Raw genomic sequence first — 72,089 nt, 5'->3', positions numbered from 1 at the left:
CAGCCTGCCAAAGCAGTCACTGGATTCACAATGGATCCAAAAAGGTAAGGCCAGTGATAATGTCACGGTATGTTGCAGGATTTCTTGGGGCAAGGGGCTCCTTCCTTTTCCCTCATGCTAGAGGGCGCCCTAGTTTATATCTGTCCCCCAGATTACCCCAGAAGGTGGAGATGCTGGAGGCACGTGCCTTGTTATGCTCCTGATTTATCCTTATCTGTTCCCCCCACACAGGATGGTGTGAGACCGAAGTGTATAGGATTACACTAACCAGACAGACAAGGAAAGACAGACAGGGATAAATGAAAACTGCAATCACACAAAATACACGAATCAAATGAGTGGAACACTGGAGAGGGTAAGGTAAGTGAAACCTAGTGCAAAGAGTGTAAAGAGTCCATCTGAGGTGTGCTAAATTTTCTGTGATATAAATACTGCAAACTTTTCTCAGTATTAAAATCTTCTACGCCAAAAATACTGCTCCATTTGTGCATTAAAAGCATACAGGCAGACTTGTTTGGTAGCAATAGAATCGCTATGTAGTGCAAGCAGTGAAAAGAGTCCATCTGAGGTGTGGAAAATTTTCTGTGATACAAATACTGAAAAGTTTTCTCAGCATCAAAAAATTCTACACTATTTAAAGTGTGGATGTTGTGAATTCAAAACATAAATCCAGACTTGGCCAGTAACCAGTAGCATTGCTATATTGCTATTGCACTATAACAAGTCGATCGGAGGTGGGCTAATTTTACTGTGATAAAAATACTGTACAGTTTTAACAGCATCAAAAAATTCTATTCTATTTAAACTAGATCAGTTGTGCATTCAAAAAACATAAATCCAGACTGGGCCGGTAACCAGTAGCATCGCTACATTGCTATAGCATTGTTACCAGTTGATCTGAGGTGGGCAAATGTTACTGCAATAAAAATACTGTTAAAATTGCGAACGTGAAAAAACACAGCAAAAACACTATGTGTGAACATAGCCCAAGTTGTGGAGGAGCATTTTTTTATTATTGATTTTGCCTTATATACAGGTCTTTATCCGGGAAAGAATGTTTCTTAACATTCTTTCCAGTAAAATCCATTTTAGCTTCGGTTTTGTATGTTTTATTGTCAGTCCGTAAAAGTGGCGAAATACTCTGACAACATTGTTCCCAGCAGAGACCTGGGATTCAGAGATACTTCCATGGGTCTTTCCTATTCTGTTACCATGCCATTTCAGCAATGTTTCCATCGATTTGAGCAATTTTTAGACCCTTCTGGTGACCCTTTTCTGGAAGGGGTCACCAGAAAATTGCAAGAGTTTGCTATTAACTTCCATTACACTCGTTGCTCAGGTCAAGCACCCGAGCATTACGGTTTGCTGACACTGATAGAATTGTAATCACTCCTGTGTCAGTGTACAGCGCTGAACAGCAGTGAGTGAGGTCACTGGAGTTCAATCAGCTGAGAGCTCCAGTGACCTCACTTACGGCACCACTGCTGTGTGAGAATCTTCTCACGTGGCAGTGGGTAAATGAGGTCACACAAGCTCATCAGTTGATGAACTCATGTGACCTCTCTCACGCAGCTCATCGCGATACACTGCGGGAGCGATAGGGCTCTTGTCATTGTATCACTGGCTGCCTGATAGCACAGTCACATCTCCAGACTTTCACTTTCAGTGTGCAAGAGCTGGCTGATGAGAGATCACTCCTCCCATCAGTGGCACTTGCGCTCATTGTTAACAGTCTCAGCAGGAGCTGGTTGATGGGGGTAGTAGACCCATCAGCCGGCACCTATAACGCGAGGTAAGCTTTTTACCATGGTTCACTGTCACAGCTGTGGGATCACAATGACACCTGACAGCATGATCCCACAGTGCTGTGACCCACGGTAATAATATTACCGCCAATCATAGACCCTGTTTCTTGCACTGTCACACAGATGACAGCATGGGAAACCAGAGATGTTCATGTTCGGGCCGACTTTTGCCAATTTTTGCACAAAAGGCTCAGGAACCCGAACATGAATCCGAATGAGTAGCTTTCGTGCCGAATTTGAAAAAACTAACGTTTTCCGAACATGTTCACTCATCTCTAATTGTCAGCAGTGATTGGAAAATATCTGAGTGTGCAGGGACACGTCTTCATCTAGTAACGGCCAAATGTCAGTTTATGTACTTCTCAACATTGAAATTGCAAAAGAGAATGAAGCAAAAATCAAATCATTGATCATTTCACACAAAACTCCAAAAAAGGGCCTGATAAAAGTATTGGCACCCTCAGCCTAATACTTGGTTGCACAACCTTTAGCCAAAATAACTGCGAACAACAGCTTCCGGTAACTATCAATGAGTTTCTTACAATGCTCTGCTGGAATTGTAGACTATTCTTCTTTGGCAAATTGCTCCAGGTCCCTGATATTTGAAGGGTGCCTTCTCCAAACTGCCATTTTGAGATCTCTCCACAGGTGTTCTATGGGATTCAGGTCTGGACTCATTGCTGGCCACCTTAGAAGTCTCCAGTGCTTTCTCTAAAACCATTTTATAGTGCTTTTGGAAGTGTGTTTTGGGTCATTGTCCTGCTGGAAGACCCATGACCTCTGAGGGAGACCCAGCTTTCTCACACTGGGCCCTACATTATGCTGCAAAATTTGTTGGTAGTCTTCAGACTTCATAATGCCATGCACACGGTCAAGCAGTCCAGTGCCAGAGGCAGCAAAGCAACCCCAAAACATCAGGGAACCTCCGCCATGTTTGACTGTAGGGACCGTGTTCTTTTCTTTGAATGCCTCTTTTTTTTCCTGTACACTCTATGTTGAAGCTTTTTCCCAAAAAGCTCTACTTTTGTCTCATCTGACCAGAGAACATTCTTCCAAGACGTTTTAGGCTTTCTCAGGTAAGTTTTGGCAAACTCCAGCCTGGCTTTTTTATGTCTCGGGGTAAGAAGTGGGGTCTTCCTGGGTATCCTACCATACAGTCACTTTTCATTCAGACGTCGACGGATAGTACGGGTTGACACTGTTGTACCTTCGGACTTCAGGGCAGCTTGAACTTGTTTGGATGTTAGTCAAGGTTCTTTATCCACCATCCGCACAATCTTGCGTTGAAATCTCTTGTCAATTTTTCTTTTCCGTCCACATCTAGGGAGGTTAGCCACAGTGCCATGGGCTTTAAACTTCTTGATGACACTGTGCACCGAAGACACAGGAACATTCAGGTCTTTGGAGATGGACTTGTAGCCTTGAGATTGCTCATGCTTCCTCACAATTTGGTTTCTCAAGTCCTCAGACAGTTCTTTGGTCTTCTTTCTTTTCTCCATGCTCAATGTGGTACACACAAGGACACAGGACAGAGGTTGAGTCAACTTTAATCCATGTTACCTGGCTGCAAGTGTGATTTAGTTATTGCCAACACCTGTTAGGTGCCACAGGTAAGTTACAGGTGCTGTTAATTACACGAATTAGAGAAGCATCACATGATTTTTCAAAGGGTGCCAATACTTTTGTCCACCCCATTTTTTAGGTTTGGTGTGGAATTATATCCAAGTTGGCTTTAGGACAATTCTTTTTGTGTTTTTTTTCATTGAAGACAAAGTAAATGAAGATAATAATACCAAAGAACTTGTGATTGCAATCATTTTCAGGAAGAAACTGAGTATTTTCTGACAGAATTGAAGGGGTGCCAATACTTTTGGCCAACACTGTACATGCAGAAATCCCCACAGTGGTGTGAAAAAGAATTTGCCTCCTTCCTGATTTCTTTTTCTTTTGCATGTTTGTCACACTTAAATGTTTCAGATGACAAAAATTATTTAAATAATGAAGGTCTTTATTATTAAAAGAAGTCTAAACCTACAGGGCCCTATGTGAAAAATGATTGCTCCCTAAATCTAATAACTGGTTGGGCCACCCTTAGCAGCAACAACTGCAATTAAATGTTTGCTATAACTGGCAATGAGTCTTTTACAACACTCTGGATGAATTTTGGCTCACCCATCTTTGCAAAATTGTTGTATTTTAGCCACATTGAAGGGTTCATGAGCATAAACCACCTTTTTAAGGTCATGCTACAGCATCTCAATTGGATTCAGGCCAGGACTTTGACTAGGCCACTCCAAAGTCTTACTTTGCTTTTCTTAAGCCATTCAGAGGTGGACTTGCTGGTGTGTTTTGGATGATTGTCCTGCTGCATAACCCAAGTGTGCTTCAGCTTGAGGTCACAAATAGATGGCCAGACATTCTCCTTCATAGTTTTTTGGTAGACAGCAGAATTCATGGTTCCATTTACCAAAGCAAGTCTTACAGGTCCTGAAGCAGAAAAACTGCCCCAGACCATCACACTACCGCCACCATATGTTACTGTTGGTATGATGTTCCTTTTCTTAAATGCTATGCCAGATGTAATGGAACATACACAATCTAAAAAGTTCATCTTTTGTCTCATCAGTCCACTGAGTATACTCCCAAAAGTTATACTCCCATCAAGATGTTTTCTGACAAAACTGAGATCAGGCTTTATGTTCTTTTTTATCAGCAGTAGTGTTGAGCCACCCCCGAACACCGTTAAAACCAATGGCAGGCAAATAAAAACACATAGAAACACATCGAAAACACCTTCAAAGGTGTCCAAAAGCTGACAAACTGCTCAGAAGACACTCTCTTTAAAAAAGCCAGCCGGCAATTCAGCAGCGGCATACACCAGTACCCGACAATTTAGAACAAAAAGAATAAAGCATCACACATAGATTAGATAGAAACATGTCAGTCACATATATAAGAAGTACAGTGACAGTGTTGCTTACTGTACTTGTCATTTAGTCTTAAAGGATTTATTAAAAAAATAATAGTGTTTTTGTAGCACCCTGAGGATTCGGCTGCTACAGGGGTATTGCACCTCAATCCAGAGGTGTGATATTCCACTCCCGGGTAAGGATGGAGTGTGGAACTGAGCTCGGTAGGCTGCATGCACTACACACATCCCATTTCCGAGGAGCAGACCGACGGTACTCCCACTTAGAAATGTGCAGGTACGACCGAGTCTGTTCCTGGCTGGAGTGGGAGGGGGGTGGTACATCCCAAGTAGTGTAGGGGCAGATAGGGGGAGCAGCCTGGGTAAAGATAGGAGCTCATTGGGTGCTGGTCACCTGAGCTCACACATAGAGGGTGTATATAAGGTGGGCACCAACTAAGAACAGGGTCAGTTGCAGAGAGAAAGTCAGGAGCAGAGGAGAAGAAAGACCCAGAGTGAGAGAGGAGAAGAGAGAGAGACCCAGAGGGGGAAACAGCAGAAAAGGACTCCAAGATCCCAACTTAAATCCCCGGGTGAAGAGTCGGCACCAGGGTACCGGAACCCAAGCTGGTGGGGGTAAAAACACTCCCCAGCCAGAGACCGGAGACTGTGGGCAGCGTTTGCCACGGTCACCCACCACATCCACCACGAAGGCATACCACAAGGAGGGTCAGGGAACCCAAGGCCAAGGGTGTCCCAACAGAAGGCCCGAGGGAGCTGGACCTGGGTGGATCAATAGTGGGGACGGCCAGAGAAAGGACTGAAGGAGAGCTCAGGGTCACGCTCCGGACTTATTTGGGAGTTGGCTGGATCCAGAACCTGGTGGACGCAGCACGGCTCGGGAGGTCACTCGAAGCTGGAGTGACCAGAACATCAGCAGTGAGTAAAAACATCCTAAACTGCATAACCCGACTCTGTCTCTGATTGCCGTCTACACTGCATCACCACAACTCCCATCCTCTGCACCTGATCCCCCTGAGGCTATACCCCACCCGTTGGGGGTTATATCACCAAAGCTGCACCTACACCAACAGCCTCAGCGGACCCTGCTGCAGCGGCGGCCACAGTGACCGCAACACAACGGGTGGCGTAGTCGACAATAAAGAACTTATAACATCTGTAGGACTGCCACATACAACTGAGTTTGACACCCTGGGCACGGACCGGGTCACAGCCACTCGGAAGACTACAACCCCCATCTGATCCGGCTCCGGATATTCCCACTAACGAATATGGCCCAGGGGGCGCGTCAACTTTGGCGTAGTCGGCAGGATCACGTGCCCGCAACACCCGGGTACTGCGTGCCTGAAGAAAAGAACAAGTTTACCTCAAAAAGAAATCTCCTGCCGGTTCCGGAGGGTCCCCGCCATCGGACCCCATCACCAGTCGATTCCCGCCGGTTGTCCGCCATTAACAGCGTTTTCCCGCCATCTGCAGAGTTTCCCGCCACTGGGAAGCGATTCCCGCCATTTCCAAAGGTTTCCCGCCTTGGAAGAGCGGACGCCATTATGGGCGTGCCAGAGGGTGGCAAGAGGCCACCTCCCATCGTGGGCCAGGACCGAAAATGGCGCCAAAAGTGGAAACCGCCCCCACCAACAGAGACTGTGATGCTAGAGGTGTCTGTCAGCGTGAAAGAACCGCCCCTGGAGCTGACAATCACCAAGTGGCCCCGGGACCGCCCTCGAAGGGGGAGGAGACGAGAGAAAAGAACGAAGATGTGTGCCGCCTGGAGCAGTCTAGAGCGAGCGCACCCGAAGGCAGGAAGCCTGGAGAGGAGCAGCAGAGAAGCTCACCCGGAGATGTCCAGAGAGCAGAGCAGCACCGGCCCGCTGGCCAGGAGCCTGCTGGAAGAAGAGCAGAGCAGCACCGACCCGTTGGTCAGGAGCCTGCTGGAAACCACGACCCCACTAGGCCTAGTGGAGGTCCTCGCACAGCTCCCCCGAGACCGGGAGTGTGCACAGACTGCCCTGGAGGGCCTCGCACGGAGGATGGCCCGGGTACAGCGAGAGACATTGGCGGAGTGGAGCCGAGAGATGGCCCAGCAAACCAAGACCCGGAGCACGCCAGCCAAGATGAGGAGACAGACCGCCTCTGAGGATGGCGCGGGAGGACCCAAGGCCGGAGACGGCGCCGAGAAGGGAGCCGAACGCATGGAGGCAGGTAAAGGGGACGTCTATACCCCAAGCCGGGACACCGCTTACCTGCCCCAGCTCCCCGTCGCAGAGCCCGAAAGTCCCCCTGCTGTGCCCGAAAACGCCATGTCACCGACGCAGACTAGGCCCCAACCGGAAGCCGCCGCCGCGACCCCTGTGACGTCACACGCCTCGACCCCGAGCGTGACCAAGCAGGAAGTACCACCAGCCTGGTCGCAAGGCCTAGTACCCCCGGGCGTCGCATCACCAACAGCGCCCCCTACCTCCGCGGAGCCTCCGGCCTGGCCGCAGGGCCAGGTAGCCCAGGGTGCCGCCGTCCTAACGGTGCCCTTCACCTTCCAGGTGCCCCAGGCCTGGCCGCAAGGCCTGGGCAACCCGGGCGCCACCACCACCGCGCCCGCACCCGTAAAACCAAGGGTGCCGCGTCTGGGAGAGGACTTGTTTGCCCAGCACACGTGGCCGGACGGGCAGCCTTTCATCTGGCCCCAGAAATATTATGAACTGGAGCACCAGAGGAGAGTTGGGGCCATGTGTGCACCCCTGATTCCGGCTCCGAAGCCCGTGATAAGGATCTCGCCCCCGCTTGAAGAGACCCAATTTGAGTGGGACCCCACCGGAGAAGACCTAATGGGGTTCACTCAAGAAACCAGGGCAGCTGCAGCGGAGCGTGCTGAGTGCTGCCGACAGCAGCTCGAGGAGTTTGCGAGGGAGCGGAGAGAGAGGCGGGTCCGGGAACAACAGGCCCAAATAAGGAGCGCCGAGCAGAAGAGCCGGGCCAGGAGAGACCCCCGTGCAGCGCACAGTCCCCGCACCACCGGGACTGTAATTAAGTTCAATATGCAGCATGGGTGGGGCTTCATCAGAGACCACAACACCCCCGGGGACGTCTTTGTCACGCGCAGAGATGTGGAGTCCCATCTGCCGGAGGGGCACAGAGGTCGTGACCTTTATATCGGGGACGAGGTCACCTTTACCCGGCACAAGTGTGCCAAAGGACCTTACGCCCTCCATGTGCATCGCCTGACAGAGGAGGAGCTGCGATGTGAGGAGGAAGAGCAAGAGGATCCGGACGGGTCTGAAGCTGAGATCCCCAAAGAAAGAGCAGGAGGAAGACGTTGTTGAGTACAGCGGAGTAGGTGCTGTAAATAGTTACCCGATCGGGGTATAAAGAAACTGTTACTACAAATATAGTCCCCGTTGGGACCAGCTGAGTGAACTGTTTACCCGTTTACCCTTAATCCCACAGGCTGAGGACTGTGAGCAGCCATTCCCTTTCCCTCCTTACATGGCCGAGGACTGAGAGCGGCCATATCCCTTATATATAGTTGCGCGTCCTAAAGCGCCCCCTACCGGTTTTATAGGAAAACCAGTTTTTCTAAGAGACTGTCGCACTTTTCCCGGACACACGTTGCACAGTGTCCGGAGGAGGAACCAGAAACAAGAGACGACGAGAATGTTATATGAAAAGTTTTATATATATATAATGTTTTTATATGTTTTATATGTTTATATGAAAATTTTGTATGTTTGGTGTTGTTTTTGTCTTACAGCCCGAGGACGTGCTGTGATTTACCAGGGGGGAATGTAGCACCCTGAGGATTCGGCTGCTACAGGGGTATTGCACCTCAATCCAGAGGTGTGATATTCCACTCCCGGGTAAGGATGGAGTGTGGAACTGAGCTCGGTAGGCTGCATGCACTACACACATCCCATTTCCGAGGAGCAGACCGACGGTACTCCCACTTAGAAATGTGCAGGTACGACCGAGTCTGTTCCTGGCTGGAGTGGGAGGGGGGTGGTACATCCCAAGTAGTGTAGGGGCAGATAGGGGGAGCAGCCTGGGTAAAGATAGGAGCTCATTGGGTGCTGGTCACCTGAGCTCACACATAGAGGGTGTATATAAGGTGGGCACCAACTGAGAACAGGGTCAGTTGCAGAGAGAAAGTCAGGAGCAGAGGAGAAGAAAGACCCAGAGTGAGAGAGGAGAAGAGAGAGAGACCCAGAGGGGGAAACAGCAGAAAAGGACTCCAAGATCCCAACTTAAATCCCCGGGTGAAGAGTCGGCACCAGGGTACCGGAACCCAAGCTGGTGGGGGTAAAAACACTCCCCAGCCAGAGACCGGAGACTGTGGGCAGCGTTTGCCACGGTCACCCACCACATCCACCACGAAGGCATACCACGAGGAGGGTCAGGGAACCCAAGGCCAAGGGTGTCCCAACAGAAGGCCCGAGGGAGCTGGACCTGGGTGGATCAATAGTGGGGACGGCCAGAGAAAGGACTGAAGGAGAGCTCAGGGTCACGCTCCGGACTTATTTGGGAGTTGGCTGGATCCAGAACCTGGTGGACGCAGCACGGCTCGGGAGGTCACTCGAAGCTGGAGTGACCAGAACATCAGCAGTTAGTAAAAACATCCTAAACTGCATAACCCGACTCTGTCTCTGATTGCCGTCTACACTGCATCACCACAACTCCCATCCTCTGCACCTGATCCCCCTGAGGCTATACCCCACCCGTTGGGGGTTATATCACCAAAGCTGCACCTACACCAACAGCCTCAGCGGACCCTGCTGCAGCGGCGGCCACAGTGACCGCAACACAACGGGTGGCGTAGTCGACAATAAAGAACTTATAACATCTGTAGGACTGCCACATACAACTGAGTTTGACACCCTGGGCACGGACCGGGTCACAGCCACTCGGAAGACTACAACCCCCATCTGATCCGGCTCCGGATATTCCCACTAACGAATATGGCCCAGGGGGCGCGTCATTTTCATGCACCGTCTTTTTAAAAAAGCCGGCCGGCAATTCAGCATCGGTACCCGACAATTTATAACAGAAAGAATAGAGCATCACATATAGATTAGATAGATAGAAACATGTCAGTCACATATATAAGAAGTATATCCAGCCTGTCTTGTGAATGTAGCAAAGCTGAAGCTGTCGTGGGAACCATGGAAAGGTAAGGATGATGTTGCTTTATTATTTTACTTTTATTGCAGAAGACATTGGCTTCAGCTGAAATGGGCGTGATGGTAAACATGGTTTAATTTAGAACAATAAAGAATTGTGTGTTTATTTCAATGAAAGGACTTTATTCTGGGTGCTTGTGTTTTTTTTTACTTTGACTATGGGGTTAGTAATGGGGGTGTCTTATAGATGCCTCTCCATTACTAACCTGGGCTTGATGTCAGCTGGCATTATAAGCTGACATCAACCCCAGCCCTATTAACGCACTGCTAACGCTACAGGGCAGTGGGAAGAGTGAGGCTAAATGCCAGGATTGGCGCATCCTATGGATGCCCCATTTCTGGGGCAGCTGACGGCTGGTGTTTCTAGCCTGGGAGGGGGCCAATATTCATGGCACCCTTCCTGGGCTATTAATATCAGCCCCCAGCTGTCTGCCTAGCCTTTGCTAGCTATAAAATAGGGGGGACCCCATGTAATTTTTTTTTGAGTCCCCCATTTTAATAGCTAGTAAAGGCTAGGTATTCCGCTGGTGGCTGATATTAGTAGCCTGGGAAGCTCCGTGGGTTTTACCCCCTTCCCAGGCTTCAAACATCTGCCCCAGCCATCTGCTTAACCTTCGCTAGAGACTAAAATTACGGGGAAAACCGCTGCGGAAACGCTGCGAAAAAGCTTGTTAATAGGTCTTCCAGGTATAGCAATGCTAATCCGGATGTGCAGTGCACATGATGCGAGAATTTCCGCTCCAGATTCGTATTGCGTTAAAAAACACAGCATGACCATTTTGAGGGCGTTTCCGCCGCAAATTTGCGCCCGTTAACTTGCATTGAACTGCAGCAAACCCGCAGGTACAATATATGTGGATTTGCTGCGTTTCTATTAAAGTCAATGGCCGCAAATTTGCAGCAGAAATGTGGTAAGGGTGGTACCTGGGTTGGAGAGGAGGACTACAACTCCTCTCATTCGACTGCCACTCCCGCTGATAACAGCGGGAGCAGCATGGCTGGGAGGAGCAGTAGTCTTCCCAGCCAAGCCGGCTACCACACGGTGTAAAAGAAAAAATAAAGTAAAAATAAAAAAACCCCTTCATACTCACCTGTCCTCCTGAGAGCGAGCTCGCAGTGACGTCACGATCAGCAGTGGGCTGATTGCTCACGTGGCCTCACTGTGGGAACCTTCAGAAGAAAGTTCCCAGGGTGATGTCAGCAAGAGCTCAAAGGGGCTGATCATCTGATCACTAGCTTATGAACCCCAGTGACCTCCTGCACAGCAATGTACACTGATAGGCGTGATTTTACACCCCTGTCAGTATACAATGCTGTCTTCTACAACAGTGACAACAGTGATTGCTGATGTCACTGCTGTAGAAGTGGCACGGATCATCGTGGGACACTTGTTGGCAGTGATCGTGGACCACGTCATTGACGCCAGACAGGTGAGGGATATGGTTGTTTGTTTTTTTAAGTTTTTTTAAGAAGCTTGAGGAATTCAGGGATCAGGCGTACAATAGTTTTTTTTTTTAAACTGTGTGTTTTTTATTTCATTAAAATACTTTATTCTGGCCGTGATTTTATTGAAAAGGTGGCAACCATTTTACTACGGAGTTAATAATGGGAGCGTCCTATAGATACCCTCCATTACTAACTTGGGCTTCACGTCAGCCGCCAATACAAGGTTGACATGAACCACAACCCCATTACCCCACTTGCCACCGCTACAGGGCAGTGGGAAGAGCGGAGGCTAAGCACCAGATTTGGCGCATCTTATGGATGCGCCATTTCTGCAACTGCTGAGGGGTTATATTAATAGCAGCGGAGGGGGCTAGTATCCATAGCCCCTTCCCTGGCTATTAATATCAGCCCGCAGTTGTCTAGTTTAGCCTTTTCTGGTTAGATTTTATAGGGGATCCAACATAAAAATGTTTCTGGGGTCCCCCTGTAATATAGCCAGTAAAGGCTAAACAAACAGCTGTGAGCTAATATTAAAAGCCAGGGAACATTGTTTGCTAATTACCCCTTTCCCAGCTACTAATATCAGCCCCTATGGTCGGCTGACCCTCTGCTGGTTATTAAAATGATGCGAGAGCCCACGCCTTTTTTTAAAAAAAAAAAATTTAGGCACTGTGCCCACAATTCGGACATAGCAGCGCTTTGGAAGCATATTTTTTGCTGCGTTCAAAATGTTGCATTCTATTGAACGCAGGTAAATCCACATGTGTTCACTGAACCATGCGGATTTACCGCATTTAATACTTTCTAGTGGTCAAATTTCTGTTGCGCAGACTAGCGACTCCGCAAGAGAATTTGACATGCTGCAGTCCTGAAAGACGCACCGCATGTCAGTGTCTATGATTTGCAGCCTCTGATGCACGCATAGTGGACATGGGATTTCTAGAGATCCCATCCACTATGCTGTAACATCTGGACGCAGGAGATTTGACGCTGTATAAACATGCAGCATCAAACCTGCAGCTGCTCCTGATCATGGCCACGTACCCAAACTCACCCACAGCGTATCAATTTCTGTAGCGGACACGCTAGTTTCCGCTGCAGATTTTGACAGATTGAAGTGTCATTATATGCAGTGGATTCACATGTACCGACAACAAAAGTGGCACTAGAACATCGCGTTTTGAAAGCAACAAAAATACGCTGAGTCCAAATCGCTGCTGAGTGCTGATCGGGAGGCGTAGTGGCTAATGAAACAGCTGTGAGATGTTAATTATGGTGAGGGACCATGTTTGCATATGGCACCTTTCCAGGCTAAAAATACCAGCTCACAGCAGCTGTATAAATTACATGAATAGAAAAGCTAATGAAGATTGGGCGAATGGGACTAGCTGACACCCAGCTCTTTTTTTTGGTTATGACAAGGTGTTAATCAGACCTTTCATGACCAAACTTAATTAAAATAAAGTAAAGAGTTAAATAAACACACAGACACAGAGTAAACACTTTATTTGAAATACAACAGACACATTCTTTAATCATTCAAATTAAGCAAAATACTCACCCCAGTTCGGATGGTAATCCAAGATTTAAGCAATGTCCCACCAAATAACTTTATTTAGCTCTAAAAAGCATTAATTGATGTACAAAAACCCTTAAAAAACGCTTATAAAAGCTTGTCAAAAACGCATGTTAAATCTGCATGCATTTTTTCTGCCAAGGAGAAGCAGAAACGCTCAGGCTCAGGCTCTGCTTCAAATATGGATAGTGTGCACATAGCCCAAATTTATATTTTAAGGAGGGGGGGCAATCACATTTCACACATGGCCCTATAGGTTTAGATTTATTTTTCACTTAATAATAAACACAGTCATTTAAAACTTTAATTTTGTATTTACTAGTGTTATCTTTGCCTAATATATAAATTTGTTTTGAGATCTGAAACATTTAAGTGTGACAAACATGCAAAGAATAAGAAATAAGGAAGGGGGCACACACTTTTTCCCACCACCATACAAGGCTTTGCTACTATCAGTGATGCTTAATGATTAGTAATGCGCGAGCACTAAAATGCTCGTATGCTCGTTGCTCTATTCGAGCACATTGGAATACTCGGGTGCTCGACCCGAGCAACGATCCCAATGCAAGTCTATGGGAAACTCGAGCATTTTTCAGGCGGCCCCCGCGGTGGTCTGCAGAGGCACTGGAAATTGCAGAAAATGATGGGAACAGTGCTCAAATGACATGGGAACAGCATGGCGAAGACCCCTGGAAGCATTTATGACTCCCAGGTCACTGCTGTGAACAATGTTGTCAGAGGTATTATGCTACTTTTACGGACTCAAAACAAAACATACAAAAACTAAACCAAAATAGATTTTCCTGAGAAATATGTTAAGGAACATGCTTTCCAGGGTAATGACTTGTATATAAAGCAAAATAAATGACCAGTAACAAAAATACTCCTCCACATCTTGGGTTATGTTCACATGTAGCGTTTTTGATGCGTTTTTGCACTTTTGCATAGCTTTCAATCGTGACAAATGCATTCACTGGGAAATGTCATTTTAACATTTTACAACCTTATCTGGCCATGTGCTGTGTGAAACATGATCAGACACATCGTGTTTCATTTATGAAGGAGGGACTCTGAAAGTCACAAAGCCTATTTTTATAGGGCCATCAGGCGGCCTTTACTATTCTTAAAGGGCCAGCAGTTGGCCCTCACTATTCTTAGATAACCACCAGCCGGCTATGCTTTGTTGTTCCCATTACTAAAGGGTGGGTCTCCTATACTGTTATTGCGTATGCAGTGAGTGGCAGGGCTGCCCAAAATTTGGACGCACCCCAATACTCCTTAGAAGAGACTTAGAGGAGGGCCTCCTGAAAGTAATGTTCCAATTATTAGGAAGTGGGTCTCTCATACTGTTTGCCTATGCAGGAATGCAAGGGCTGCCAAAAATTTGGACCTACTCCAATGCCCCTTGGAAGAGACGTGTAGGTCAGGGGGCCTCCTGAAATCAATGTTCCCATTATTAGGAAGTGGGTCTCCCATAGTGTTTGCCTATGCAGTGAATGCAAGGGCTGCCAAAATTTGGGAGGCACTCCAACGCCCCTTAGAAGAGATGTAGAGGGCCTCAGGAAAAAATGTTCTTATTATTAGAAAGTGGGTCTCCCATAGTGTTGGCCTATGCAGTCAATGCAAGGGTTGCCAAAAATTGTGAGGCACTCCGTTGCCCCTCGTAAAAGACGTGGAGGAGGGCCTCATAAAAAAATGTTCCCATTAGAAAGGGGCGGGTCTCTAAGTGTATGGGCTGACAGCCATTTACCCCTGGGGGTATACATGAAGATACTGCATAACAATTTTTTTTTACAGGCATCATAAACACCCTTTAAAAAAATTATGTGGGTGTTGCATCACAGACCACGCTCACCCTGGTGATGTGGTGGTGGAGGATGAGGATGAGGAGAAGGAGGAGGACAAGAGAAAATAGCCAAAATCAGGAAGCGTATACCCATGTGTGGGTGTGAAGAGGAGTATGGGAATACACCTCCCAAAAAAAGACACTGGATTTGAGTTTATGTTATGCTGCTATCATTTGGTGGTGTTGAGAAGTCTGGCCCAATCCAGCCCTTTTTCATTTTTATAAGAGTCAGCCTGTCAGCATTTTCAGTTGACAGGCGGATGTGCTTATCAGTTATAATTCCACCAGTGGTACTAAAAACCCGCTCTGACAAAACGCTAGCGGCAGAGCAGGCCAGGACCTCCAAGGCATAGAGAGCCAGTTCATGCCACGTGTCCAGCTTGGATACCCAATAATTATAAGGCACAGAGGAATCACAGAGGACATTGGTACAGTTGGCAAGGGAATCTCTCAACCTCTTCCCAAACTATGCACTCCTTGTGAGGGTACCCTGGGCCTCAGTGCCTGTGCGATGGGAGGGGCTGAGAAAACTCTCCCAGAACGTTGACAGTGTTCTCCTGCCTCTGCTGGATTGCAGTTGTGTCCCTCTCGCCTGTACTCCTTGGTTGTCCAACGAACTGTGACCTCTGCTGCCAGTGTTTTCAGATGGAAAATTTTTTAACAGTTCCGCAACAAGGGCCTTCTGGTACTGCCACATTTTTGTTGACCTGTCCGCCTCAGGAATAAGAGATAGAAAGTTCTCCTTGTACCTTGGGTCTAGAAGTGTCACTAGCCAGTAATGACTGTCACCCAAAATTTGAGAACACGAGGGTCACGGGAAAGGCAGCATAACATAAACTCAGCTATGTGCGCCTGACTGCTAACAGGCAAGACTTCCGTGTTCTCACCAAGAGGACGACTGATCATGCTCTCCTCCTCTTCCTCCTCCTCCCTGTCCTCAGGCCAGCCACGCTGAACAGACGGTATGACAGTTGTGCTGGTAGTACCGTCTATAGCGCATGAAACTAGCTTCTGTTCTTCCTCCTCCTCCTCCTCTTCTTCATTTTCACCCAACCGACGTTGGGATGAAATGAGGCTGCGCTGTGTGTAATCACCCTGTATGGTTCCTTGCTCTATCTCATCGTGCTCCGCTTGCAATGCATCCTCTTTGATTGTGAGCAAAGAGTGTTTCAGAAGACAGAGAAGCGGAATGGTGACGCTAATTATACGTCATCGCCACTCATCATCTTGGTGGAGTCCTCAAAAATTTGCAGGATGGTACATATGTCTGACATCCATGTCTACTTCTGAGGTCTTGTGTGTGGAGTCTGAATTGAATACCGACGGCCTTGTTAATGCTGGTAGTCAACAACTGCCCTCTTCTGCTCACAAATCCTTCCCAACATCTGCAGTTTAGAGTTCCAACATGTGGGGACATCACACATCAGTCAGTGAGCCGGAAGCTGCAAATGCTGCTGAAGCACAGCACGGGTGGCGGAAGATGTAGCTGACTTTCTGAAATGGGCATACAGGTGGTGTACTTTGACAAGCAGATCCGGCAGCTGTGGGTAGGTTTCGAGAAACCGCTGAACCACGAGGTTAAGCATATGGACCAGGCATGGTACATGTGTGAGCTCACCTCGCCTCAGAGCCGCCACCAGGTTCCAGCTATTGTCACACATGACTATGCTTGGCTATAGGTTCAGCGGTGTAAGCCACAGATCTGCCTGCTCTTTCAGAGCTGTCCACAACTCCTCAGCATTGTGCGGTATGTCACCTAAGCATATTAGCATCAGCACAGCCTGTAACCTCTTGGCTGAGGCAGTGCTGCAGTGCTTCCAGCTTGTAACTGATGTAGTCATTTCGGAGATGGAGGCTGAAGAGGAGGAGGAGGCTGAGGAGGATGAGGTGCAGGAGCTTTAGACTGTGGGGGCAACCCTGATTGACCTAGGGCCTGCAATCCTCGGTGTCAGGAGAATGTGTTCTGTCCCAAGGTCTGACTGGGTCCCAGCTCCACTATGTTAACCCAGTGTGCCATCAGCGAGATGTACCGTCCCTGCCCACAAGCATTTGTCAACGTGTCCATGGTTAGGTGGACTTTCCCAGTAACTGCATAGTTGAGGGCACAGCTAATGTTGTGGGACACGTGTTTGTGTAATGCAGAGACCGTACACTGGGAGAAATAGTGGCAGCTGGGGACCGAGTATTGAGGGATTGCCGCTGCCATCAGGTTGCGGAAAGCTTCCGTCTCCATGAGCCTAAAAGGAAACATTTCGAGAGCAAGCAGTCATGAATTGTGTGAATTTAGTAGTGTGGCATGTGGGGTGTTGGCTGCATATTTGCATTTGCATTTCAAGGACTGGGTTATGGACAACTGAACACTACGTTGAGACAAGGACATGCTTGCTGATGGTGCTAGTTGATAGTGTGCAATGACAGGTGCAGGGCAGGATGCATCTTCGCATGCACTATGGACAGGGGATTGGATTGTACGCACAACAGTGGAAGAAACAGTGGTGTCACCCGCAGACACTGTTCCTGGACCGTGTGGTTCGGTCCACAAAGTCGGGTGCTTTGCTGCCATGTGCCTGATCATGCTAGCTTTGGTCAGGCTGTTAGTTTTGCTACCCCTGCTGATGCTGGCCTGGCAGGTGGTGCAAATGGCCTTTTTGAGGTTATCGGCAAAGTCTTTAAAAAACAACCAGACTCGTGAAGACCTAACAGTTGTACTGGCAACTTCCGTCGAGTGTGTGTTACGGGGAACGGTTGCCCGCCTTCTGTCTGCGGCCACCACACTGCTTCTTCCTGCCTGTTGGGGTGCTCTGCCTCCCTCCCCTTGTGTGCTGTTGTCCTCGCTCTGCATGCCCTCCTGCCAGGCTGGGTCAGTTACTATATCATCCACCACCTCGTCTTCCACTTACGCACCCTGTCTTCCTCCTGACTTTCTGGCAATTGTGTCTCATCATCGTCCTCCTATTGTGACAATTTCCCACCGTCGCCTTCGTGGCATCACTACATGCGATCTTGCCCCGATTCAAGTGGACCAGGCTAGAGGCCCGAATCTATAAATGGAAAAGTGAACAACTCTTCAGAGAGTCCAAGTGTGGGATCAGTTGTCTCTGGGCACTCGGCATGGTGGGAGGAAGGAGGATCAGGGTGAGGAATATGCGGTCCAGACTCACGGCTACTGAGACTTGACCATGTGGAAGACAGGGTGGTGGTGATAGTGGCAAAGTGACTGGAAGCATTATCCGCTATACAACCAACAACTTTTTGACACTGCTCTGGGTTCAATAGTGGTGTGCTGCGGTCCCCTAGTTATTGGGACAGGAAGGTCGTGCAAGAAGATGTGGGTGTTTGTTGTGGCACAATTTCAGCTTGCCCACGGCCTTGGCCTCTGCATGCACCATCACCATCACGTCCAGTTCCCCGTCCCTTACCACGTGCCTTACCCATTTTAAATGGAGGATAATATCTTCCACACTCACTACACATGGCTGAATTTGGAGCGAATTTATATGTGATCCGTGTGATGGACAAACCATAGTTTTAAATGGCTGGCCTGTAGGTAACTGTTTTTAACAGCAAACTGGTGTCAATAACTTCGCTGACACTGAAACAAAATTTTACTGGTGGCCAGAAATGGCAGAATTTTCAGCGCAATTATATGTGATCCGTGTGATGGACAAACCACAGTTTTAAATAGCTGGATTTTTAGCGCTGTAATATGGAAAGGACCTGGCTGTATTCTGCATTGTTCTCTCAATCGCTTTTAAGAAAATAATAATTAAGATTAAAAAAACAATATTCCTGGCCCTTGATAACTGGGGCTATTTCTACAATTATCAAACTACAAATAGAGATGAGCGGTGTTCGACTCGAACTGTTCGCCAATCTCAAATTCGAGCTGTTTTGGGCGGTGTTCGAGCCGTTCGGCGAACACGAACAATTTGAAAAAAATTCGGCTGTTCGAGGTTATGTTCGATAACTGTTCGTGCACCAAAATCATAACTGGATTTTTTCTCAGTAATGCTGAAAATTTATCTTAATACACAGTTTGAGTGTACAGCGGGGCAGGGGGAGGGGCAGGGGATGGATCTCTGCACAAATAATGAAGCTCTCCATTTTTTTTTCTCTTTCCCGCATTTACAGTGGGGAGGTGCAATCTGTCAGCCTATCAGCATCGCACACACGGAACGAACTGCTTTTTTTCACACAAGCAAGGGCATATGTCATTGGCAGTGTATGTCACATGTCCTTGCCCTATAAGACCCAGCCATTTTCCCCGTCGCCACCATTTTCTCACTGCTGCAGCTGCGTGTTAGACGGCACCGCTGTTGCTGTGTGCGCTATACTTTCAGTGTTATTTTCAAGACAATTTTCGCACAAATCTACAGATAGCTTGGGAGTAGGGAATAGTTGTGATTGCATTCCTTTTGAGGACAAGGTTACATCATTTCCTACGACTTTTATCAGGCAGGTCTGTGCTCTTAAATAGATAGGTTGGGAGTAAAGACTAATTGTAATTGCAGTCCTTTTGAGGGCTAGGTTACATCAGTTCCTATCATTTTTATCAGGCAGGTCTGTGCTCTTAAATAGATAGGTTGGGAGTAAAGACTAATTGTAATTGCAGTCCTTTTGAGGGCTAGGTTACATCAGCTCCTATCACTTTTTGCCAGGCAGGTCTGTGCCAGTGCTGTGCAAGTTTTTTTCACAGCATTTGGCTAAATCTAGCAAAGCAAATCCTTTTTGGCCTCTTGCAGTGTGTGTTAGTCAGTGGAGTAGCCTATCTGTGTTGCAAGCTATACCACCTGCGTATAGAATACAATTTTTTTTACTGCAACTAATGAAGTAAACCTTTTGGGCATAGCATCATTCTATTAGTCCATCTATACTAACCTCCACCAGGTTGCAAATTCATTCTAATTTTTATCTGCATCTAGTTCTGAAAAAATATTTGGGCTTTGGCTTGTAGCAGTGTGTGGGACTTGTTCTATTAATCCATCTATAAGAACCTCCACCAGGTTGCAAATTCAAAATAATTTTTATCTGCATCTAGCTCTGAAAAAATATTTGGGCTTCGGCTTGTAGCAGTGTGTGGGACTTGTTCTATTAGTCCATCTATACTAACCTCCACCAGGTTCCAAATTCAAAATAATTCTTATCTGCATCTTGCTCTGAAAAAATATTTGGGCTTGTAGCAGTGTGTGGGACTTGTTCTATTATTCCATCTATACTAACCTCCACCAGCTTGCAAATTCTATATAATTTTTACCTGCATGTAGCTCTGAAAAAATATTTTGGCTTCGGCTTGTAGCAGTGTGTGGGACTTGTTCTATTAGTCCATCTATACTAACCTCCACCAGGTTGCAAATTCAATATAATTTTTATCTGCATCTAGCTCTGAAAAAATATTTGGGCTAGTAGCAGTGTGTGGGACTTGTTCTATTAGTCCATCTATACTAACCTCCACCAGGATGCAAATTCAATCTAATTTTTATCTGCATCTAGCTCTGAAAAAATATTTGGGCTTTGGCTTGTAGCAGTGTGTGGGACTCGTTCTATTAGTCCATCTATACTAACCTTCACCAGGTTGCAGATTCAAAATCATTTTTATCTGCATCTAGCTCTGAAAAAATATTTGGGCTTGTAGCAGTGTGTGGGACTCGTTCTATTAGTCCATCTATACTAACCTGCACCAGGTTGCAAATTGAAAATAATTTTTAGCTGCATCTAGCCCGGAAAATAATTTTGGGCTTAGTAGCAGTGTGTGGTACTCAATGTATTAGGCCATCTATACCAAGCTCCACCAGCTTTGAAATTAATAATAATTTTTAGCTGCATCTTGCCTGTAAACTAATTTTGGGCATATTAGCAGTGTGTGGTACTCATTCTATTAGGCCATCTATACTAAGATCCACCAGCTTTGAAATTACTAATAATTTTTAGCTGCATCTTGCCTGGAAAATAATTTTGGGCATACTAGCAGTGTGTGGTACTCATTGTATTAGGCCATCTATACCAAGCTCCACCAGCTTTGAAATTAATAATAATTTTTAGCTGCATCTTGCCCAGAAAAAATGTTTTCTTCCCAATAGTGGTAGCAATAGAAATATGGGGCGCGCTCCTGGCTAACAAAAATATACGCTTCATAACAAAAAACACCAGCCTAGCGCACTGCATTAATAAGATGGCATCATCGTCTCTCCCAGTGCTAGGCCTACTACGCTGGCTAGCATTCCTGTGCCTAAAACACAATGTATGGGTCCGTGCTAGCCACGATGCTGAGGGGTCTAAAGCTGCTGCTAACGCTTTATCACAATTCAATTGGCAGATTTTCACAGAGCTCCTCTCCAACGCCCACCCATCGGGCAACAGTTGCCCACCCTCCCTATGGGATCTAGTGGCGAATAGTTTATGCCATTAATCAGAGCGTCAGTTGCCCCATCGATGTGGCAAGCATACGGTAAGGCATGGGAAGAGTGGACATGACTAGTAGCAGGCAGACGGGTTGACCAATGCGAACAAGCCAGATTACAAGTTACCAGAGAATTTCTCCACCAGGTAATTATGAGGGGCATATCAGGGGCGTCAGCGCAGCGGTATCTGACTAGAGTAGCATTTCACTTCCAACTACTGAATTGGGGAGATGTGACAAAGAGATTCATCATCAGACAATCCATAAAAGGGTGGAAAAGGGGTCAGCCAAGTCAGGAGTGTAGACGTCCCGTCCCGTGTCACTAAAACTGATTTCTCACATCATATCCCTAACACCATTAACATGACACTCACAATTTGAAGCAACACTACCTTCTACTGCATTTGCAATCAACTTTTTCGGGGCGCTATGCATAAGCGAATTAGTCCCTCATTCCAAAATTACCACCAGTGGAGGCTTATTACACCAGGACGTAGTCATAGCCAATAATGCAATATGTCTACGCATACGCCAATCGAAAACGGTTCCAGCGGGCAGGGGCACTTCTACAACCCAAAAACGGTACACTGAGTGTAACAATAGTAAAAACATATATAACCATCAGATCAGAAAGTAATTTCTTCCTATCACACATTGATGGAACGCCATTATCAAGATACTGTAACGGGTCTGGGAGGTGGAACCTCTGAGCTACGATACAAAGGGGCAGTCCTTGTAAGGAAGTGGGTGGCTCCCAGGGTAGACGGGCAGGTAGTCACGGCAAGTGACGGGGACAGTCTCTTGACAGGCGAGTGGTCACGGCAAGTGACGGCGAAGCCTCCAGATAGGCTAGCAGGCGGGTAGCAGGTGGACGCTTCCAGGTGAGCGGGAAAGAGTCTCTGGACAGGTAGGTGGTCACAGCAAGTGATGGCTAAGCCTCCAGGTAGACTAGCAGGCAGGTAGCAGGTGGACGCTCCCAGGTGAGCGGGCAAGAGTCTCTGGACAGGCAGGTGGTCACAGCAGGTGACGGCAGAGCCTCCAGGTAGGCTAGCAGGCAGGTAGCAGGTGGACGCTCCCAGGTGAGCGGGCAAGAGTCTCTGGACAGGCAGGTGGTCACAGCAGGTGACAGCAGAGCCTCCAGGTAGGCTAGCAGGCTGGTAGCAGGCGGACGCTCCCAGGTGAGCGGGTAAGAGTCTCTGGACAGGCAGGTGGTCACAGCGTGTGACGGCGGAGCCTTCAGGTAGGCTAGCAGGCAGGTAGCAGGCGGACGCTCCCAGGTGAGCGGGTAAGAGTCTCTGGACAGGCAGGTGGTCACAGCACGTGACGGCAGAGCCTCCAGGTAGGCTAGCAGGCAGGTAGCAGGCGGACGCTCCCAGGTGAGCGGGTAAGAGTCTCTGGACAGGCAGGTGGTCACAGCACGTGACGGTAGAGCCTCCAGGTAGGCTAGCAGGCAGGTAGCAGATGAGCGCTCCCAGGTGAGCAGGCAATCAGATCCATAGACAGACTGGCAGGGCTGGTAGGCAGACTGTCGGACCGCAGGAATGCAGGTAGATAGACAAGTATCAGGCAGGTATCAAGCAGGAATCTGGCAGGTAACTGGCAGGTAACTGGTAACGGGACCTGAGGGCTGAAGCAGAGTGATAGACTATGCAACAACATTGCTCGGGCACCTCCATTTTGGAGGAGGTGCCTTATATATGGTGAGGTCCTCCGACCATTGGCCGGGGACTCCTTAGGACAGCGCGCGCGGCCCCTTTAAGAGAGGGGGAGCGCACGCGCGCCCTAAGCACAGTGGCCGGGAAGCAGCTCGCGCTGCCAGCAGAGCGGGAGGAAGACGCCGGGCACGGAGCGGAGAGGTGAGGGGAACAGCGTCCCTGCCTAGCAGGAGGCAGGGACGCCGACGCTACAGTACCCCCCCTTTAGGCCCCCCTTTTTTAGGCCAGACAGAAATTTATCAAGGATGAGAGGGGCATGGATGTTCTCCCGGGGCTCACACATTCTCTCCTCAGGACCAAACCCCTTCCAATCCACTAGAAAAAAGGTCTTTCCTCTTACCCTTTTGGTGGCCAGAATCTTCTCTACCTCAAACTCGTTTTCAGCGGAAACCGGAGCAGGAGGCGTACCTGTAGACTTGGAAAAAGAGTTAAGTACCACGGGTTTGAGGAGAGATACATGGAAGGAGTTAGGGATCCGTAAGTTGGCCGGGAGTTTCAATTTATAGGCCACTGGGTTGATTTGTTTGATAACTTCCAGTGGGCCGATAAACCGAGGCCCTAACTTGTAGGAAGGAATCTTGAGCCGGACATACTTGGACGAGAGCCAGACTTTATCTCCAGGACGGAATTGTGGAGGATCCAGGCGTTTTTTGTCAGCGTGTATTTTCATCCGCTCGGACGACTGAAGGAGTGCGGATCGGGTACTCTCCCAAATGGAGGAGAATTCGCTAACAAGAGATTCCGCAGCCGGATTGTCCACCGAGGTGGAGACGGGAAATGGGATCCGAGGATGCTGACCGAAGACTGCAAAAAACGGGGATTTGGAGGAAGATTCGCTCTCGTGATTATTGTAAGAGAACTCGGCCCATGGTAGGAGATCCACCCAGTCCGAATGGTGGGCATTAACGAAGTGCCGGAGGTAACTGGTCAGGTTCTGATTGATCCGCTCCACTTGACCATTGGACTGTGGGTGGTAGGCGGAGAAGAAGTCCAGGGTGTCGTCCAGAAGCTTACATGTGGCTCTCCAGAATCGTGAGGTGACCTGAACCCCACGATCCGACACGATGTGGAGGGGCAGGCCATGGAGACGGAAGATGTGGCGGATAAAGTCTTTAGCCAGCTCGGGTGCAGACGGGAGGCCCGGCAGGGGAATTAAGTGAGCCATCTTGGAAAAGCGGTCAGAGACCACCCAAATGACCGTACAACCGGCAGAGACAGGGAGATCCGTTATAAAGTCCATAGCTATATGCTGCCATGGGGCAGCAGGTACTGGAAGAGGAAGGAGGCGACCGGCTGGCAGATGTCTCGGAACCTTGTTGCGGGCGCAGGACACACAGGCTGAAACAAAGTCTATTACATCCTTGTGCAGGGTAGGCCACCAGTAATGCCGGGCAATAAGCTGGAGGGTCTTTTTCTGACCGGCGTGGCCAGCTAGCTTAGACGAGTGACCCCAGTGTAGGATCTTCTTCCGATCAGGTACAGTTACGAACGTCTTACCGGGAGGGAGACGATTTAGATTCACGGGGGCCACCTGCATTACTCTGGCGGGATCAATGATGTGCTTAGGCTCCTTCTCTAGATCAGACACCAGGAAGGATTGGGACAAAGCATCAGCATTGATGTTTTTGTCTGCCGGGCGAAAATGAAGAACGAAATCAAAGCGGGCAAAAAACAAGGACCACCGGGCTTGGCGCGGGTTAAGTCTCTGGGCGCTCTGGAGGTAAGCCAAGTTCTTGTGGTCCGTGTAAATAATTACCGGGTGAAGAGCCCCCTCGAGCAGGTAACGCCACTCCTCCAGTGCCAGCTTAATGACCAATAACTCTCGGTCTCCTATAGAATAATTGCGCTCAGAAGGGGAGAAGAGTTTGGAGAAGAAGCCGCAAGTTACCATTCTTCCGGAAGACGACTTTTGGGTAAGTACTGCTCCGGCTCCAGAGGAGGAGGCGTCCACTTCCAGGAAGAATTGTTTGTTGTCGTCCGGACGATGCAGCACCGGGGCGGAAGAGAAAGCCTGTTTTAAGGAAAGAAAGGCTTCCTCTGCTTCGGGCGGCCATTCTCTGGGATTAGTGCGCTTACGGGTGAGCGCAGAGATTGGGGCAGTCTGGGAAGAGAAGTGCGGTATGAAGAGGCGGTAGTAGTTGGCGAAGCCCAGGAACCGCTGAATAGCCTTCAACCCCTCTGGTCGGGGCCACTTCTGGATGGCAGACAGTTTCTCAGGATCCATTCGTAGGCCGGTCTGAGAGATTATGTAGCCCAAAAGTGGAAGCGAGGTCTGCTCAAAGAGGCACTTCTCATATTTAGCGTAGAGGTGGTTCTGCCTGAGCCTGAGCAGGACCTGACGAACATCCCTCCGGTGAGTGAGAAGATCTGGAGAGAAGACCAAGATGTCGTCCAGGTACACCACTACGCAGGAGTAGAGAAGGTCCCGGAAGATGTCATTGACCAACTCTTGAAAGATGGCGGGAGCGTTACAGAGACCGAAGGCATTACCAGGTATTCATAGTGGCCGTCCCGGGTGTTGAATGCCGTCTTCCATTCATCCCCCTGACGGATACGGACCAGGTTATATGCCCCACGGAGGTCCAGCTTGGTGAAGATTCTAGCCCCCCTCAGATAGTCAAATAACTCCGGAATGAGCGGAAGGGGGTATTTATTCTTCACCGTGATCTGGTTAAGGCCTCTATAGTCTATACAGGGACGGAGTGAGCCGTCCTTCTTTTTGACGAAGAAGAAGCCTGCTCCCGCCGGGGAGGTCGATTTCCGGATAAATCCCCGGGCCAGATTCTCCTCAATATATTCAGACATGGACCGGGTCTCAGCAGCGGACAAAGGGTAAATACGCCCACGGGGAGGAGTAGCGCCGAGCATCAGGTCGATTGGGCAGTCGTATGGTCTATGAGGGGGTAATGTCTCTGCCTCCTTTTTATTAAAGATGTCCGCATAAGACCAATAGGGAACCAGAAGACTAGGTAGATTGGCTGGGGTAGGAGAAGGACGGACAGGATGGACGGGAACTAAACAAGTCTTATGGCAGTCCTGTCCCCAGCGAAGGACTTCTCCGGTCTGCCAATCAAGCACGGGTGCATGTTTCTGAAGCCAAGGTAGGCCTAGCAAGAGGGTGTGAGAGAGTCCAGGCAGAACATGAAAGAAGATGCTCTCTGAGTGCAGCATTCCCACCTGCAGGGTTATGGATTCAGTGATAAGTTGTGGTAAGAGGCCCCCATCTACGGCAGTGACAGACAAGGGTACAGCTAGAGGTTTGGTGGGAATGCGGTATTTCTCTACCAGGGACTGAGAAATGAGATTTCCAGCAGCTCCAGAGTCAAGTTGGGCTAGTTCAAAATAACGGTTCTCCCCGCAGATGATAGAGACCGACAGCAACAGAGATGGAGAGGGTTTACTCTTTTCTAGGACGACCTCTCTGAGCGATCCTAGACACAGGCGTTTCCCGACCTCTCTGGGCAGGAACGGATCTGGTGCTCCTTACTGCCACAGTAGAAGCAGCTCCCCTCGGCTCGGCGTAACTCTTGACGGGTCTTGACCATCTTGGTCTGGTCGACCTGCATAGGCTCGGGTGAGTGTGCCTGGGGAGTAACGGGAGAAGTGACGGGTTTCTGGAAGGTAGGGGCTAGACGTGGAAACCTCCTCTCACGAGTGACCTCTTTGGCGCGCTCCAGGAACCAGATGTCTATCCGGGTGACAAGAGTTATTAAGTCGTCGAGAGTGGTAGGAATGTCCCGACCGGCGAGTTCATCTTTAATACGGCCGGACAGACCCTGCCAAAAGACAGACACCAGGGCGTCGTTATCCCAGGCCAGCTCCGAAGCAAGGGAACGGAACCGTATGGCATATTGGCCCACGGTGAGATTTCCTTGACGGAGGCGTAGCAGAGATGATGCGGATGAGGTCTTCCGTCCTGGTTCGTCGAACACTTTCCGGAAAGCCGTGAGAAAGGCTGGCAGGTTGGACACCAGGGGGTCTCCTCTCTCCCATAGAGGATTTAGCCAAGCCAGTGCCTCTCCCGTGAGATCGGACATGATGAAGGCTACTTTGGCTCGGTCGGTGGAAAACTGGTGTGCCAACAGTTCGAAGTGCAGAGTGCACTGGTTAATGAAGCCCCGTGCCAGGCTGGGATCTCCACCAAAACGAGGAGGAGCGGAGAGGCGGGGACCGGAAAGAGATGCCATGGTGTTGATGGGCTGCGGCGGTGCCGGGGTAGTAAGTGTGCATGTGGAGGCAGCACCCGAAGAGGTAGACAATGTGTCCAGGCGGGAGTTAACACTACGCAGATGACTCAGGATGGACTCCTGTTGGGACCTCTGACGGGAAAGTTCATGACACAAGTCCGAGAGCGAGGGAGCTTGGGTGCCACTGGGTTCCATGGCCCGAGCAAACTGTAACGGGTCTGGGAGGTGGAACCGCTGAGCTACAATACAAAGGGGCAGTCCTTGTAAGGAAGCGGGTGGCTTCCAGGGTAGGCGGGCAGGTAGTCACGGCAAGTGACGGGGACAGTCTCTGGGTAGAAGGGCAGGAGATCACGGCAAGTGACGGGGACAGTCTCTGGGTAGAAGGGCAGGAGGTCACGGCAAGTGACGGGAACAGTCTCTTGACAGGCGGGTGGTCACAGCAGGTGACGGCAGAGCCTCCAGGTAGGCTAGCAGGCAGGTAGCAGGTGGACGCTCCCAGGTGAGCGGGCAAGAGTCTCTGGAAAGGCAGGAGGTCACAGAAGGTGACGACAGAGCCTCCAGGTAGGCTAGCAGGCAGGTAGCAGATGAGCGCTCCCAGGTGAGTGGGCAATCAGATCCATAGACAGACTGGCAGGGCTGGTAGGCAGACTGTCGGACCGCAGGAATGCAAGTAGATAGACAAGTATCAGGCAGGTATCAAGCAGGAATCTGGCAGGTAACTGGCAGGTAACTGGTAACGGGACCTGAGGGCTGAAGCAGAGTGATAGACTATGCAACAACATTGCTCGGGCACCTACATTTTGGAGGAGGTGCCTTATATATGGTGAGGTCCTCCGACCATTGGCCGGGGACTCCTTAGGACGGCGCGCGCGGCCCCTTTAAGAGAGGGGGAGCGCGCGCGTGCGCCCTAAGCACAGTGGCCGGGCAGCAGCGCGCGCTGCCAGCAGAGCGGGAGGAAGACGCCGGACACGGAGCGGAGAGGTGAGGGGAACAGCGTCCCTGCCTAGCAGGAGGCAGGGACGCCGACGCTACAGATACCAGTTCCAAGCTATATTTAATAAATGCATAACATCGGCAGGGAACCACCCCAAAGATTACGGGACACACTCATTCCGCATAGGCACGGCCACGAAAGCAGCAAGAGCAGGACTGTCAGAAACGGAAGTTCAGAGGATAGGGAGATGGCGATCCACGTGTTTGGCGAGATACATAAGACTGGACTTGTTATCCTAACATGGTTTGTTTCTTTTACAGGTGACGCTAAGCCAACAGTGTGGGTGATAGGCCACTGGTATATATATTGGGCAGAAAAAAGGGCGAAAGTCCGCCCAGGCGGGAGGAAATTAGAGTTTCATAACACATATTTCAACTGGAGAGGTATTAGAGGCCTGCTATGGCCACAGGTACTAATGGAGGTAATCAATGTAGGGAGAGAGGCAAGAAGTCCGGTCATCTTAGTTATACAGGCCGGGGGAAACGACCTAGGTCATCACAAGAGCGCATAACTAATGGCAATAATGAAACTAGACACTGAGCGCTTCAGAGAATTTTTCACAAAACTAGCTATAGTATGGTCAGAGATTGTGCCGATAGCGGTATGGCAAGGTGCGCGAGACATCACGGCCATCGAACGGACAAGGCGGGTAATAAATATTCGGATGGCAAAATTTAGAAGAGACAGAGGCGGTGTAGTGATACAACACCGACAACTGGAAGGAGATAAAGCAGGCCTCAAACGGCCCGACGGTGTTCACTTAATGGATATTGAACTGGACATATTCCTGTCAGGACTCCAGGACGGAGTGGAACAAGCGTTAAGAGTGATGGATGGGGGTCAGAGTCCTGCATACGAGTACGCAGGATCCTCCGTGGCCTGGAAACAGAAAGGACATGTTGGAGAGTTACACTTGTTGGCCAACTTGCCGGTTTGGAGACCCAGGGCATGCTACAACAAGCTGAATTATTTTAGAAATAAAATGCCTTTCTAATGGAATGAGTATAAAGAGTTAATAAAGCTGTGACCGATCCTCACCCATCCAGTTGTAAGAGTTACATTATTGTACTGTCAAGGAAAGGGGGGCGGTAGTGAGGCTGAGCGTCTGGGTTTGGTTGGGGGTCCCCACAGTCTGCCTAGGCTAGATGCATTTAAAAATTTTTATTAGATACACAGGCGGTGCAGCTTGCTTCGCAGCTGGGCTGCTACGCCCAAAGTATTGCCTAGGCTAGATGCAGTTAAAAATTCTACGCTAACTAGCAGACACTGAAGCTTTGGAGCAGACCTCTGAGTAAACAGCTCTTCAGGCACAACCCTCTGTGTTACCCCAAACCATAGTGTATGTAGTTTCTTACAGTTAAAAGGGGGGGGGAGCGACCCAACCCACCTGGAATTGACAATGCCAACGTCACGTAAAACACAGCAAGGGGACTCCAAAAAGAGTCTCCATTTTTTCCAAAAATTGTGGCACAGACACCACTTAAGTGGCATCAATTGCCCCAGAGTTGCTTAAAACGGTTGGTGAGGTGATTTTACGAAATCCTCAAGCTTTTAGTCTCCCCAGGATGACACAGGGGTAGAAAAGTCCTTGCGGATCCATGATTTGTTCATCTTTATGAACGTGAGTCTGTCTACATTCTCAGTGGACAGCCGCGTGCGCTTATCTGTCAGCACACCACCAGCAGCGCTGAACACACGTTCAGAGAGAACGCTGGCTGCGGGGCATGACAAGATCTCCACGGCGTGAGTGGCGAGCTCCGGCCATTTATCCAGATTGGAAGCCCAAAATGAGTGTTAAGGGGACGGTTGCAAACGCTTTATTAAATAGGAAAGCAACCGACCCCGGGGTCCGCGATGCAGCCTAGAGGACTGCTGCCGAACACTTTCCGGGTGGAAAGGCAAACGACAACTAAATGATAAACCCTTCCGTGTTAACTTCACACCGGACAGGGTATAGCGGTACGCTCTATCTCCGTTTACTGCACGGAGGAGAGAGCGACCGGCGACACCTAACAATTATCTTAGCCCTTCGTGTTAACGCACACGGAAGGGTAAGACGGTTCGCACAATCTCCAAGAACCGCAGGGAGACGTGTGACCGTGGGAACAGCAGTAGCCCTGTCTTCGGTACAGGTGCTACGCTATAGGAGACGGCGCTAGCGTGCGGGTGTGATTCCCGCCGGGTATTCGAGCACTCAGCCGGCGTGCTACCGGACTGAGCAAACCCGCTCTATTTAGCTCACAGGCGGCTCGGGGTGTAAGGTGAACCCCCTGGTTAGAGCCAGTCAGCGAGGCGAAGCTGCCTGCCTACTTTTCTACCTGCCTAGCTAAAGCTATGGCTCTTCGAGGAGCCCAGAGTAAGCGTGCACACCACAAACAGCTAGCTCAAATGATCTGAGCGCGCCGCCATGTTTGTGGGCGGGCCTTTTAAAGATTAAGCCCTGCCCCACTGTCGCACCATTGGTGACGACACCCATGACCAATCAGGCGGTGCCAGGTCCCCGGATCAGCTGGTTCCTGAACCACCAATTACGGTCCGCCATGTCACGGACATGCTCAGTGCGGCGCATCTCGGACTTAGGCTGCCGGAGCCCCGACTCGCTCCGCAACCTATACTTCATAGTGCTAGGCACAAACACCTGAGATACAACCTGAGTATCTTGTGCACTAGCTAGGTTTTGGGACTAAAGGAAATGCTGTGCAACATCAGCCCTGGCTGGACCTGAATGGGAGACCACAGAATCCTCAGATGGCTCTGAACCAATTTCAGATCCAGCAAACGCCCGACGCCTAACATTATCCCCCCCTTTAACATCCTCCTTCACTTGATGCTCTACTCAGGCCAAAATTTTAAAAGGACCAGTAGAGCTGGGGGCAAAGTTAGCAGATTCCCTGCGTACTTTATTTTTGCGAGCCGTGAGCCACACTCTGTCGCCCGGATAGAACACGGGGGCAGTACGACAACAAGTGTCAACCGACTCACTATCTGTGGAGTCCGCCAAGGATAACGAGTGGCAACGTCCAGTCGGACTTCGACAGAAAGATCTATCTCTCGCACAGATGGCCCACGCTAGAATATGTTCCTTAACGTCCTGGCGCCACCGGGGCCACCAATACGACCGTTGAAGGACCTTAGTTGTACGTTTGACCCCAAACTGACCTCCGATCTTAGGGGCATGAGCCCAGGAGAGCACCTCCTTTTGTAGATTAGGAGGAACGAACATCCTCCCAAGGGGAAGAGTAAGACTGGGCTCGTCATCGTCCCTAGCCATATTCATGGACTGGGACAAAAGGTCTATCCGGGGATTCTTTTCGACATAAACTGACGAGACCTGAGTCTCGGGGACTGACAAAGAATCTGTGCCAGGGGTCAAATTAGTAGAAGGCTCAGAGGCTACCCTCTGAGAGACTGGTACCATACATTGGGACACACAATTCTTTCCCCAAGAAGAAATCCTCCCCGTACTCCAATCAATGTGTGGAGCATGAGTACGTAGCCATGAAAGACCCAATAGCACCTCATCTAATCCCCCGGGGATAATAAGGAAAGAGATAACCTCCCGGTGACCCTGAGGGAACGACATGGTGAGGGGAACTGACTGATGAGTAATCTGTGTGTCCAGCCCAGAACCGTTGACCACCCTGATGTTCATGGGCTTTGGCAGAGACTCCATAGGGATGGCATGCCTCTGGGCAAATGTGAGTGACAAAAAATTGTCGTCGGCACCAGAATCCACCCCAGCTTTGGCAGCAACCGTGGCTGTGCCGAAGGACAATGTCACCTTGCATAATAATTTAGAGGAAAGTGCCCCAGAGTCTAACACACCAACGGTGGTTAAACCCACTCGATCTCCCGACTGCTTGGAACCCTTATTAATGGGGCACTCCAAGAGATGTACAGGTCGGGGACGAGAGGAGCTAGAGACAGTCTGGGATATGTCCATAGCCTCAGGCTCCGGGTCGGGATCCGCGGGTTTGGAAATGGGTCTGGAAAACGATGGTGCCAACCGATACTGGGGTCCAGGGACCTCCAGCTCTAACTTATGTTCTGCATGACGCAAATCTATTTGGTTAGCTAGGGAGATTAACTCCTCCAGGGAGGTTGGAATCTCCCTAGCAGATAGAGCATTTTTGACATGCCCAGCCAGCCCCCCTCCAAAACACCGGAATAAGCGACCGCTCAGACCAATCCAGTTCAGTCGCTAAGGTTCTGAACTGGATGGCATAGTGACTGGCGGTAGCCGAACCCTGGACCAACGCAAGCAGTTTAAGGGCCGTATCATGCGTGACCTGAGGCCCCAGGAAAACACTCTTTAGGGCTCTAAGGAAAAAACCCACATTAGTTACTACCGGGTCATTCCGCTCCCACAGTGGAGTAGCCCACTCCAGAGCCCTGTGGTTGAGTAAAGAGATGACATAACCCACTTTGGCTCTTTCGGAGGGGAACCGTGCCTCCATCATCTCCAAGTGAATGGAGCATAAATTAATAAAACCCCTGCAGGCTTTACTGTCCCCAGAAATTTTTTCCGGGAGAGCAAAACGGGTTAATGGGGCACTCGCAGTGGTCACAGCATTCCCCGCAGCCGAGTTTATCATATTGGCTGCTAGAGAAGCCGCCTGAGTAGCTACTGCAGTAATATCAGCGACCGGGGCAGCTTGCTCCAGAGACTGAAGTCTGGCCTCAAGTCGCTGTATATAGCGCAGCAGTTGCTGATTGTCGGCCATGTTCGGCAAGACCCTGGCACTCAGATACTGTTAGGGGGATGGTTGCAAACACTTAAATAAATAGGAACGCAACCGACCCCGGGGTCCGCGATGCAGCCTAGAGGACTGCTGCTGAACACTTTCCGGGTGGAAAGGCAAACGACAACTAAATGATAAACCCTTCCGTGTTAACTTCACACCGGACAGGGTATAGCGGTACGCTCTATCTCCGTTTACTGCATGGAGGAGAGAGCGATCGGCGACGCACCTAACAATTATCTTAGCCCTTCATGTTAACGCACACGGAAGGGTAAAACGGTTCGCACAATCTCCAAGAACCGCAGGGAGACGTGTGACCGTGGGAACAGCAGTAGCCCTGTCTTTGATACAGGCGCTACGCTATGGGGATTGGCGCTAAAGCGGTTCACACAATCTCCAAGAACCGCAGGGAGACGAGTGACCGGACTATGAGCAGTAGCCCTGTCTTCGGTACAGGCGCTACGCTATAGGAGACGGCGCTAGCGTGTGGGTGTGATTCCCGCCTGGTATTCGAGAACTGAGCCGGCGTGCTACCGGACTGAGCAAACCCGCTCTATTTAGCTCACAGGCGGCTCGGGGTGTAAGGCGAACCCCCTGGTTAGAGCCAGTCAGCGAGGCGAAACTACCTGCCTACTTTTTCTATCTGCCTAGCTAAAGCTATGGCTCTTCGAGGAGCCCAGAGTAAGCGTGCACACTACAAACAGCTAGCTCAAATGATCTGAGTGCGCCGCCATGCTTGTGGGCGGGCCTTTTAAAGATTAAGCCCTGCCCCACTGTCGCACCATTGGTGACGACACCCGTGACCAATCAGGCGGTGCCAGGTCACCGGATCAGCTGGTTCCTGAACCACCAATCACGGTCCGCCATGTCACGGACATGCTCAGTGCGTCGCATCTCGGACTTAGGCTGCCAGAGCCTCGACTCCCTCCGCAACCTATACTTCATAGTGCTAGGCACAAACACCCAATATACAACCCGAGTATCTCGTGCACTAGCTAGGCATTGGGACTGAAGGAAATGCTGTGCAACATCAGCCCTGGTTGGACCTGAATGGGAGACCACAGAATACTCAGATGGCTCTGAACCCATTTCAGATCCAGCAAACGCCCGACGCCTAACAATGAGCAAGGGTCCAGTGACCCAGTCATAGCTTCTATGTTCACTTGGAGATACTCCTGTACCATCCTCTCTAGGCATTGACTATGTGTCAGACTTCTTGTCTCCTGTGGCCTTGCAAAGGATGGTCTAAAAAAGTGGTGAAACAATTCCACAAAATTGCTGTTACCAGCAGTTACTGTTACGGTTTGAGTGCTGAAAACTTGACAGTCCCACGGTTTGCAAGTTAGAACTTTGAGATTCACTACGTGCACCACTGGTGTTTTGTGGAAAAGCACATGTAAGATTCTGCAACAGCCTCTGCTGATACTCCTGCATGCGTCAATCCCTTTCTATGGCAGGAATTATTTCGGCAAATTTACTTTTGTACCGGGGATCTAAGAGTGTGGCAACCCAGTAGTCGGGATTACTTCTAATTCTGACAATCCGAGGGTCATGTTGCAGGTAATGCAGCAAGAAGGCACTCATGTGTCTTGCACATCCAGGAGGACCAAGTCCTTGTTGTGTTGGTCGCGAGGTAAGAATCATTCTTCCTTCCTCTGCCCTCTCCCCCCAACCTCGCACAACAGAAATGTTATCAAGGTCTCCCTCATCTGATGAGTCTTACATGCCCATTGTCAGTTCATCCTCCACTTCTTCCTCGGCTCCTGCACCTTCCTCAACAGTTTGGCTGCTACCATGCGCCCTGGTTAACCCCTCTCCCCCACCCTCCCATACCTGCCGCCTTGGTGCTGCCGACAGTCTGGACCTTGGAGATGCTATCCCTTACGCATACGACTCCTCCTCTACTTCCTCCACCTCCTCTTGTCCCACCACCTGACTCTGAATTCTGTTTAACGTATGCTCCAGCATGTGAATCACCAGAATAGTCATGCTGATAATGGCATCGTAGTCAGCACTAAACATCTTCGTCGCCATTTCAAAACTGTGCAGAAGGGTGTGTGGCGCCCCTGAGGGTTCAGTCGCCACAGAGGTACTGCATCTCACCCAGAGGTGTGGTATCTCACCCTCAGGTAAGGAAGGAGTATGGCTCGGGACCCTAACACCTGCGTCCAATACATACCCGCAGTGGGGGTAGGGCGAGATTGCTCCTAAGGGAGAGCACAGTCCCAGGTCCCTAGCTGGTGGGAGGGTCCTATGTAGTGGGTGTGGGTGGAGAAAGCAGCTTAGGGGAGCACATGACAGGGAGAGTATAAATAGGAAGCCATCTTAGAAAGAGCAAGCCAGTCAGAGGAGAAGTGACAGGAGCAGAGGATCTGCATGAGTTCTGCTCCGGAGGCGGGCCTAGCCTGGGAGGCCCTGGACTAAAGGAGAGAAGAGAGGAGTGGGAGCAGGAAGGCTCCAGGAACCGAAGGGACCCTAGGGGTACGGGCCATGCAGAAGGCCACCCGTACGCCTGCTGCTACCAGGAGGTAGAGGGGTCAGTCCAGATAAGGGTAACCGGTCCCTCAACTAGCGGAGAAACAGCAAGGCTCAACTAGAAACCGGAGGCTGCAGCATTTCATGTACTGCAGGCCAAAGTCCACACCAGTCTCACTAAGAAGGTAGCCACATAGGACCCAGGGGACGGAACACACGTCGCCCGCCAAGGCCCGAGGATACCGGATAGAAGTGTCACTGGGTGTGAGGTGCAGGGAGAAGGCCAGAGAAAGGACACACAGAAGGGGGTCCTGCTAAGTACTCCGGAGCTATCTGGGGGTGGACTGAGCCCCTCACTGAGTATGCACAGCACAACGGGGGAGATTGCTCTGGTACCTGCAACATTATCTGGACTGCAACAACTGTGAGTAAAGATCTTGGGACTACATCACACACTCTGTGTTCATTACTGACTCCCTGCACTACAACCACCATCATCCACCCACACTGCCCTGAAGCTACACTCTTCCTGTGGGGAGTAATAATACCATTGCTGCAAAACCACCAGCTTCAGAGGACTGTTCCGCAGCGGCAGCCCCTTTGGCCGCACTCCACAGGTGGCATAGTCGGACATTATAAAACCCATATATACAAATTAGCCTTGGATTGACCGCCCTGGGTCACGGACCGGGTCGCCGCCACAGTGACTACAACCCCCAGCGTCTACCGGCCCGGCTCCGGGTACCCCACGGCCCAGGGGGGCGCGTCAACTTCATAGGTCCCTGATCTGAGACCACTCCTGCAGCATGATTTGCCCCACCTCTGGATCTCGTTGGCCCAGGCTATACGTCAGAACGTATTGCACCAGGGCTTGTTGGTGCTGCCACAGTCGCTGCAACATGTGCAGAGTTGAATTCCACCGTGTCGGCACATCGCATTTCAGCCAGTGAACTGGCAGACCCAACGACTTCTGTAGAGATGTAAGTCGTTGAGCTGCGGGATGCGAACGGCAGAAGTGAGCACACAGCGACCGTGCCTTCTGCAGAAGGCCATCCAGTCCGGGATAGTGGGCTAAAAATTGCTGGACAACCAGGTTCAACACGTGAGCCATACAAGGCACATGTGTGACATTGCCCCGGCGAAGGGCCGCATCCAGGTTTGCAGCATTGTTGCACACGGCCTTCCCTGGTTTCAGGTCCAGTGGAGACAACCATTCATGAAACTGGGTCTCCAGAGCTGACCACAACTTCTCAGCTGTGTGACTCACATTTCCCAGACATTTCAAAGTAAACACCGCCTGATGCCGTTGAGCCCTGCTGCCAGCATAGTAAGGAGGTGTGCAGGATCCCTTCTGCGCAGTTAGAAAGCGGTTGGCATTACCAGACAGGCTTTGGGTGCAGGTGGAAGTCCGAGAGGAGGTTGAGGAGGCAGAAGCAGTGGAGGAACTTCTAGATAAAGAGGATTGACGTACAACTCGTGGGGACTGCAAGACTTGGACAGCAGCTGTCCTGCTGTCACCATAGTTACCCAGTGCCCAGTCAGCGACATGTAACGCCCCTGTCCATGCCTACTCACCCAAGTGTCTGTGGTGAAATGCACCCTGTCACACACAGAGTTTCTCAAAGAAGCGATGATGTTGTTTGCGACATGCTGGTGGAGCGCAGGCACACCTTTCTTTGAGAAGTAGTAGCGACTGGGCATCTGGTACTGGGGCACTGCGACGGACATAAGGTCTCGAAAATCCTCTGTGTCCACCAGGCGGAAAGGCAGCATTTCTGTAGCCAACAGCTTGCAGATGGTGAAGTTCAACCTCTTAGCTTTGTCATGGCTAGGAGGAAATGGTCTTTTACTTGTTCACATCTGAGGGACCGAGGGCTGGCTGTTGTGCTTAGACGGGGTTGAGTAGGGTGTCCCCGGCAAACTTGCCGGTCTGTGAGGAAGATGCAGGCGGAAAAGTTAGGTTGCCTTGATCCAAAGGTGGTGCTCTCAATGTCGGAGAGCGCTCAACACCAGCTGATGCTTCCACTTCCAAATGAAATGATGACCTGCCAATCACACTGGCTGTTGCGGGTAAAGAGGTGGCAGGTCTGCGTCCAAAAACATGTGTGACTGCAGTCTCCCCAGTCACAGAGGATGAAGAGGCCGCGGATGCACAAGATGGGGCAGGCGGTGGTTGGCCCGGCCCGCTAGGCCGCATTGTAGCACAGTGAGCTTCCCACTGCAACTTATGCTTCATATCCATGTGACGGTTCATGCATGAAGTACTCAAACTATGGATTTTTTGGCCTCTACTTAGCTTTTGGTGACAAATATTACAGATAACATGAGTTGGGTCATCCTTATCGATCTGAAAAAAATACCCAGGCTATGCAAGGCTTAGAGCCCATGCGACCTGAAGAGCCACTACGACTTGTGGTCAGAGACAGAGTTGTGGTTGTGGATGCAGTTGTTGATGTGCTTCCAGTACTCCGTCTCTGTCCAGGAAGGCGCACCCTAACCTCGTCGTCACTAGCATCCTCCTCCACCTCCTCTGCTGACCTCATCGACTGGCTGACTGTGGGTTGACAGTAAGTGGGATCTCCAACCTCGTCATCATCACCCTGTGTGTTCTCACACCCGTAGTCCTCAGAGCCAACCTCTTCCTGCCCTGACCGAAAAGTCAAGTTGTCGCTCCAATCAGGTATTTGAGTCTCATCATCGTCTTTATCATTGTCTCCACAAACAGGAGTTATAGTTTGGGAACGAAGGTCTACATTATGCTCAGAACCTTCTTCATCTGGTCCTGGATCCGATTCATAAAGATTCTGGGCATCAGTGCAGATCATTTCCTCGTCTGGATTAACAGAAGCTCTGGAGCCAACCTCCGTTTCCCAGGCTATAGTATGAGTAAACAGCTGTGCAGACTCAACCATCTGTGTTACCCCATACTCAGAAGGGCAGCTGGAGACTTGGGAGCTGTGAGGAAGCAAGTGCGATTGGGGTGACACCTCTGAGGACTGGAGTATTTGTGATGTTGAAGTTGAGGTGGAGGAGAGCCCACTTGATGGAGCACTTGATATACGTTGAAGCACCTGCTGTTTTTGTGCCTCATCTGGAATTTGTAGCGATGGGAGTGTCCGTAAGAAAGGGATCGTATCATATTGTCCACGAAAAGAAGTAGACATCTTAGTTTGGCTGGAAGATGGTCTTTCTACTGCAGATGTTACTCCCCCCCACCGCGGGGGGGCTCGATCCACCAGCGGACAGGCACCAGTATTGGGAGAGGGGGGTTGGCCGTAAGGGTCCACCGCGGCTCTGGCTCAAACCCGGCGACACGGAGGTCGCACGGGCAGGAACGGACTGGCCGTGTCAGCTTGGCACTCCAGCGTAGTCCCTCTGCCCGCTCGCGCCCGTAACCTCAAAGGGATGCGCAAGCGGCTTTTCTTCCCAGGGCTGTTCCATGCCCAGCAGGAACGTGGGGGAGCTCAGGTCGGCCTTCCACTGTACTCCCTTACCTCCCTCGCCCTCTTTACTTCTTCTGTTCTCCATCTAACCCCTCGGCTCTGTGGTGTCCACTATAACGGGTCTGGGAGGTGGAACCTCTGAGCAACTATACAAAGGGGCAGTCCTTGTAAGGAAGCGGGTGGCTCCCAGGGAAGGTGGGCAGGTAGTCACGGCAAGTGACAGGGACAGTCTCTGGGTAGAAGGGCAGGAGGTCACGGCAAGTGACGGGGACAGTCTCTTGACAGGCGGATGGTCACGGCAAGTGACAGCAGGGTAAGAGTCTCTAGACGGGCAGGTGGTCACGGCAAGTGACAGCAGAGAAAGAGTCTCTAGATAGGCTAGCAGGCAGGTAGCAGGTGAGCGCTCCCTGGTGAGTGGGCAAGAGTCTCTGGACAGGCAGGTGGTCACGGCAAGTGACGGCAGAGCCTCCAGGTAGGCTAGCAGGCAGGTAGCAGGTGAGCGCTCCCAGGTGAGCGGGCAAGAGTCTCTGGACAGGCTGGTGGTCACGGCAAGTGACGGCAGAGCCTCCAGGTAGGCTAGCAGGCAGGTAGCAGGTGAGCGCTCCCAGGTGAGCGGGCAAGAGTCTCTGGACAGGCTGGTGGTCACAGCAAGTGACGGCAGAGCCTCCAGGTAGGCTAGCAGGCAGGTAGCAGGTGAGCGCTCCCAGGTGAGCAGGCAAGAGTCTCTGGACAGGCAGGTGGTCACGGCAAGTGACGGCAGAGCCTCCAGGTAGGCTAGCAGGCAGGTAGCAGGTGAGCGCTCCCAGGTGAGCGGGCGGGCAGATCCATAGACAGACTGACAGGAGTTGGAAGGCAGACTGTCGGACCGCAGGAATGCAAACAGATAGATAGGAATCAGTTAGGAATCAAGCGGAGATCTGGCAGGTAACTGGCAGGTATCTGGTAACGGGACCTGAGGGCTGAAGCAGAGTTGAAAGGCTTTGCAACAACATTGCTCGGGCATGTCCATTTTGGAGGAGATGCCTTATATATGGTGAGGTCCTCCAGCCATTGGCCGGGGACTCCTTAGGACGGCACGTGCGGCCCCTTTAAGAGAGGGGGAGCGCGCACGCGCGTGCCCTAAGCACAGAGGCCGGGAAGTAGCGCGCGCTGCCAGCAGAGCGGGAGGAAGCCACCGGGCACGGAGCGGAGAGGTGAGGGGAATGGCGTCCCTGCCTAGCAGGAGGCAGGGACGCCAACGCTACATCCACTCTCCCTCCAGCTCTCTCCTTCTCACAGGTGGACTACCACGTGTATTCACACTGTGGCAAATCTTTTGGGCCCAGGCATAAGAAGTTGTCGAGGTAATGGATAATATGTGCCCCCTTAGAAACGTCCATTACAACCCATTCGAGGAAGCAACTAAACGCCTCAAATAGTGAGCAGGATCTGGAGCACCCCCATGGGCAAACAGCGATCTATATAGTATGCTCCTTCCCAGAAGCAGCCCAATAGGTGGACACTATTCGGAGTCACAGGTAGTAAGTAACCGGAATGCCGCATCAATGTCTGTTTTGGCCATTAGGGTGACCCTTCCCAACTTCTTGATCTGCCTGATTGCCTTGTCAAAGGATGTACAGTATATACTACTGTACTTGGTTCCGCGTCGATGTTGTCGTTTATGGACCTGCCCCTTGGATATGACAAATTGTGGATTAGTCCGAATGTATTGGGTTCCGTTTTTGGCACAACTCACAACGGGGATACCACTACGTCTTGTAAGGAAAGTGTTCTGAATGGAACCGCCATTCTACCTAAAGATATTTCTTTTTTTAATTTTCTTGTCACAACGTCTGGGTGTTGGTAAGCTGATTTTAGATTTTTACTCCAGCCTTTCTTGATTTTAGAAGGGCATGACATGCCTATATCTGTGTCTCCCCCTCCTTTTACTCCTCCACCTCTTTTCTTTTCGCATGACTATATGTACTTGTCACTTTTCCATGTGTTAGTTGTGTCTTCTGAGCAGTTTGTCAGGTTTTGGACACCTTTGAAAGTGTTTTCTATGTGTTTCTATGTGTTTTTGTTTGACTGCCATTGGTTTTAACGGTGTTCGACGGTGTTCAACGAACAGTTCGACGAACAGTTCGGCGAACATACGGGTGTTCGACGAACCGAACCGAACTCAAACACTACGGGGGTGGTTCAACAATAATTACAAATATCTGTAAAAGCACCAGCAGACAGAACTGGAATGGACCCTCTTGCTATATGCACTGCAGTCTGCTATATATCCTGCCTGCCTGCCTAGCACTGATATCTCTGCAGCTGGATTAGTCCTCAGAAGGATTGTTCGTTGAGATGGATATGTAGAGAATCTTGTGTAATACCTACACTAACTAAAAAACAACCAAATCTCTCCCTAGCTCAGCAGCACCTCTCCCTACACTTCATGATTGCAGAGTAGACTGTGACGAGCACGGCGGCGCCAGGTCTGATATAAACCTGATGATGCTGTGCGGCCAGCCAATCACTGTAATGCCGCAGCTCTCTAAAGAGCGCCAAACATGCAGGGAGGGGACCTGAACATCCGTCCGAGCATCTCAGAAGTACTCGGCGAGCTCCGAGCATCTCGAGTACTGAGATGCTCGGACGAGTACGGAGTACTTGCGAGTATGCTCGCTCATCACTATTAATGATGATTAATACTTGTCTGAGGAATGTTCTTTTACGCTGAATGCACTTGGCCAAACAAATCATCAAGATTCGCTGTTGGCTGCTAGCTTTGCAATTGCCTACACAGATTGATGGGAGACAAGTCCGGAGATGCTGCAGGACACAGTAGCACATTTAAGTCACTAAGCTTCTCACAGTAGCACGAGAAACAGGTGATGTTGTAGTGTCTAAAAACAGCTCCTGGGAAACTTTGGAGAAAACCCCAGACCAGTTTTCCACCATGTACGCCAAAGTATTAGTGTACCTGGAATGAAGACTAGGGGGCTACAGCTATCAGTTGCTATATCCCCTGAGCCTCTTCTGGCTATAGGGAGATACTGCTAAACTGTAGCCTCTGACTCCTGCAGTGAATAGATTCCCTGGCCTATCCCTTGTCAGAAGGTGGTATATTAGGCTGCTCCTCCCTCCACATCTTGACAAAGCTTAACTTCTGTTGCAAGCAGCAACTTGTAGTCAGGCAAGGTGTTGTTTTCCTCCATTTATCCATTTATCCTATTACCGACCTGGCTCATTTTCTTGTCTTGTCTGATTCCTGAACCTTTGCTGCCTGCCCCAGCCTCTGACCGCCTGACTATGCTTCTATCGTCGCTCCCTTGTGCTCTGATTCCTGCCTTGACCTGTGGGTCAGCTGCTGCAGTTCAAGGGATTGACCTAGAGTGGCACCTGGTGACTATCTACAGCCCAAGCCTATTCTCACCATCAGAGGCTCTAGCGTCTGGAAAACCTGATCTATAAAACTGTCACACTAGTTAACCCCTTCAGTGAATACAGTACCATAGAAAAAAAACTAGGCAAAAAACTATGCTTTTTCATCATACTGCAGAAAAAAATATGGAATAAAGCGCGATCAAAAAGACAAATTTAAAATTAAAATGGTATCGATGACAATGTCATCTTGTACCGAAAAAACAAGCCACGATACAGCTCCATCTGTAGAATAATGAAAAAGCTTTAGCTCTCAGAATAAAGCGATGCAAAAATAATTCTGTTTTCTATAAAATAGTTTTTATTGTGTAAAAGTGGCAAAACATAAAAAATTATATAAATGTGGTATCGCTGAAATCGTACTAACCCGAAGAATAAAGATGTCTTATCACTTTTACCATATGGTGAATGGCATGGAAAAAAAGGAATTCCTAAATTTCTGTTTTTTGTTAATTTTGCCTCACAAAAATTAGAATAGAAAACTATAAAAAAATGTTGTGCCCAAAATGGTACCAATAAAAACGTCAATTTGTCCCTCAAATATCAAGCCTACACATGACTCTGTCGGCAGAAATATAGAAAAATTATAGTTCTCAAATATGGCGATGAAAAAGCTTGTTTTTACAGAAAAAAAGCATTTTTTAGTGTGTGACAGCAGCCAAACATAAAAAATGATATAAATCTGGTATCACTGTAATTGCACCAACTCGCAGAATAAAGTTGTCTAATCACTTATACCGCATGAGGAACAACGTAAAAAATAAATCAAACCTATTTTTCACCTGCTGTTGATTTGTTCTTTTTCCTTGATTATTTTTTCAGCTCACATCTATCATGCACTCTACGCTTCACGCTTACACCTGGTTTTCCATGCATATCTCTGAAATACATGATTTGATTCAAACAGAACACCCAGTGAAAGATTCTCTATAATATGGCAGGTGGAGGCACTATGGATGATGTCTGTAGTATGATTCGGCAGTGTCCGTCTTTTTATTAGGCGAGCATAAAAGTGCAGTCGGGCCAGAGTTTTGTGCACCTCTGAAAAGGACACCGCTGAACAGAGGCCAGATGAAGTACAGAGTATCTCTGCTGCCTTATTATATTGATTGGATCCGTCTAGAGTTTCTTCTGAATCATGTTATTCAGAGATTTATATGGAAACCCCAATGTAAGTGTTCAGTTTACTGCGCAGTATAAATGTGATTCAAAGTGTTATATAAAATATTCACAATAAAAGCTTCAACGCAATCTACAAAAAAAGCAAGTCCCCACTCAGGTCCATAATCTGTTAACAGAAATATAGGGGGCTTCCATGTTACTGGTAACATAAAGGCTCTGGAAAAGTGAAATGTCTATTTCCAGGAGAAATTGCACAACAAATTGTATAGCCATTTTTTTCTATTAACAATGTGAACATTAAAAATTTGGAGCAAAGCCAACATTTTTATGGGAAAATGTATTTTTTTTTCATTTTCATGGCTCAATGTTAAAAAATTCTGTGAACCACCTGTGGGTTCAAGGTGCTCACTACACTTCTACATAAGTTCCTTGAGGGGTGTAGTTTACAAAATTGGGTAATTTGTGGGTTTTTTCCTCCTTTTAGGCACTGCAAACGCGACATAGCATCAGCCATCGATTTCAGACAATTTTGTCCTCCAAAAGTCAAATGGTACTTATTCCCTTCCAAGCGGTGACGTGCACCCAAACAATAGTTTTCCGCCGCATATGGGGTATCAACGTACTCAGGAGAAATTGCACAACAAATTGTTTAGTCTATTTTCTCCTGTTACCCATCTGAAAATGCAAAATTTGGGGCTAAATCAACATTTTTGAGGGAAAAAGTACAACTTAAATTTTTTCCTTCCACACTGCTTTAATTCCTGTGAAGCACCATAAGGGTTAATGGACTTATTGAATGTGATTTTGAGCCCTTTGAGGGGTGCAGTTTTTAAAATGGTTTCACTTCTGGGTATTTTCTGTGATATAGGCCCCTCAAAGTCCCTTCAAATGTAATGTGGTCCCTACAAAAATTGTTTTTGTTAATTTTGTTGGAAAATGAGAAATTGCTGATCAACTTCTAACCCTTCTAATTTCTAGTTTAAAAAATATGCTTATGTAAAGAGGACACGTGGTACACGTTATTTATTAACTACTTTGTGCGATATATCAATCTGATTTAAGGGTATTAAAATTAAGTTTGAAAATTGCTAAATTTTCAAAATTTTCCTCCAAAATTCTGATATTTTCACAAATAAATACTAAAAATATCAGCCTAAATTTACCACTAACATGAAGTACAATGAGTCATGAAAGAACAGTCTCAGAGTCACTGCGATCCGTTGAAGCGTTCCAAAGTTGTTACCACATAAATTGACACTGGTCAGAATTGTAAAATTTGGTCTGGTCAGGAAAGTGAAAATAGGCTCAGGTGAACGGGTTAATTAACTGTTCTTATGTTGCTATATCATAGGACCATCGTCAAGTTGTAATTTTTGCTGGTAAAGAAATGTCTATATTCTCATTATACCCCATTAATACAGTCAACTTTCGATAGAGCCCTTTTGTAATGAGAAGAAAAAAAATAGATGACAGGGAATATTCCGGCGATCGAGTGTAAGTGAAGAATATGATAACAGACATGCAGTGAGTAATTCTGGCAAACAAAAGAGAGAAAATCAAGATGATTCATTACCACTGACATAAATTTAGATACCTGAGTTTTAGCTATAAATGAATAACCAACTGGTGAGTATGACGATAATGGAAACATTAATGTCAATCTTTAATGTTAAACATTAATCACTTGTAATTTCACCACTCTATCTGCTATCAAAAATTGAAATAAATGCATTGTGGGACCGTGTAGAAGGAAATGGGATGAAGATGATGAAGATTGTTACATCCTCATTAATATGGTTATAAATGTCTATTGTTTTATATCTGGTTAAAAAAGAACAATATAAAGAATATAAAGAATAAGTCTGCAAGTTTCATTCATTCATATTGAAGATCTGGAATGCAAAAATTACATTGTAAGGCCTGTTACACGTGGTGAACATGGGACAAACTTTCAAAAAACATCACAGAAAAAGATACAGCCTTGCCAACACCAGGTCAGATTACCAATGCACTACCAGGATGCAGTAGGCCTCCATGATAAAGGCGGGGGCAGCACATGTGCAAAATACTGATGCAACAGCCACTCACTAACCTACCAATTCATGGAGGGGGTCACTGTGTAGTATTATACATGCACACGGATGGAGCTTGCATAGGACACCAGTCACACAGCTACGTGTGATGCACAGTGTATGGCTTGCAGCCTATTGATGACGCCCATACTATTAGATCAGGCGGGCTGGCCAGTACTATATAAGCGCACCCTACAGGATATACTTTCCAAATTCACCCAGCCAACACTTAAGGGACCTGGCCACATCCTGCATGAAAATGTGCAAAAAAAGATGTAAAATTGTGTATAAAATAAATACACCACATGAAGTATTGGTCGATATTTTGGCCAAAATACGCAAGCATGCAACCAGCGTCAAGGGTCCTCACACTTGCGAGTCCTAACACTAAACTTAAAAATGGGGAACAAGGGACAAACTTCCAAAAAACATCATAGAAAAAGATAAAGGCTTACCAACACCAGGTGAGATTACCAATGCACTAGCAGGATGCAGTAGGCCTCCATGATAAAGACCTACTGCAAGTTAGTGAGTGGCTGTATCGTCAGTATTTTGAACAAGTGATGCCCCCATCTTTATCATGGAGGCTTGCTGCATCCTGCAAGTCCATTGGTAATCTGACCTGGTGTTGGTAAGGCTTTATCTTTTTCTGTGATGTTTTTTTAAGGCCTGTTACACATATCTGTGAGCCATATGGTGCACAAGACAGTACACCACTCAACACCAAAGTATAGAGTGCACGGGAGAGCCAATGCTGACCCCACTGGAATAGCACTAGTATAAGTATTATTATTTTACATGGGGGAAACAGGGATTGAGTAGTGGACAATTCCTTTAATCTAAAATTAAATTGTTTTACGCTCTTTAACAAAAAAAACAATACTAAAATATAAAAAGCATAATCTTTTAATGATACTATTCTACAGTAATACTACTGTTTGGCCACCAGTGCTATTGGTGGTTACTCTTCCATTCGGGAGGATATGTGACCACTGAAGCCAATCAGTGGTGTCACTGATGACAATCATTGGTCAATGTTGTAGCCAGTGAACGACTAGAGTGGTAACAAGTCCATATGACTTAAGCAGGGTGCAGAGGAGGTGACTACGAAATATACTTCATGGCACATCATCCAGTGCAAAGCCGACCCTGAATATTGGTGTCTTCTCATGTCTTAGAAAATTCGATGAAACACCTTAGTCACCAGAGTCGAATACAACTGCTACCTCTGCACTCCTTTTATAAAATGCCCCTGATTACATAATTGACTAATTACCTAACTGGACTGGATGTGAGAGATATCATATCGTAGATGGGTGATAATAAAAGTTTCTAGCTGGGACATCCATAAATATAGTTATTAAATAACACCACCATACCGCTATGAATAATACCACCGCATAGTGATTATATAATACCATATCACCATAGTGTTGTTAAAGTATAATAATAAATATTAGAGAAAACCAACTATAGCATGTTTCTACATCCTACTCCCTTTGGAAACATTGCAGTTCATCCTGGCGTAGATACTACTAGTTGTTGAAATCAATCTGCAGTTATAATGGCCCTTGTTGACAAGGTAGACACAAATTATTTTATTTATTTAACTTCTTTATATAGCACCATCATATTCCTTAACACTTTACAGACATCATCACTGTCCCCATTGGGTCTCACAATCTAAATTCCCTATCAGTATGTCTTTGGAGTGTGGGAGGAAACTGAAGAACCTGGAGGAAACCCACGCAAACATGGAAAGAACATACAAATTCCCTGCAGATGTTGACCTTGGTGGGATTTGACTCAGAACAGCAAGGTTACAGTTATTAACCACAGTGCCACCATGTGTCCCCAAATAAGATAGCCATTCTTCCTCATTCTATTGATCTTCTAAAGGATAAAGATGTGGGGATGGTGAAGGCCAGGGAAACAAGGAAATTTACTGCCATCTTCCTGCATCTAATCCATGACTACAAGACCCTTGTGGTATGGTGATATGTTGTTCTGAAAGTGTCCTTCTGCTAAAAGGTAGCTGTCATAAAGGGATGAACTTGATTGGCCAAAATGGTTAAACATCCATCAACAGGAATCAGAAGATCCAGGATGTGTCAGGAAAACATTCCCTTACTCCACCACCTTTAGCATGAACTGTTGACACCTAACATGAAGGGTCCGTTGATTCATGCTGCTTGTGCCAAATACTGACTCTACCATCAGCATGGTGCAACAGAAATCTGGATTAATCTGATCATGCAATGTTCACAGCTCAGGGATCCAAATTTTACATTTCTCTTCTCACTGGAGACTCGCCCTCAATCTAGTCATCTATGTAGAGATGTTTTAGGACACGTTAATTGGATAAGTTGTCGACAAGTTATTTACATCTGCAGGAACTCCTTTCTATAATCATTCAATCCATGGTATACGCTCAACATCATTGGATAGAAATTTCATGCAATTTGACATTACGCTAAAAAATATATATATTATATATTTACTTATATCCACTCCAAAAATATGCCATAAAAGTCTATGGCACATCCTTAAACAAAAAAAAGACTAAAAAAAAAACTACATAAAAATAAACAGCTGAAAATGCTGCAATGCAAAAACAAATCCCCCCAAAAATCTACATCCTTGAGCCTAAAATTAGTTCAGTCCTAAAGGAAATATGGTAACACCCATATGTACTTATTATATCAGGTATAAGAATGAGACAGCATAGCAATAGAACGATGATGTTTTGCCTGTCGCACTATGTAGTCCCTTTTTGATCAATAATTCTTTATCATTCTCCTGAACACTATTCTTTTTTTCATTACATTTTCTCTTATAAATAGCAGGAAACAAACTGTTCCCAAACAACACCTGACAGCCTCAGAAATGTTCTTCTGTTCAGTGGAAGCAGAGCAGGTGCTGTTTTATGATTTTCTTGAATAACTTAATGAATTCTATTATATTTAGTGCATGTAAATTCTTTGCTCAAGTCTGAAAAATAAAAGATATGTACTGAGATTCTGAGGTCAAATCTCAAATTTGGAACCACTCATGAGGTGGATTGGTCACACTAATTACTATGAATATTGCATTTGACCATACTCTTGTCACTCTGCCTTTTCTGCATGTCCTGAAATAGTTAGTCTTGTACAATCCTGCAGAGCACAAAGAGGTTAATCTTCACTATATCCGTTACTTGTCTGGTTTAGAAAATGTCTGAGGGGTAACGTTTAACCAAGGGACAAAGCCTTGTAGGAACATGTCTCTCGATTCATGCTGTCCAAACATTGGGCAGCCGTGTATGTTTCTCTCTGTAATGCTTTGAAGTTTCAGAGAAAACATAGCTTGATATATAGACCTGGGACTATAGTGAGAGACGAAACTTGTCCTGCACCACCCTTGGTTGGTTTCTCCTAGCATCATGCTAGTTTATTGACAGGTCTCTTCCATGTGTGTACATAGTGAGAGATCTGTCAATCATCTGGAACAGAACAGCAAAGTAACATCTGTGCCGAATCCTGTCCCCTCAGTTTCTGCTTTGGCTGCTAGGTGGCGGCACACCTTTGTTGCAGGAAACTTGTGACAGTGTCAGTCCTGCTTTATCTCTGGATCAGGGGGATATGGGGTTAATTGTTTGGTTTTGATTACTCCTTTTTGAGTGCCATGGGTGGAGCTGCCTGCTATTTAAGCGCCTGGGCCTCTGACTTCTACTGCCACTCAATGAGTTCTGCTTACCTAGCTTGTAGCTTTAGCCCTTGTTCTTGTGTTGTCTTCCTGATTTTTTCTGTTTTCTGATCTCAGCTTGAATTTTGACCTTCTGCTTGCTCTCCGCTTTTGTCCATGACTTGACTTCTTGGCATCAACCCTGTGTGGCGACCCTTCTGGTCAGCAGCTACTCTGTGGCCCCAGACCAGGGGCTCATGTTTAAGTGCAGATCCCTGTACATTACATTACATTTACCCATATGTCCTGGTTGGGAAGGGGTTCCCGACCTAGAACGTATGGGTACGTCCTGGCGATCGTGTGTGCACAGAAGCTCAGCTTACATGATAACCGAGACCTAACTCTCACAGCAGGGAGCGATGCCCACACTGCCCCAGTTTGCTTAACCCCCTAAATGCCAAGATCGATATCAATCGCAACATTTAGCAAGCTGGGAGAGGGAGGGGGTTCCCTCTCCTGTTCCATCGGCGTCCCCACAACGTCATTGCGAGGTGACGATCATTTCTATGGCAACCTGAGATCATCATGGCGACCCCCGGTTTATCCAGCTAAAGAAAACCTGTTAGAACTTGTAAAAATATATTTAAAAAAAAAATCACAAAATAATAATAAAAAAATATTATACCTATAAATGCGCATTTTTATGGAAAAAAAGTACACATATTTGGTATTGTTGCGTCCGGAACGATGCAACCTATAAAACTCTCACACTAGTTATCCCCTTCAGTGAACACCGTACAAAAAAAAAAAAAAAAAAACGAGGCAAAAAAACTATGCTTTTCCATCATACAGCCAAAAAAAAGTGGAATAAAACACGACAAAATGCCGAAAAAAATATTATTTAAAGATTATATAATTTATATATTTTTTTAAATCAATAAAAAATACATAAAGTACAGTGTGTGTAAATTAAAGTATCCCTTTGTTCTGTCGATCATCCAGATTCATCTCTCAAGTTATAATGTTATTGTATCTCCTAGCAATGTGCCATAACAATAGAAGATAGTAATCTGCAGTTTTCAGCTCTAGGGACAGTAAAGTATCTATTGTAATGTTAACACATTTATATAGCATTTCCTCTGCAGACTCTTTCCAGGAGCAAACCTCCCCATCAAGCTGTTATTACAGCTATTCATAGATTTTAAGGATGAAGGTAGACATACTGTAAATCCATCGAGGCCAACCTATAACCTAACATGTTAATCCAGAGAAAGACAAAAAACCCATGAGGCAAATGATAATGTTATATTATCTTAGGAAAAAAATTCCTTCCCGTAAACATACGGCAATCATCAGACTAGTTCCCTGGATTAACACCCATCACAGAATCTAGTACCCGCCATAACCTGTAATATTATATTTTTCAAGGAATGCATCCAGGCCCTCCTTGAATTTTTTTTGTAGTGAATTAACCATTACAACATCATGTAACAGAGAGTACTATAGTCTCACTACTCTTACAGTAAAGAATCACCATCTGTGATTATGATTAAACTTTATTTCCTCTAGACCTAGAGCATGTCACCTTGTCACCGCTGCAGGTCTAGATATAAAAACATAATTGGAAAGATCTCTGTACTGTCCCTTCATAATAAGATTGTTCGAAGCCTTCATTTTCCAAAACTGAATAACCTCAAGTTTAACAATCTCTCTTGGTATTTCAGTTTACCGATCACCTTAATAACTTTTTTCTACACTCGCTCTAGTTCAGCTATGTTGTTCTTATACACTTGAGTCCAAAACTGTACACAATATTCTATGTGTGACCGCACTAGTGACATATTGTAAATAAAGACAAAACTATGTTCTTGTCAAGAGCATCTACAGTGGTGTGAAAAAGTGTTTGCCCCCTTCCTGATTTCTTATTCTTTTACATGTTTGTCACATTTAAATTTTTCAGATCCCAAAACAAATTTAAAAATTAGACAAAGATAACACAAGTAGCCACAGAATGCAGATTTTAAATGAAGGTCTTTATTATTAAGGAAAAAAGAAATCCAAACCTATAGGGCCCTGTGTGAAAAAGTGATTGCCCCTAAATCTAATAACTAGTTGGGTCGCTCTTAGCCGCAACTGCAATCAAGCATTTGCAATAACTGGCAGAGTCTTTTACAATGCTCTGGAGGAATTTTGGCCACTCATTTTTGCAAAGTTGTTGTGATTCAACCACATTGGAGGGTTTCCAAGCATGAACCTCATTTTAAAGGTCATTCCACAGCATCTCATTCGGATTAAGGTCAGGACTTTGACTAGGCCACTCCAAAGTCTTTATTTTGTTTTTCTTTAGCCATTCAGAGGTGGACTTGCTGGTGTGCTTTGGATCATTGTCCTGTTGCATAATCCAAGTGGTGGACATTCTCCTTCAGGATTTTTTAGTATATATCAGAATTCATGGTTCCATTTACCACAGCAAGTCTTCCAGGTCTAGAAGCAGCAAAACAGCCCCATATCATCACACTACCTCCACTATATTTTGCTGTTGGTATGATGTTCCTTTTCAGAAATGTTGTGTTACTTCTACGCCTGATGTAATGGGACATATGTGGCGCCCCTGAGGGTTCGGTCGCCACAGAGGTATTGCATCTCACACAGAGGTATTGCATCTCACCCCCAGAGGTGTGGTATCTCACTCTCAGGTAAGGAAGGAGTATGGCTCAGGACCCTAACACTACATCCACTACATCACATTTCCAGGGGACAGGGCGAGATTGCTCCTAAGGGAGAGCACAGTCCCTGATCCCAGGCTGGAGTGGGTGGAACCACTTAGTGAGGGGTAACTATGTAGTGGATGGGTGGAGGACGTAGATCCTGGGAGCACAGGAGTAGAAGATATAAAAGTAAGGAACCATCTTGGTTCAGATAGACAGTCAGAGGAGGAAGGTGACAGGAGCAGGGGCTCTGCATGAGCTCTGCTCCACAGGCGGGCCAAGTCAGGAGGCCTGAGCCTGAAGGAGAAGGGAGAGAGAAGGGGAGCAGGAGAGGCTCCAGGATGAGAAGAGAAGGGACCCCAGGGGTAGAGGCCGTGCAGCAAGCCACCCGTACGCCCGCTGCTTCCAGGAGGTAGGGGCGTCAGGCCGGAGAAAGGGAACCGGTCCCTTAACTAGCCAAGAGCTACAAGGCCTAACTAGAGAACCGGAGGCTGCAGCATTTCAAATACCACAGACCATAAGTCCATACCAGTGTACTAGGAAGGTAGCCGCATAGGACCCAGGGGACGGAACACACGTCACCCACCAAGGCCTGAGGACACCGGACAGGAGTGCTACTAGGTATGAGGTACAGGGAGAAGGCCAGAGAGGACACACAGAAGGGGGTCCTGATAAATACTCTGGAGATATCTGAGGGTTGTCCGAGCCCCTTACTGCGTGAGCACAGGACGCCGTAGGCTCTTACACTGGCCCTGTAACTGGAACTGCTTTAACCGTGAGTAAAGGATCTGGGACTGCATCGTTTGGACTCTGTGACTATTCTTGCACCGTGACACCTTGCACCGTCACCACCATCATCCTTAGACACTGCCCTGAAGCTATACTCTTCCTGTTACATCACTTTGCTGCAGCGGCGGTTCCCAAAAACCGCATTCCACAGGTGGCGTAGTCGGACTATACATAAACTACCCTGGTTTGACCGCCCTGGGTCACGGACCGGGTCGCCGCCACGGTGACTACAACCCCAAGCGTCTACAAGGCCCGGCTCCGGGTACCACACGGCCCAGGGGGCACGTCACATACACATTCCAAAAAGTTAAACTTTTGTCTCGTTAGTCCACAGAGTATTCTCCCAAAAGTCTTGGCGATCATCAAGATGTTTTCTGGCAAAACTGAGACGAGCTTTTATGTTCTTTTAGCTCAGCAGTGGTTTTCATCTTGGAACTCTGTCATGTATGTCATTTTTTCCCAGTCTCTTTCTTATGGTGGAGTCAAGAACACTGACCTTAACTGAGGCAAGTGAGGTGTGCAATTGTCTTGGATGAGTCGTTGCTGCGCTCTTGGGGTAATTTTGGTTGGCTAGCCACTCCTGGGAATGTTCACCACTGTTCCGTATTTACGCCATTTGTGGATAATGGCTCTCACTGTGGCTCGCTGGAGTCCCAAAGCTTTAGAAATGGCTTTGTAACCTTTTCCAGACTGATAGATCTCAATTACTTTGTTTCTCATTTGTTCCTGAATTTCTTTGAAACGCAGCATGATGTCTAGCTTTTGAGGATCTTTTGGTCTACTTCACTTTGTCAGGCAGGTCACATTTAAGTGATTTCTTGATTGAGAACAGGTGTGGCAGTAAACCGGCCTGTGTGTGGCTAGGAAAATTGAAATCAGCTTCCCAAAGATGTGATGAACCACAGTTAATTTAAGTTTTAAGGGGAGGTAGCAATCACTTTTTCACACAGGGCCCTGTAGGTTTGGATTCGTTTTTCCCTTAATAATAAAGACCTTCATTTAAAAACTGCATTTTGTGTTTACTTGTGTTTTCTTTGTCAAATTATTTAAATTTATTTTGTGATCTGAAACATTTAAATGTGACAAACATTCAAAAGAATAATAAATCAGGAAGGGGGCAAACACTTTTTCACACCACTGTATGTCTCTTTTAATGCATCCCATTATTTTATTTGCCTTGGCAGCAGCTGCCTAGCATTGGTCACTAAAATTGAGTTTGCTGTGCACTCACACTCCCAAGTCTTTTTCATTGTCAGTTTTACCCAGTTTTCTTCATTTTTTTTCATGATTAAACATTTTATTCCTCTTGAAGCTCATCAAGAGAATACCAAGAGTGTGCAAAGCAGTCATCAAAGCAAAAGGTGGCTACTTTGAAGAACCTAGAATATAAGACATATTTTCAGTTGTTTCACACTTTTTTGTTAAGTATATAATTCCACATGTGTTAATTCATAGTTTTGATGCCTTCAGTGTGAATGTACAATTTTCATAGTCATGAAAATACGGAAAAATCTTTAAATGAGAAGGTGTGTCCAAACTTTTGGTCTGTACTGTATATAAATATCTATATATATAAAGATATATATATATACACTGCTCAAAAAAATAAAGGGAACACTTAAACAACAGAATATAACTCCAAGTAAATCAAACTTCTGTGAAATCAAACTGTCCACTTAGGAAGCAACACTGATTGACAATCAATTTCACATGCTGTTGTGAAAATGGAATAGACAATAGATGGAAATTATTGGCAATTATCAAGACACCCTCAATAAAGCAGTGGTTCTTCAGGTGGGGACCACAGACCACATCTCAGTACCAATGCTTTCTGGCTGATGTTTTGGTCACTTTTGAATGTTGGTTGTGCTTTCACACTCGTGGTAGCATGAGCCGGACTATACAACCCACAGAAGTTGCTCAGGTAGTGCAGCTCATCCAGGATGGCACATTAATGCAAGCTGTGGCAAGAAGGTTTGCTGTGTCTGTCAGCGTAGTGTCCAGAGGCTGGGGGCGCTACCAGGAGACAGGCCAGTACACCAGGAGACATGGAGGGGGCCGTAGGAGGGTAACAACCCAGCAGAAGGACCGCTACCTTCACCTTCATGCAAGGAGGAACAGGAGGAGCACTGCCAGAGCCCTGCAAAATGACCTCCAGCAGGCCACAAATGTGCTTGTGTCTGCACAAATGGTTAGAAACCGACTCCATGAGGGTGGTAGGAGAGCCCGATGTCCACAGATGGGGATTGTGCTCACAGCCCAACACCGTGCAGGATGCTTGGCATTTGCCAAAGAACACCAGGATTGGCAAAGTCGCCACTGGTGCCCTGTGCTCTTCACAGATGAAAGCAGGTTCACACTGAGCACATGTGACAGACGTGACAGAGTCTGGAGACGCCATGGAGAGTGATCTGCTGCCTGCAACATCCTTCAGCATGACCGGTTTGGCAGTGGGTCAGTAATGGTGTGGGGTGGCATTTCTTTGGAGGGACGCACAGCCCTCCATGTGCTCACCAGAGGTAGCCTGACTGCCATTAGGTACCGAGATGAGATCCCCAGACCCCTTGTGAGACCATATGCTGGTGCGGTTGGCCCTGGGTTCCTCCTAATGCAGGACAATGCCAGACCTCATGTGGCTGGAGTGTGTCAGAAGTTCCTGCAAGATGAAGGCATTGAAGCTATGGACTGACCCGCCTGTTCCCCAGACCTGAATCCGATTGAGCACATCTGGGACATCATGTCTCACTCCATCCACCAACGTCATATTGCACCACAGACTGTCCAGGAGTTGGCGGATGCTTTAGTCCAGGTCTGGGAGGAGATCCCACAGGAGACCATCCGTAACCTCATTAGGAGCATGCCCAGGCATTGTAGGGAGGTCATACAGGCACGTGGAGGCCACACACAATACTGAGCCTCATTTTGACTTGTTTTAAGGACATTACATCAAATTTGGATCAGCCTGTAGTGTGTTTTTCCACTTTAATTTTGGGGGTGACTCCAAATCCAGGCCTCCATTGGTTAATAAATTTGATTTCCATTGATGATTTTTGTGTGATTTTGTTGTCAGCACATTGAAATTTGTACAGAACAAAGTATTCAATGAGAATATTTCATTCATTCAGATCTAGGATGTGTTATTTGAGTGTTCCCTTTATTTTTTTGAGCAGTGTATATATATACATATATATATACATACAGGTGCATCGCACAAAATTAGAATATCATCAAAAAGTTAATTTCTTTCAGTTCTTCAATACAAAAAGTGAAGCTCATATATTATATAGAGTCATTACAGACAGAGTGATCTATTTCAAGTGTTTATTTCTGTTAATGTTGATGATTATGGCTTACAGCCAATGAAAACACAAAAGTCATTATCTCAGTAAATTAGAATACTTTATAACAACAGCTAGAATTTTTTTTTTAAATCTCGAAATGTTGGCCTACTGAAATGTATGTTCAGTAAATGCACTCAATACTTGGTCAAGGCTCCTTTTGCATCAATTACTGCATCAATGCGGCGTGTCATGGAGGCGATCAGCCTGGGGCACTGCTGAGGTGTTATGGAAGCCCAGGTTGCATTGATGGCAGCCTTCAGCTCGTCTGCATTGTTGGGTCTGGTGTCTCTCATCTTCCTCTTGACAATACTCTATAGATTCTCTATGAGATTAAGGTCAGACAAGTATGCTGGCCAATCAAGCACAGTGATACTGTTGTTTTTAAACCAGGTATTGGTACTTTTGGCATTGTGGAAAGGTGGCAAGTCCTGCTGGAGAATGAAATTTCCATCTCCAAAAATCTTGTCGGCAGAGGGAAGCATGAAGTACTCTAAAATATCCTGGTAGAAGACTTCGGTCTTGATAAAACACAGTGGACCTACACCAGCAGATGACATGACTCCCCAAACCATCACTGATTGTGGAAACGTCACACAAGACCTCAATCGGCTTGGATTGTGGCCTCTCCACTCTTCCTCCAGACTCTGGGACCTTGATTTCCAAATGAAAATTGGAACTCTGAGACCTTGTAGAGTGTGTCAATGACTGCCTTCTGGACATTTGTCAAGTCAACAGTCTTCCCCATGATTGTGGAGCCTACTGAAACAGACTAAGGGACCTTTTTAAATGCTTAGGAAGCCTTTGCAGGTGTTTTTTGTTAATTATTCTCATTTACTGAGATAATGACTTTTGTGTTTTCATTGGCTGTAAGCCATAATCATTAACATTGACAGAAATAAACACTTAAAATAAATCACTCTGTTTGTAATGACTATATAATATATGAGTTTCACTTTTTTTATTGAAAAACTGAAATAAATTCACTTTTTGATCATATTCTAATTTTGTGAGATGCACCTGTATATGTATATATGTATATGTATAAAACCCTATATAAATATATATAAACCACACATATATATATATATATATATATATATATATATATATATATACAGTGCCTACAAGTAGTATTCAACCCCCTGCAGATTTAGCTGGTTTGATAAGATGCAAATAAGTTAGAGCCTTCAAACTGCAAACGAGAGTAGGTTTTATGAACAGAAGCATAAATCTTACAAACCAAAAAGTTATGTTGCTCAGTTGAATTTTATTAAATTTTAAACATAAAAGTGTAGGTCAATTATTATACAACCCCTATGTTTAATATTTTGTGGAATAACCCTTGTTTGCAATTACAGCTAATAATCGTCTTTTATAAGACCTGATCAGGCCGGCACAGGTCTGTGGAGTTATCTTGGCCCACTCCTCCATGCAGATCTTCTCCAAGTTATCTAGGTTCTTTGGGTGTCTCATGTGGACTTTATTCTTGAGCTCCTTCCACAAGTTTTCAATTGGGTTAAGGTCAGGAGACTGACTAGGCCACTCCAACACCTTGACTTTTTCCTTCTTGAACCAGGCCTTGGTTTTCTTGGCTGTGTGCTTTGGGTCGTTGTCTTGTTGGAAGATGAAATTACGACCCATCTTAAGATCCTTGATGGAGGAGCGGAGGTTCTTGGCCAAAATCTCCAGGTAGGCCGTGCTATCCATCTTCCCATGGATGCGGACCAGATGGCCAGGCCCCTTGGCAGAGAAACAGCCCCACAGCATGATGCTGCCACCACCATGCTTGGCTGTAGGGATGGTATTCTTGGGGTCGTATGCAGTGCCATCCAGTCTCCAAACGTCACGTGTGTGGTTGGCACCAAAGATCTCGATCTTGGTCTCATCAGACCATAGAACCTTGAACCAGTCTGTCTCAGAGTCCTTCAAGTGATCATGAGCAAACTGTAGACGAGCCTTGACATGACGCTTTGAAAGTAAAGGTACCTTACGGGCTTGTCTGGAACGGAGACCATTGCGGTGGAGTACGTTACTTATCGTATTGACTGAAACCAATGTCCCCACTGCCATGAGATCTTCCCGGAGCTCCTTCCTTGTTGTCCTTGGGTTAGCCTTGACTCTTCGGACAAGCCTGGCCTCGGCACGGGAGGACACTTTCAAAGGCTGTCCTGGCCGTGGAAGGCTAACAGTAGTTCCATAAGCCTTCCACTTACGGATGATGGTCCTAACAGTGGAGACAGGTAGGCCCAGCTCCTTGGAAAGGGTTTTGTACCCCTTGCCAGCCTTGTGACCCTCCGCGATCTTGTCTCTGATGGCCTTGGATAGTGTTGAGCCACCCCCGTAGTGTTCGAGTTCGGTTCGGTTCGTCGAACACCCGTGTGTTCGCCGAACTGTTCGTCGAACTGTTCGTCGAACACCTTCGAACACCGTTAAAACCAATGGCAGGCAAACAAAAACACATAGAAACAGATAGAAAACACCTTCAAAGGTGTCCAAAAGCTGACAAACTGCTCAGAAGACATAACTAACACATGGAAAAGTGACAAGTACATATAGTCATGCGAAAATAAAAGAGGTGGAGGAGTAAAAGGAGGGGGAGACACAGATATAGGCATATCATGCCCTTCTAAAATCCAAAAAGTGAGAAGCCGACACGGCCAGTCCTCTCCTGCCCGTGCCACCTCCGTGTCGCCGGGTTTGTGCCAGAGCCGTGGTGAACCCTGATGGCCAGCCCCCCTCTCCCAATACTGGTGCCTGTCCGCTGGTGGGTCGAGCGAGCCCCCCTGTGGTGGAGGCAGCTCTAAGCTTTTTAATTTAAATTGTCTCTCTAATTTGAATGAATACACTTTAAATCCATTTACAAGGATCTATTGGAGGGCAAGTCTCATGCCAGCAGCCGCGTAATTCCAGCTCCAGTAGCGTCCACTAAAGCTGCTGCAGTTAAAAAGCTTTTATAAGGATCGAGCTCGGCTGTCCACCGCAAGGCATCCTACTGCCAGTCCCAGCCCCTATGCCTTGGGGTGCCTCCTGATGCTCTTCACTGAGTATCCCATGGTCCCGAAGCATTTCCTTTGAAAAAATTAAGTGTCTAAACTACAGGTGGTGTAGCTTGCTTAACAGCCGGGATAATCCGCTGACTAGCAGACACTGCTACTAGGCACAAAGTATTTCCTGGGCTAGATGCAGTTAAAAATTTGTAATTAGATACTCTCGTTGGATGCTGAGAAAGCATTCCATAGAGTCTCCTGGCACGCCATATATGATTCTCTTAAAAAGCTTGGGGTAGGGGTCTAGGGGACCCTTTTATAGCCAAAATCACGGCCCTGTATCACAATACGTCACCTAGGCTGAAGATAAATGGAACTGTAGCACCCTGAGGGCTCGGTTGCTACAGAGGTATTGCACCTCACCCAGAGGTGTGATATCTCACTCTCAGGTAAGGATGGAGTGTGGATCAGGACCCGACACCTGCATGCATTACACCACATTGCCGTGGGGCAGGGCGACCAATATGCCTCTGAGATGGGCACGACAGTCCCTGTCCCTGGCTGCAGTGGGGGGAGGGAACACTGAGGAAGGGGAACCCTGTAGTGCAGGAGCAGGGAGGAAGCAGTTCCTGGGTGCATTGAGAAGGGAGTATAAAAGGTGGGCACCATCTTAGTTCAGTGCAGAGAAGTCTGAGCAGAAGTGGCAGGGAGCAGGGGCTCTGCATGAGCTCTGCTCCGGAGGCGGGACTAGTAACAGAGGCCCAGGCCTGGAAGAGGGAGAAGGAAGGAAGAGGAGCGGAGAAGGCTCCAGGAACGAGGAATGAAGGGATCCCAGGGGTGCGGACGGGCGAGTCGCCACCGCACGCCCGAATCCACCTGCGTGGAGGGGTCAGGCCAAAGGGGGAGACCGGTCCCCGAAACTAGTGGAGGCAGGAAACGACCCTCAGCTAGAAACCGGAGGCTGTGACATTTTATGTGGCGCAGCCCCTCGCTACACCCGCTAGGAAGGCACCACATAGGGTCAAGGAAACTGGTGCCAAGTTTACCAAGAGGAGGCCCGAGGCAGCCGGACAGAAGGGTTGGTAAGAAAGGCCAGACAAAGGACACACAAAGGGGGTCCTGTGAAGCGCTCCAAAGTTATCTGGGAGTTGTCTGAGCCCCTCACCTGGTGAGCACAGTACGACGTGGGCAGCCGTTACCTGCAGACGTGGTCTGGATAATAAGAACTGTGAGTAAAGGCCCTGGACTGCATCACTGACTCCGTGTCGTTACTGCTGCTGCCCTGCACCATCACCCCCATCCTCCGCATACACTGCCCTGAGGCTATACTCCTCCCGTGGGGTGTTATGCTACGCTCTGCTGCACCCACAACACCAGCCTCAGCGGTCTGTCCTGCAGCGGCGGTTCACTCTGACCGCAATCCACGGGTGGCGTAGTCGGACATTTAAACATCAAAACCACATAAATAGTTCCGCCACTGGTTTGACCACCCTGAGCCACGGAACCGGGTCGCCGCCACGAAGACTACAACCACCAGCATCCACCAAAAAGGGTCCGGCTCCGGGTGTCCCAAGGCCCAGGGGGTGCATCAGAACATTTTCATCACCTTTCACAATCACCAATGGGACAAGGCAGGGATGTCCTCTTTCCCCTCTCTTATACATCCTAGTGACGGAGCACCTGCTCTCATCAATTCGCCATAACCCCAATATTAGGTGGATTGAGGTGGGAGGCACCGAGTACAAGTGCTCTCTATTTGCTGATGATGTCCTAGTATATATCACTCAATCACATATATCCATCCATGCTGTTATGGCTGAAATAGATCACTTTGTTACATGGTCAAATTTTAAAATCAATGCAGCGAAGTCTGAGGCCCTCGATGTCTCTCTCCCCAAATCCATATAGGATTCCATCCAGTCCAACTTTCCCTTTGCCTGGCCCTCACAGGGTATCAAATACTTAGGAATTCCTATTCATAGAGACCTCTCCCATCTATGTTATCTTAATTTTGGGCCCTTTATTGAACAACTCCATACAGACCACGGTTGGCAAGTTAGAACTGTAAGATTCACTACGTGAACCACTGGTGTTTTGTGGAAAAGCACATGTACACTGCGTTCCAAATTATTATGCAAAAAGTGTTTAGGAGTGATAAGGGAAGAATTTGTTTGTTTGTCAGTTAAACTCATTGATGGTGATGTGTGTCAGGGCTCTTTATATCACTGTAAGCAATTGCAGACACCTGTGCTAATTGGTTTGGCAGGTGTGTCCAATGAAAGGCAAGACTACTTAACAAGGCTGTCTCACATTATTAAGCAGCCTACATTTTCTGCCAAAATGGGAAAGAAAAAGGATGTGTCGGCTGCTGAGAAGCAACAAATTGTGGAGTGTTTAGGTCAAGGCATGACTACAATCAACATTGTGCGATGATCAGGATGAAGTGTCTTGGCAATCAAGAAGTATGTAGCTGATTCACAGTACACATGTGTGCGTGCTGATAAGGGCAAATTGAGGACTCTTTCCTACAGGCAATTACGTCAGGTTGAAAGAGCAGCGGCAAAAAAGCCTTGTCATAGCAGCAGACAAGTTTTTGAAGCTGCTTGTGCCTCCAACGTCCCCCGAACAACAAGATGCAGGGTCCTTCAGAGGTTTGCAGCTGTGCATACGCCATCCTGTCGACCTCCTCTATCCACTTCACACAAGCAGAAACGGCTCCAGTGGGCCAAACATTACATGAAGACTGATTTCAAAACTGTTTTGTTCACGGATGAGTGCCGTGCAGCGCTCGATGGTCCAGATGGATGGAGTGGAGGATGGCTGGTTGATGGACACCCCACGCAAACACGGCTACAGCGCCAACAAGGAGGAGGTGGAGTAATGTTTTGGGCTGGAATCATGGGGAGAGAGATTGTCGGCCCCTTTAGGATCCCTGAAGGCGCTAAAGATGAACTCCATAATGTATGTGGATTTTCTCAAACAGCACTTCCTGCCATGGTTCAAGAAGAAGAACCGTGTATTTCACAGCAAGATCATTTTTCTGCATGATAATGCACCATCTCATGCTGCACATAAAACATCTGCATCTCTGGCTGATATGGGCATAAAAGGGGACAAACTTATGGTGTGACCCCCATGCTCCCCTGACCTGTACCCCATTCAGAACCTTTGGAGCATCATTAAAAGGAGTGTCTATGATGGCGGGAGGCAGTTCACATCTAAGCAACAGCTCTGGGAGGGTATTCTGTCCTCATGCAAAACAATTGAAGCAGAAACCATCCAAAACCTGACAAATTCAATGGACGAGAGAGTTCAGAAGCTCCTTTCGAACAAGGGGTCCTATGTGAAAATGTAACATCACCTAGAATAAAGTTTTGAGTTGAAAACTGTTTGATTTCAGTTTCTAACAACCTGCTAATGCTTATAATTTCAAAAATGACCATTTTTTTGGTCTTTATTAAAATGAAAAGGTTGATCGAAAAGTTTGGGGGATCTAAGAGTGTGGCAACCCAGTAGTCATGATTACTTCGAATTCTGACAATATGAGGGTCATGCTGCAGGTAGTGCAGCAAGAAGGCACTTATGTGTCTTGCGCATCTCGGAGCCCCAAAATTATTTTCCGGGCTAGATGCAGCTAAAAATTATTATTAATTTTAAATCTGGTGAAGCTTTAGTATAGATGGCCTAATAGGATCAGTGCTGCACACTGCTACAAAGCCCAAATTATTTTCCAGCCAAGATACAGATAAACATGATTAGTAATTTGAAAGCTTAAAACGGTTGGTAGGGTGATTTTAACCAATCATCAAGCTTTTACTCTCCCCAGGATGACACAGGGGTAGAAAAGTCGTTTCGGATCCATGATTTGTTCATCTTTATGAACGTGAGTCTGTCTACATTATCAGTGGAGAGCCGCGTGCGCTTATCTGTCAGCACACCACCAGCAGCGCTGAACACACGTTCAGACAGAACGCTGGCTGCGGGGCATGACAAGATCTCCAAGGCGTAAGTGGCTAGCTCCGGCCATTTATCCAGATTGGAAGCCCAAAAAGAGCAAGGGTCCAGTGACACAGTCGTGGCTTCAATGTTTACTTGGAGATACTCCTGTACCATCGTCTCTAGGCGTTGACTATGTGTCAGCCTTCTTGTCTCCTGTGGCCTTGCAAAGGATGGGCTAAAAAAGTGGTGAAATGATTCCGCAAAATTGATGTTACCAGCAGATACTGTGGTTCTGTTACGGTTTGAGTGCTGAACACTTGACGGTCCCACGGTTGGCAAGTTGGAACTGTGAGATTCACTACGTGCACCACTGGTATTTTGTGGAAAAGCACATATAAGATTCTGCAACAGTCTCTGCTGATACTCCTGCATGCGTGCATCCCTTTCTATGGCAGGAATAATTTCTGCAAATTTACTTTTGTACCGGGGATCTAACAGTGTGGCAACCCAGTAGTCAGGATTATTTCTAATTCTCACAATTCGAGGGTCATGTTGCAGGTAGTGCAGCAAGAAGGCACTCATGTGTGTTGTGCATCCAGGAGCACCAAGTCCCTGTTGTGTTGGTGGCGAGGTAACAATCATGCTTCCTTCCTCTGTCCTCTCCCCCCAACCTCGCACAACAGAAATGTGATCAAGGTCTCCCTCATCTGATGAGTCTTCCATCAGTTCGTCCTCCACTTCTTCCTGGGCTCCTGCACCTTCCTCACTAGTTTGGCTGCTACCATGCGCCCTGGTAAAACCATCTCCCCCACCCTCACATGCCTGCCGCCTTGGTGCTGCCGACCGTCTGGACCTTGCAGATGTTAGCCCTTCCGCATACAACTCCTCCTCCTCTACTTCCTCCACCTCCTCTTGTGCCACCACCTGACTCCGAATTCTGTTTAACATGTGCTCCAGCATGTAAATCACCGGAATAGTCATGCTGATAATGGCATCGTCAGCACTAAACATCTTCGTCGCCATTTCAAAACTGTGCAGAAGGGTGCATAGGTCCCTGATCTGAGACCACTCCTCCAGCGTGATTTGCCCCACCTCTGAATCTCGTTGGCCCAGGCTATACGTCAGAACGTATTGCACCAGGGCTTGTCGGTGCTGCCACAGTCGCTGCAACATGTGCAGAGTTGAATTCCACCGGGTAGGCACATCGCATTTTAGCCGGTGAAGTGGCAGGCCCAACGACTTCTGTAGAGATGTAAGTCGCTGAGCTGCGGGATGCGAACGGCGGAAGTGAGCACACAGCGACCGTGCCCTCTGCAGAAGGCCATCTAGTCTGGGATAGTGGGCTAAAAATTGCTGGACAACCAGGTTCAACACGTGAGCCATACAAGGCACGTGTGTGACATTGCCCCGGCGAAGGGCCGCACCCAGGTTTGCAGCATTGTCGCACACGGCCTTCCCTGGTTTCAGGTCCAGTGGAGACAACCATTCATGAAATTGGTTCTCCAGAGCTGACCACAACTCCTCAGCTGTGTGACTCACATTTCCCAGACATTTCAATGTAAAAACCGCCTGATAACGTTGAGCCCTACTGCCAGCATAGTAAGGAGGTGTGCAGGATCCCTTCTGCGCAGTTAGAAAGCTTGTGGCATGACCAGACAGGCTTTGGGTGCAGGTGGAAGACCGAGAGGAGGTTGAGGAGGCAGAAGCAGTGGAGGAACTTTGACATAAAGAGGATTGACGCACAACTCGTGGGGACGGCAAGACTTGGACAGCAGCCCCTTGTCCTGCTGTCACCATAGTTACCCAGTGCCCAGTCAGCGACATGTAATGCCCCTGTCCATGCCTACTCGTCCAAGTGTCTGTGGTGAAATGCACCCTGTCACACACAGAGTTTCTCAAAGAAGCGGTGATGTTGTGTGCGACATGCTGGTGGAGCGCAGGCACACCTTTCTTTGAGATGTAGTGCCGACTGGGCATCTGGTACTGGGGCACTGCGACGGACATAAGGTCTCGAAAATCCTCTGTGTCCACCAGGCTGAAAGGCAGCATTTCTGTAGCCAAGGGCTTGCAGATGGTGAAATTCAACCTCTTAGCTTTCTCATGGCTAGGAGGAAATGGTCTTTTACTTGTCCACATCTGAGGGACCGAGGGCTGGCTATTGTGCTTAGATGGGGTTGATAAGGGTGTCCCCGGCAAACTGCCGGTCTGTGAGGAAGATGCAGGCGGACATGTTAGGTTGCCTTGATCCAAAAGTGGTGCTATCGATGTCGGACAGCGCTCAACACCAGCTGGTGTTACCACCTCCAAAGAAAATGATGACCTGCCAATCACGCTGGCTGTTGCGGGTAAAGAGGTGGCAGGTCTGTGCCCCAAAACAGGTGTGACTGCTGTCCCCCCAGTCACAGAGGATGAAGAGGCCGCGGATGCACAAGATATGGCAGACGGTGGTTGGCCCGGCCGGCTAGGCCGCATTGTAGCACACTGAGCTTCCCACTGCAACTTATGCTTCATGCCCATGTGCCGGTTCATGCATGAAGTACTCAAACTATGTATTTTTTGGCCTCTACTTAGCTTTTGCTGACAAATGTTACAGATAACACGAGTTGGGTCATCTTTATCGATCTGAAAAAATGCCCAGGCTATGCAAGGCTTAGCACCCATGCGACCTGAAGAGCCACCACGACTTGTGGTGAGAGGCAGAGTTGTGTTTGAGGATGCAGTTGTTGACGTGCTTCCAGTACTACGTCTCTGTCCAGGAAGGCGCAACCTGACCTCGTCGTCACTAGCATCTTCCTCCACCTCCTCTGCTGACCTCATCTCTTGGCTGACTGTGGGTTGACAGTAAGTGGGATCTCCAACCTCATCATCATCACCCTGTGTGTTATCACACCCGTCGTCCTCAGAGCCAACCTGTTCCTGCCCTGACAAAAAACTAAAGTTGTCGCTCCAATCAGGTATTTGAGTCTTATCATCGTCTTCCTCATTGTCTCCACCAACAGGAGTTACAGTTTGGGAATGAGGGTCTACATTATGGTCAGAACCTTCTGCGTCTGGTCCTGGATCCGACTCATAAAGATTCTGGGCATCAGTGCAGATCATTTCCTCGTCTGGATTCACAGAAGCGCTGGAGTCGACCTCTGATTCCCAGGCTATAGTATGAGTAAACAGCTCTGCAGACTCAACCACCTGTTCTACCTCATACTCAGACGGGCAGCTGGAGATTTGGGAGCTGTGAGGAAGCAAGTGCGATTTGGGTGACACCTTTGAGGACTGGAGTATTTGTGATGTTGAAGTTGATGTGGAGGAGAGCCCACTTAAAGGAGCACTTGATATCCGTTGAAGCACCTGCTGTTTTTGTGCCTCATCTGGAATTTGTAGCGATTGGCGTGGCTGTAAGAAAGGGATCTTATCACATTGTCCGCTAAAAGAAGTAGACATTTTAGTTTGGCTGGAAGATGGTCTTTCTTCTGCAGATGTTACTGTTGCTTTAACACCTACCCCACGGACACAACCTTTTTTCCCCTTCCCAACACGCCTATTCCCCTTTCCACCAGCAGCAGGCCTTTTTCCACTCATTTTGGTGGTTAACTAATTCACAACTCTGGAGTTGTTTGCACAAAAAAACAATGGATGGTAACCGAGCAGAGCTGAGTGGCCAAACTGTGGTATTAGGCCAAAACTATTGGCTGGGTTAGATGCAGAAAAAAATTATATTCAATTTGCAACCTGATGGAGGTCAGTATAGATGGACTAATACAACAAGTCCCACACACAGCTAGAAGCCCAATATTTTTTCAGAGGTAGATGCAGAAAAAAATATATTCAGTTTGCAACCTGATGGAGGTCAGTATAGATGGACTAATACAACAAGTCCCACACACAGCTAAAAGCCAAATATTTTTTCAGAGGTAGATGCAGAAAAAAATATATTCAGTTTGCAACCTGATGGAGGTCTGTATGGATGGATTAATAGAACAAGTCCCACACACAGCTAAAAGCCCAATATTTTTTCAGAGGTAGATGCAGAAAAAAATATATTCAGTTTGCAACCTGATGGAGGTCAGTATAGATGGACTAATACAACAAGTGCCACACACAGCTAGAAGCCCAATATTTCTTCAGAGGTAGATGCAGAAAAAAATTATATTCAGTTTGCAACCTGATGGAGGTCTGTATAGATGGATTAATAGAACAAGACCCACACACAGCTAGAAGCCCAATATTTTTTCAGAGGTAGATGCAGAAAAAAATATATTCAGTTTGCAACCTGATGGAGGTCAGTATAGATGGACTAACAGAGAAAGTCCCACACACTACTAGAAGGCCAAATATTTTTTCAGAGCTAGATGCAGAAAAAAATTATATTCAGTTTGCAACCTGATGGAGGTCAGTATAGATGGACTAATACAACAAGTCCCACACACAGCTAGAAGCCCAAATATTTTTTCAGAGGTACTGTAGATGCAGATAAAAATTATTTTTAATTTGCAACCTGATGGAGGTCAGTATAGATGGACTAATAGATAAAGTCCGACACACTACTAGAAGGCCAAATATTTTTTCAGAGCTAGATGCAGAAAAAAATTATATTCAGTTTGCAACCTGATGGAAGTCAGTATAGATGGATTAATAGAACAAGACCCACACACAGCTAGAAGCCCAATATTTTTTCAGAGGTAGATGCAGAAAAAAATATATTCAGTTTGCAACCTGATGGAGGTCTGTATAGATCGATTAATAGAACAAGTCCCACACACAGCTAGAAGCCCAATATTTTTTCAGAGGTAGATGCAGAAAAAAATATATTCAGTTTGCAACCTGATGGAGGTCAGTATAGATGGACTAATACAACAAGTCCCACACACAGCTAGAAGCCCAATATTTTTTCAGAGGTAGATGCAGAAAAAAATTATATTCAGTTTGCAACCTGATGGAGGTCTGTATAGATGGATTAATAGAACAAGACCCACACACAGCTAGAAGCCCAAATATTTTTTCAGAGGTACTGTAGATGCAGATAAAAAAAATTTTTTTAATTTGCAACCTGATGGAGGTCAGTATAGATGGACTAATAGAGAAAGTCCGATACACTACTAGAAGGCCAAATATTTTTTCAGAGCTAGATGCAGAAAAAAATTATATTCAGTTTGCAACCTGATGGAGGTCAGTATAGATTAATTAATAGAACAAGACCCACACACAGCTAGAAGCCCAATATTTTTTCAGAGGTAGATGCAGAAAAAAATATATTCAGTTTGCAACCTGATGGAGGTCAGTATAGATGGACTAACAGAGAAAGTCCCACACACTGCTAGAAGGCCAAATATTTTTTCAGAGCTAGATGCAGAAAAAAATTATATTCAGTTTGCAACCTGATGGAGGTCAGTATAGATGGACTAATACAACAAGTCCCACACACAGCTAGAAGCCCAAATATTTTTTCTGAGGTACTGTAGATGCAGATAAAAATTATTTTTAATTTGCAACCTGATGGAGGTCAGTATAGATGGACTAATAGAGAAAGTCCGACACACTACTAGAAGGCCAAATATTTTTTCAGAGCTAGATGCAGAAAAAAATTATATTCAGTTTGCAACCTGATGGAGGTCAGTATAGATGGATTAATAGAACAAGACCCACACACAGCTAGAAGCCCAATATTTTTTCAGAGGTAGATGCAGAAAAAAATATATTCAGTTTGCAACCTGATGGAGGTCAGTATAGATGGACTAATACAACAAGTCCCACACACAGCTAGAAGCCCAATATTTTTTCAGAGGTAGATGCAGAAAAAAATATATTCAGTTTGCAACCTGATGGAGGTCAGTATAGGTGGACTAATAGAACAAGTCCCACACACTGCTAGAAGGCCAAATATTTTTTCAGAGCTAGATGCAGAAAAAAATTAGATTCAGTTTGCAAGCTGATGGAGGTCAGTATAGATGGACTAATAGAATGATGCTATGCCCAAAAGATTTTACTTCACTAGGTGCAGTAAAAAAATTGGTATTCTATACACAGGTGGTATATCTTGCAACACAGATAGGCTACTCCACTGACTAACACACTCTGCAATAGGCCAAAAAGGATTAGCTTTGCTAGATTCAGCCAAATGCTGTGAAAAAAACTTGCACAGCACTGGCACAGACCTGCCTGGCAAAAACTGATAGGAACTGATGTAACCTAGTCCTGAAAAGGACTCCAATTACAATTAGTCTTTACTCCCACAACCTATCTATTTAAGAGCACAGACCTGCCTGATAAAAGTCGTAGGAAATGCTGTAACCTAGTCCTTAAAAGGACTGCAATCACAACTATTCCCTACTCCCAAGCTATCTGTATATTTGTGCGAAAATTGGCTTGAAATTAACAAGGTATAGCGCACACAGCAACAGCGGTGCCGTCTAACACGCAGCTGCAGCAGTGAGACAATGGTGGCGACGGGGAAAATGGCTTGGTCTTATAGGGCAAGGACATGTGACATACACTGCCAATGACACATGCCCTTGCTTGTGTGAAAAAAAGCACTTCGCTCCGTGTGTGCGCTGCTGATAGGCTGACAGATTGCACCTCCCCACTGTAAATGCGGGAAAGAGAAAAAAAAATGGAGATCTTCATTGTTCCTGCAGAGATCCATCCCCTGCCCCTCCCCCCACCCCGCTGTACACTCAAACTGCGTATTAACATTAATTTTCATCATTACTGAGAAAAAATTCAGTTATGATTTTGGTGCACGAACAGTTATCGAACATAACCTCGAACAGCCGAATTTTTCTCAAATTGTTCGTGTTCGCCGAACGGCTCGAACACCGCCCAAAACAGCTCGAATTTGAGATTGGCGAACAGTTCGAGTAGAACAACGCTCATCTCTAGCCTTGGAATGCTCCTTTGTCTTTCCCATGTTGACCATGTCTGAGTGCTGTTCACAAGTTTGGGGAGGGTCTTAAATAGTCAGAAAAGGCTGGCAAAAGAGATCTTTAATCCACACATGTGAAGCTCATTATTCTTGGTGCCTGAACTACTTCTTAATACTTTTGGGGGACCAAACAGAATTCTTGTGGTTTGAGGGGTTGAATAATAAATGACACTCTGAATTAACTTTTAACGTTTAAAAAAAAAAAAAAAAAAAATTTGCTGCAGTGCATTTCCCACTTCCAGGCTGATCTACAGTACAAATGTCACAATGCCAAGTTAATTCCGCATGTGTCAACCAGCTAAATCTGCAGGGGGTTGAATACTACTTGTAGGCACTGTATATATATGTATATATATATATGTATAGTATTCAGACCCCTTTACATTTTTCACTCTTTATTTCATTTCAGCCATTTGGTAAATTCTAAAAAGTTCTTTTTTTTTCTGATTAAAGCACACTCTGCACCCCATCTTGACTGAAAAAAACAGATATGAAGAAATTTTAGCAAATTTATTAAAAAAGAAAAACTGAAATATCACATGGTCATAAGTATTCAGACCCTTTGCTCAGTATTGAGTAGAAGCACCCTTTTGAACTAGTACAGCCATGATTCTTCTTGGGAATGATGCAACAAGTTTTTCACACCTGGATATGGGGATCCTCTGCCATTCTTCCTTGCAGATCCTCTCCAGTTCCGTCAGGTTGGAAGGTGAACGTTGGTGGACAACCATTTTCAGGTCTCTCCAGAGATGCTCAATTGGGTTTAGGTCAGGGCTCTGGCTGGGCCAGTCAAGAATGGTCACAGAGTTGTTCTGAAGCCACTCCTTTGTTATTTTAGCTGTGTGCTTAGGGTCATTGTCTTGTTGGAAGGTGAACCTTCAGCCAAGTTTGAAGTCCAGAGCACTCTGGAAGAGGTTTTCATCCAGGATATCTCTGTACTTGGCCGCATTCATGTGTCCTTCAATTGCAACCAGTCGTCCTGTCCCTGCAGCTGAAAAACACCCCCATAGCATGATGCTGTCACCACCATGTTTCACTGTTGGGATTGTATTGGGCAGGTGATGAGCAGTGCCTGGTTTTGTCCACACATACTGCTTAGAATTATCACCAAAAAGTTCTATCTTTGTCTCATCAGAACAGAGAATCTTATTTCTCATAGTCTGGGAGTCCTTCATGTGTTTTTGAGCAAACTATGCAGGCTTTCATATGTCTTGCACTGAGGAGAGGCTTCCGTTGGGCCACTCTGCTATAAAGGACCGACTGCTGGAGGGCTGCAATGATAGTTGACTTTGTGGAACTTTCTCCCATCTCCCTACTGCATCTCTGGAGCTCAGCCACAGTGATCTTGGGGTTCTTCTTTACTTCTCTCACCAATGCTCTTCTCCCACGATTGCTCAGTTTGGCTGGACAGCCAGGTCTAGGAAGACCTCTGGTGGTCCCAAACTTCTTCCATTTAAGGATTATGGAGGCCACTGTGCTCATAGGAACCTTGAGTAATGCAGAAATTATTTTGTAACGTTGGCCAGATCTGTGCTTGCCACAATTCTGTCTCTGAACTCCTTGGGCAGTTCCTTTGAGCTCATGATTCTCATTTGGTCTAACATGCACTGTGAGCTGTGAGGTCTTATATAGACAGGTGTTTGCCTTTTCAAATCAAGTCCTATCAGTTCAATTAAACACAGCTGGACACCAATGAAGGAGTAGAACCATCTCAAGGAGGATCACATGGAAATGGACAGCATGTGACTTAAATATGAGTGTCTGAGCAAAGGGTCTGAATACTTATGACCATGTGATATTTCAGTTTTCCTTTTTTTAAATATTTGCAAAAATTTCTATATTTCTGTTTTTTCAGTCAAGATGGGGTGCACAGTGTACTTTAATGAGAAAAAAAATGAACTTTTTAGAATTTACCAAATGACTGCAATGAAACAAAGAGTGAAAAATTTAAAGGGGTCTGAATACTTTCTGTACCCACTGTATATACACTGCTCAAAAAAATAAAGGAAACACTCAAATACCATATCTTAGATCTGAATGAATGAAATATTCTCATTGAATACTTTGTTCTGTACAAAGTTGAATGTGCTGACAACAAAATCACACAAAAATCATCAATGGAAATCAAATCTATTAACCAATGGAGGCCTGGATTTGGAGTCACCCCCAAAATTAAAGTGGAAAAACACACTACAGGCTGATCCAACTTTGATGTAATGTCCTTAAAACAAGTCAAAATGAGGCTCAGTATTGTTTGTGGCCTCCACGTGCCTGTATGACGTCCCTACAACGCCTGGGCATGCTCCTGATGAGGTTGCGGATGGTCTCCTGTGGAATCTCCTCCCAGACCTGGACTAAAGCATCCGCCAATTCCTGGACAGTCTGTGGTGAAACGTGACGTTTGTGGATGGAGTG

This window comes from Phyllobates terribilis, unplaced genomic scaffold (genome assembly GCF_046119375.1).
Source record: "Phyllobates terribilis strain yellow unplaced genomic scaffold, ASM4611937v1 Scaffold_1__5_contigs__length_1240528914, whole genome shotgun sequence".
Lineage (NCBI taxonomy): Eukaryota > Metazoa > Chordata > Amphibia > Anura > Dendrobatidae > Phyllobates > Phyllobates terribilis.
This window is presented reverse-complemented; position numbering follows the sequence as displayed.